The sequence below is a fragment of the Phoenix dactylifera genome, chromosome 8, assembly GCF_051530095.1.
Source record: "Phoenix dactylifera cultivar Ajwa chromosome 8, Ajwa_hap1_PhDact_Kaust_v1.1, whole genome shotgun sequence".
Lineage (NCBI taxonomy): Eukaryota > Viridiplantae > Streptophyta > Magnoliopsida > Arecales > Arecaceae > Phoenix > Phoenix dactylifera.
The window spans coordinates 19199947-19264833 of NC_143197.1; the positions used below are offsets into that span (position 1 = coordinate 19199947).

Here is a 64887-nt window from a genome sequence, read left to right on the forward strand (position 1 = left end):
GGTCTGAAGAGCAGCAAATTGCTAAATGGATATATAGAAATTAGAGAATGCTCAATTATATGATTGCAGTGCAAATCATTTAGGACAAGTGTATAAACATTCTCCTTGCTCCCTAGTTTTCAGTCAGTATATGCCCATCCAGAATGTTGGATGGAATACGTTCGTTCATTCAATCACCTCTAGAGATGGGCATCGGGCCCGGCCCAGCCCAGACCCACCGGGCCACAGACCAAACGGGTCGTGCCTGGCCCGGCCTGTTACTAAACGGGCCGTGCCTGGTACGGCCCGCTTAATCTAAAAGCTAAGCCTGGAACGGCCCTAGGCCCGTATTGTGGTGGGCCATGCCGGGCCCGGCACGGGCCGTGCTAGGCACGAGACTGCCGGGCACGGCCCGTCTGTCCCAAAAAAAAAAAAAAAAAAAAAACAGCCGTGCATGCAAATTGCCGACCGACAACCCGCCATCCTCGATGACCGAGTGGTCCGCCCAAGCCTGCATCTCCACCAACGTGTCCCAATTGAAGTCAGCCTCGTCGAAACCGACCATCTCCGAAGCCACCCCACTGCTTTCCTGCGTAGGCACAGCCATTACCGAGCTTTCGGCACCCTCATCGGCCTCCGGTTTACTCTCCTCTTCTTTAAGCACACCCAGTTGCTGAAGGAACTCCTTCAGATCAATCTGAGGCTTCTCTGGCATGACACTCGCTTCTTCCACTCTCATGTTGGAGTTTTCCAAAAGAGTTTCCTCAACTGGGGCCGCCGGTGGTGGTTGTTCCAAACTCTGAAACAAACTACGACAAGAAGAAGAAGAAGAAGAGGATCTCGTGTTCTTGAACTCTTGAAGCTTTTGGTGGATGACATGGACGTTGTGTTGAGCACTGAGGTTAAGAAGGCCATAAGAGGGGATCATGGACGTGAAGTTCTTGGAAGGGAACCATTTGAACCTATGCGGGGGCTTGCCAGTGATGGTGGAATTGATGTTGGAACGGAGGTGGGGCAGGTTGAGGTAGGCGTCGGGGCCGTAGAGCCGGCGGGCGGCCTCGTCGTAGGCCATGGCAGCCTCCTCGGCGGTGGCGAAGGAGCCGAGCCAGAGCCTGGTGCGCTTCTTGGGCTCCCTGATCTCGGCCACCCATTTGCCCCATGTCCTCTGCCTCACTCCACGGTACTCGCAGGTGGCGTTCTGGGGGCCTCCGTTGCCTCTGGTGGGGCCTTTCTTCCATGGCTTCAGAGGGGATTTCCTCAGGTTATCCATGGTGGGCTTTTGAGGAGGAGGAGGAGGGGGAGGAGGAGGAGGAGGCCGGCAGGGAGTGGAGCGGAACGGAGCGGGGGGAGAGTGAGGTGGGGAGTGGGGAGGGCGCGAGATATGAAGCGAGAGGAGTGGGACGAGCCGTGCCTGGCCCGGCCCAGGCCCTTGTGGGCCGTGCCGGGCCCGGTTCAGGCCCTTGTGGGCCGTGCCGGGCCCGGTTCAGGCCCTTATGGGCCGTTCCGGGCTGGCCCGTGGGCAGTGCCATGCTTAGCCCACGAATCGTGCCAGCCCAGGCCCTTATGGGCCGTGCCAGGCTTGGCCCGCGAGCCAGAAATCTTTAATCCAACCCAGCCTCCTTTTATGAGCCGTGCCTAGCACGGTCTGTTACTGTAGCAGGCACGGCCCGCTTCGTGCCGGGCCGTGCCGGGCTGCCGGGCCATGGGCGGCCCGGCCTAATACCCACCTCTAATTACCTCTTTAAGGTGACACTTTGTTTTTGCTGCCATTTCTTCCTTACCTTTATTGGCTTGCATTTTTCCTACAACTGTTTTAGTTATGATATTTCTCCATACAAATTTGAGTAGCAAAGCTGACAAGCAACCAGGTTTTTTGGGACCACTGAACCAGCTCGCCGTGGCTCTGTATTTGATGATCTACTGTTGAATCTTCTAAATATTTGATGATCCAGATGTATTCTTCAATTTATGCAATTTGTAGCATAACGACCATAAATCAAAGGACTGCATTTTAAGGATCCACAATTGGATCAGCATTCAAACCTTCATGAAGTATTCTTTTAGGTCTTTTTTTTTTTTTCAGAAAATAGATCAAATTTAGGATGATCCATGATCAACGTCTGCTAGTTGATTTATAGCTAAAAATTTAAGCTGTCATGACTTCGTTACTAAATCTTAAAACCATCTGATCCCTTGGAAGTTCTCTATTTGGAATTCGAAATGTTTGAGATCATTGATACTATATCAATTAGATGCTCTATGATACACAATCTTCTATTTTCCGAGCAACGCTTGAAGAAGCAGTTCTTCGAGATGCCAAGGAGAGGCTATCTAATGATAGTAATCTGGTGGATTGCTCATGTAAAAGAAGGGTTGAAGCTCTGTCCATGACCTCTTACATATAGAACCTAGGACTCCTTTATAGAAAGAAGCCTTTGAGATTAATGAAATTCAAATTTCTAATTGAAGTACAAGAAGAAGCCTACTTTATCTTAAAGAGAGACTTTTACTGATGGAAGCCAAGGATTCTATTTGAAATAAGAGCAAGACCCTTTTTTGATTCATCAGACATATATTACATTTGCATCAAGTCCATCGATTTCTAACTAAATTATGGCCAGAGGCAAGGTCTGTAACCTCTTCAAATGGATCCTGGGACTTCTTTTTGGAAGAGGAGTGGAACAGGCTCCAGCTTCTGCTCATGAGTTCCATTTTTTTTTTATTTTGGGAATGATGAGAAGAAAGGAAGAAAAGGAGTACGGCAGGGCAGAATTTGAGAATTTTAAGAAATTGGAGATCGTTATAGAGCATTTTTTTTTTTTTGTTGGAATGATGAGAAGAAAGGAAGAAAAGGAGTACGGCAGGGCAGAATTTGAGAATTTTAAGAAATTGGAGATCGTTACAGAGCAACTGCAAATATTATCAGATTTCTTTTGATGATGTAAACCATAATTGAAAATAACAAAATACTTTTTCCTTTTCATTTTTTTCTTCAATTCGATAAAAATGATACAAGATGATATGTTTGGGAGATACAAAATTTCCCAAGGTAGGTCACCCATTGTTTATTACAGCCTTGTATAAACTCAACAACATACGTATATATGTACACAAAGAAGTGCCAAGTTCACAAAATCTATTTTATCCTGATCCTGTACACCAGCAATTTGCAGACCAATCTAAACCAGAGTTGTTAATCTTGTCAACAAAAGTTGGATGCCTTCGAGCTTTTGACTGAGTTGTTTCATGTCTGCAACATATCCAGAAGGCTCGGAACTGCTCAGTTCTGAAATGAGGGCAGGGAACTTCATCTGTGAGTCAGCAATCTCCACTTCTAGTGAAGCAATTGTTGATTCCAAGCTTTGATTTGGACTCTCAATGACGGCATGTGAGTTAGGTGTTACAAGGGTGAAGCTGATGCTGCCAACACTACCGCATCTGCTGAGCTTTTCTGGCGTTAAGATGTTGTCTATGCTCCCACTTCCTGCAGACAAATATTTTGAAGCAAATGATTACAAGCTCCCACTGAAATCAACTGAAACATAGCCCGAAATGTTGGTCCTTTTCTATTCGATAGGTGTATGTATGGGTTTAAATCCTGTTGAGGTGCCTCTAGAATATCAAATTATTTCAATTGAGATATGTTGAAGGGATTTGTGACTGAGCAGTGAGCTCAGTGTGGAAGATTATGGAACCACTCGGGTTGAGCCTACTACCCAGTAACAACAAGGCCTTTTCCCCACCCCGGATTAAGGTGGTCCTGCTTCCAACCTTTCTTCAGTTACAACTAAAAAATCCCGGTGACAGGTACAGGTGTCGAGCCTTGGAGGTACAATTACAGTCACCATTAAGAAAATAATCAAAAAGATCAAGTCAGATTTAGTCCATGATTTAATGAAGGTGCGAAGCACCAGCTAGGCAACAACGCTTGCAAGTTGGACAATTTCGTGTGCAAATTCTGAAGTTCAAATCCTTCTCCCACCCAAATCTGCCACGTATGCCAACTGTAAAAGATCCGTACAATTTCTGTGCTCCTCACCCCACGTACTCATGCGGCATACAAGAGAGTCCGCATAAAAAGAGGAGTATCTAGATTTTAAGCGCTTTCACCTGTGTTATGCGTCTAATCCGAAACCTTTTTGCTTTCAGATTTGGAGCTCTCCGATTCATTATAGAAATAGGAAGGAAAACCCCTATAAAGGACCGGGGCTTACACCCTCTCCCCAATCTCTCTTGCTTCCTTTCCAGATCGTGGCTATATCAAGAAGCAGCATCAACTCCATCTAATCTTTGTTCCGTGGCGACATGGGTTTCATAGAAGATCTTGAAGCGAAGAACACCCCCCAAGATCGCTACCTACCTCCGAAGAAGAGGAAAATATTTCAAGAACCAGGCAGCCAGCCCAACCTGGTGGAGGAGGAGACGGGAAAGAACACAACAGCAACGAGCGGTGGCAACCATAGCCATGGCAATCGCCTGGCAGAAGATCTTGAAGCCAAGAACGGCCTCGAAGATCCCGAGCCACCCGCCAAGAAGAGGAAAACAATTCAAGAACCAGGAAGCCAGCCCAACCAGGCGGAGGAGGAGACGGGAAAGACCACAGCAGCAACGAGCGGTGGCAACCGTAGCCATGGCAATCGCCCGACAGAAGATCATGAAGCCAAGAACGGCCTCGAAGATCCCGCCCAACCCGCCGAGAAGAGGAGATCATTTCAAGAACCAAGAAGCAACAAGCCCAACCAGGTGGGGGAGGAGACGAGAAATACGACAACGGGAACGAGCGGCGACAACCGTGGCCACCGCAGTCGCGCCCCCTGCGAGAAGCTATGCACCGAAGTGCAGCCATGCGAATGGCTGATGCAAACATTGTTGGGACTGGGCATCATCAACCGCCCGGTGCGCGTGCTAGGAAAGAAGCTTTCCCAAACCGACGTCAACCCGGACCAGAACCGTCTGCAGCACTCGGAGAAGGAGGTGAAACAGGTGCTCCTCGAGATGATGACGGAGGGGGAGAAGCAGCTCGCGACGCGGCAAGGCGTGGGAGATGGGTTGAGGGTGAGCGTTCTTGACCGGCTGGGACGGGTGTACCATATGAAGTTGAAGAAACTACACAGCGGCAAGAAATGCTTCCGCTTCAGGGGCCCCGACTACCACAAGTTCCTGAAGGACAATCACTTGACGGCCGGCGACATCCTCGAGACGTGGGCGGTCAGGGTGCAGCGGCGAGCAGGCTGCCAGATTAGGGAGGAGGGTGATGGAGGGATCATGGAAGGGGAGCTTCTCATGGTGATGCTAAATTACGAGGACGACTCTTACAAAGAGAGTTCTAGCGAGGAAACAAGAATGTTAGCGCCTGCCGAAAACGAAGACCTCCATGCATTGTTGCTCTTGCACAAGAAACCTGTGATTTTTAATTAGTTCTTACAATCCTAGATGGTTTTTTGGATAGGTTCTTGATATCGCTGTTGTTGTTATTATGGTGCTATTTTATTATCTTTGAGAGACAGCTAGATAAATCCTAGCCATTCATGTACGAGGAGTGTAAGAGGAAACAATTGTTACTGTTATTGTTATGATAATCATTATTATTTTCGATATCGTTGCTCGTGTCTTTATTATATTGCGGACATGTTTTGTATTACTTCTGGCTGCTTTATTTTTAGATTGATTCAAGAAATTTTTGTTACAATTAAAGTGCCTCCTTCAGTAAAGATTGAATTGAAAAACTCAAGATATTGGTTGAGCAGTTGGTGCACATAGAAGCATATAGTCAAAATAGATCTATTCAACTAGATAGGGCCCGTCCAACCCTTAAGCAACTTAGACGGTCGTCTAATGCCCCAGCCCAAAAAAGACCCACCGCAAGAAAGGCCTCAAAAAAATGGCCCCTTAGGCCGGCCCACTGTAGGAAAGGCCTCAAATACAAGACGGCCTTAGGCCCCCAAATTTATTGGGCCGCTCCTGCAAGTAGATCCATGAATATTTGGAGCATGGATCCCCACTGAGATGTTAGTTCTTGTGGATTGATTATGGGTAAACCATTGCAAGGGACTAATATTAAAAGTGCTAACTCTTCTTCATGTAAGAAATTGAATGACCCAGATGAAGTCCAACAAGAGCACTTACTAATTAATTAGTGCATGGTTGGACTGATAGACTGCCTCTTGCACAAATTACAATCTAGTTGTTAAATAAGATTTAGCATTGAACAATGGCTTTATATCAATTTAACAATTTCATGATCATTTCCGTTTGGTCTTGTCTAGTTCAAAAACATGGTAATCATATTATTTTTATTATACTGAGAAATTTAGAACTGGCTTTCAGTGGAATTAGCGCTTTTTTGGACTACAGGATCGATAGTAGATTTGCCTTGAACCAGTCCATGCTTTATATCAAATGGCCATGGATACATCATAACATTTACCATGGTCATAGGCACATCATAAAATGTGATATTTTTTAGTAAAATGAAATTGAAGTAAATAGGTATATGAGAAATCCTCTCTTTAAATCAATAAAATGGAGAAAAAGATACCAGTCAATTAAATTCCGTCGCGGAGATTACAAATAAAAACAATTCAAATTATTTGATATTGTCTGTTATTTACTTGAGAATAACAATTAACAACGACAACGCCATTGCTCTACAGTCTTCGGGCCATATTCATAGGAATTCTGTATTTATCTGATGTAACAACTGCACCAATGAAGGAAGAAATTGCAAATGGGGCCAGCCCAGATGCACATCCTGGTCGCACGAGATTCGCATCTCGGCCATCCAAGTTGTGCGATGGATGGATCAGACGGACAATAGAGCAGTTCTTCAGGTTGATGTGGACGAATCAGGGGGATGGCACCAATGGGGTATCGATGCCAACGCCAACAGCCAGGGTTTCTGAGGCTGAGAAGACAGAGTTGGTCAGGCCAGTGTCATCGGCAGAGGTGAGGGAGGCGCTCTAGTCCTTGGGTGAGGACAAAGCTTCGAGACTGGATGGTATCCTCCTGATCTTCTTTCGGAGGTTTTGGCACATCGTTGTGCAGGAGGTTTTAGCAGTGACTCAGCAGTTCTTCATGTCAGCATTGATGCTGGATGATTGAAAGAGGACCTTCATTATTCTGATTTTCAAGAGGCAGGATCCTGTGGAGCTAGGGCACTTTAGGCCAATCAATCCATGTACTACTCTCTACAAGGTTGTGGTGAAGATCTTGGTCTGTAGGTTGCGGGAGATTCTACCTAAATTTATATGCCCGGAGCATGGGCATTTGTTGGATGCCGGTACATTGCCGACAATGTGCTTATTGCATAGGAATTTATGTCGGACCTTCGAAGGGTGCATGGATGGAGGAGTCTGATGGGCGTCAAGCTAGACATGGAGAGAGCCTATGATAGGATGAGGTGGGACTTCGTGGTGCAGTCGCTGTAGTGTTTTGGCTTTCACCCATTTTAGATCAAATGGATTCAAGGGTGCATTCATGGGCCGTCCTTTTGCCCTTCTGATGAACAGCTCTCTATCGCAGTTCTTCATCTCATCAGTGGGGCTGAGACAGGGTTGCCCCTTATCGCCACTTTTGTTTTTCCTCTACGCTGACCACTTATCTCAAGCACTCGAGTTGGCATCAGGTAGGCAGAAGCTGGAGGCTTACAGACGAGTGCCGAGCATGATTCAGATTTCTCACTTGTTTGCAGATGATTGCTTGTTGTTGGCCTGAACGATGAGGAGATCGGCGAGGGGGCTTCGGAGGGTGCTGGGGGAGTACTGTATGGCTTCGGGTCAACGAGTCAACTTGGCTAAATTTGTTATAAGCTTCACCCTGAGGACCTAGGCCAGGGTGAGGGCGGCCATTATGGGCATCTTGGAGATTGGGGAGCAGGAGGGCACATTGAGCTATCTGGGGGTCCCGATCATAGGTCGTCGCCTGCACAAGGGGGAGTGCACTTCCTTGGAGCAGAGCATCAGGAGGAGGCTTGAGGACAGGCAGGCGAGCATTTTGTCTATGATGGGCAAGATAACTCTAGTATGGTTAGTTCTTAGCTTGATCCCTATCTATATTTTATCCAATACCTTGGTGCCCATTGCAGTACTACAATGTCCATAGCGCGGGTTCAGGGACTTCATTTGGCAGAGTCAGGGGGCAGAAGCGGCGTCCATTTACTTGCATGGGACATGAACTGCCAGTCGACTAGATATAGGGGTTTGGGGATCCACTCCTTGATTGAGCGGTGAAAGGTTTTGGCGACCAGGTTGGCAGCCCGGTTTCTTCTGGAGCCGACAAGCCTTTGGGGCTCTCTGATGAGGGCCAAGTATGGAGACCTGACGTATCCGTCTGTCTTCTGCGTGGGTCGACACAGCTCTTTCTTGTGGATAGAGATATGCTCCCGCACTCTTTTGGTGATGCCGGAGATTTGGTAGGAGATCGATGATGGTAGGTAATGGATGTTTTAAGGGATTGTTGACTAGCCAGCGGACTGTTGAGCAAATGGCCCACCTATGTCGACCCCGAAGGGTTGGAGGGGAGCCGGGTCTGTGACCAACTGGTCCTAGGTGACCGCAGATGGAATGTGGATCTTGTGAAGCGAGTGTTTGGTGAGCAGTTGGCTGAGCAGGTGTTGGCGGTACCACTCCCGACAGTTGTGATGAAGGATCGGCAGGTGTGGGGCCAGACTGGCAGGTCAATGGTGCAGACCCGGAACCTTCTTGGGTTGGTCAACTAGCCGGTCGCATGGTAGATTGAGGGGAGGTGGATCTCGTAGTTACGCATCCACCCCCGAGTGACGTTGCTTGCTTAGAAGGTGGCCTGGGGTTGTCTACTCTCCTGGGGAGTACTCACTCGGAGGGGTGTGAGCTTCGCCCCAAGTTGCAGGATCAGTCAGGAGGCGGGGGAGTCTATATTATCATTTTCAGCTGCCAGCAAGCTGCTCTGATTTGGGAGTGCACATCAAGTTTTGATCTGCGCTACGGGTGTGTGTTGATAAAGGAATTTTTGATCTTTCTGGCGGAGTCCTCTCGGCGGCCCGACTGGTTGGCTTATCTAGTTTACCACTACTGGCTGGATAGGAACGTCTGGGTCTTTGAGGATAGAGATGCGCACCCGAGTGAGGTGGTGGATAGGGCCCTATGTCACGCGGCGGAGGTCCTTGACATCTTTATGTTGTCGTCCCTTCGGTTGGCTAGAAAAATTTGAGGCTCTCACTCTTCTCTTATAGCGTCCAAGATCATGCTCCTCTCCTGAGAGCCCCCACCCCCAAGTTTTCTCAACGTAAACTTCGATGACGGTGTCACGGTGGGTGGATGCAGCGGTGCGGGGTTTGTCATCAGAGATCAGCAGGCCAGATTAGTGGTTGGCGGGGCCGATGTATCTTTGACAAGACTACTGCTAGGGTCGAGGTCAGAGCCGCATGGGAGGGCGTTTCCTATGCAAGACGGGTGCTGGGTGCGGATGACATCATCCTTGAGGGGGATGTGCCATGGTGATCGAGGGGATTCTGAGTTTCCGACAATCCGACCAGGGGATACGGTTGATCCAAGATACTCGCTATTTGCTAGGTGAATGTACTGTATTCTGGGGTACTCATGTGTACAGGGAGGCCAACTGTGCTGCGGATTGGGTGACTTCCTATGCAACACATCACTCCAGAGGTGTTATCTGGGATAGTCACGACTCCATTCCGTATCTTTTGTACTTTCTGCTTCTTTCTGACTTTATGAGCTACAGTTAAACGCGTTATGTGTGAGTCGCTGTTGTACCAAAAAATAAAAATAAAAAGAAGAAACTGCAGCAGTTCACATGTTTGTTCACATGAAGTTCTAAGTGCTTCATGTTTGTGTTCAGATTATGATGGATGAGTTAATTAGGCCTTATGGGATAGCTGATCTGAAGAGCAGCAAATTGCTAAATGCATATATAGAAATTAGAGAATGTTCACTTATATGATTGCATTGCAAATCATTTAGGACAAGTGCAATGTTTAAGTTAAAATGAATGGCACAAGGCCAGTCATTTCATACAAAGCATAAACATTCTCCTTGCTCCCTAGTTTTCAGACAGTACATGCCCATCCAGAATGTTGGATGGAATACATTGCTTCATTCAATTACCTCTTTAAGGTGACACTTTGTTCTTGCTGCCATTTCTTCCTTATCTTTATATTGGCTTGCATTTTTTCCTACAACTGTTTTAGATGGCCGTCGTCATGATATTTCTCCATACAAGGTTGGGTAGCAAAGCTTGTAACGACCCAGGATCTCACCCAAAATGGCTAGCCGGAAGGTATTATTTGGGTTCCTTGATCCTGTATAAGTACCCAAGATCTACCCAGCAAATAATCGGTGTGGGACTAAACACACGCCCGCATGGGTCCTCGCATACTCCCCGTTCAAGCCTTGACGTTCTTGTCAGGCTAAGAGTTCAAATCCATTCAAATCTAATCACAAGTACCACGATCAGTCTGTGGTTAGCCCCAATGAATCCATGCTGCAGTGTTCTCTAGTCCACATAGGTTATGAGCCGGGTCCGTTCTGATACCATTTATAACAACCCAAGATCTCACCCAAAATGGCTAGCCAGAAGTTACTATTTAGAATTCTTGATCCTGTATAAATACCCAAGATCTACCCAGCGAATAATCGATGTGGGACTAAACACACGCCCGCACGGGTCCTCACATATTTGTAACAACCCAAATAGTAACTTCCGGCTAGCCATTTTGGGTGAGGTCTTGGGTTGTTACAAAACTAATGATCAAACAGGATTTTTGGGACCACTAAATCGGCTTGCAGTGGCATTGTATTTGATGATCTACTATTGAATCTTCTAAATATTTGATGATCCAGATATATTCTTCAATATATGCAATTTGTAGTATAACAACCATAAATCAAAGGACTGCATTTTAAGGATCCACAATTGGATCAGCATTCAAATCTTAATGAAGTATTCTTTTAGATCTTTCTTTCTTTTTTTTGTTAAGAAAATTGATCAAATTTAGGATGATCCAAGATCAACCTCTGCTATTTGATTTATAGCTAAAAATTTAAGCTGTCATGACTTCGTCATTGAATGTCGGATCGTTACTAAATCTTAAAACCATCTGATCCCTTGGAAGTTTTCTATTTGGAATTCGAAATGTTTGAGATCATTGATACTATATCAATTAGATGCTCTATGATACGCATTCTTCTATTTTCCGAGCAACACTTGAGGAAGCAATTCTTCGAGATGACAAAGAGAGGTTATCTAATGACAGTAATCCGGTGGATTGCTCATGTAAAAGAAGGGTTGAAGCTCTGTCCATGACCTCTTGCAGACAGAACCTAGGACTCCTTTATATAAAGAAGCCTTTGAGATTAATGAAATTCAAATTTCTAATTGAAGTGCAAGAAGAAGCCTACTTTATCTTAAAGAGAGACTTTTACTGATGGAAGCCAAGGATTCTATTTGAAATAAGAGCAAGACCCTTTTTTGATTCATCAGACAAATATTACACTTTCATCAAGTCCATCGATTTCTAACTAAATTATGACCAGAGGCAAGGTCTGTAACCTCTTCAAATGGATTCTGGGACTTCTTTATGGAAGAGGAGTGGAAGAGGCTCCAGCTTCTGCTCATGAGTTCCATTTTTCCTTTTTTTTTTCGAATGATGAGAAGAAAGGAAGAAAAGGAGTACGGCTGGGCATATTTTGAGAATTTTAAGAAATTGGAGATCGTTACAGAGCAACTGCAAATATTATCAGATTTCTTTTGATGATGTAAACCATAATTGAAAATAACAAAATACTTTTTCCTTTTTATTTTTTTCTTAAATTCGATAAAAATGATACAAGATGATATGTTTGGGAGGTACAAAATTTTCCAAGGTAGGTCACCCATTGTTTATTACAGCCTTGTATAAACTCAACAACATACGTATATATGTACACAAAGAAGTGCCAAGTTCACAAAATCTATTTTATCCTGATCCTGTACACCAGCAATTTGCAGACCAATCTAAACCAGAGTTGTTAATCTTGTCAACAAAAGTTGGATGCCTTCGAGCTTTTGACTGAGTTGTTTCATGTCTACAACATATCCAGTGTTAGATGTATGCCCTAGAAGCCAATTTGGCTGACACATTGTTGATTCTAGGGACATAATTTTGTACTTGACTGTTTATTATTGAATAAATAAAAGGCATCTTTTCATTCATATTATTATGTGTCTATGAATCGTCCAAGGAATTAATAAGATGATGATACATATTCTCAAGAGTTGAGAATTTGAGCCATGTATCATTGGTGATTAATTTCTAAATGCTCCTGATCAATGGATCATCACGAGGACGGTGATCGATCCGATCAGTGCACAGATCACTTTCCTTCTGGATGGACGAGACTTGAGTCCACAGTGTAGGGACACTGAAGTGATAGTGCAGGTGCTTGTTAGAGAACAAGGGTACTGAGCGTGACCAAGACAAGAAGTCACTTGGATGTCTATCCACTCGTCAGTGACTTGCTTGATGTTGCAGTAGTGTGGCTGGTCCTTTGACCTGCGGTGCTTCGGCTACTCACAGTGAGGTTATTGTAGTTTGACTGCACACATACATGGTCTCTAGCCATATGGGTCCATGCAGTGTAGATTGGCTGCAGTAAGTTCACTGTAGGAGTAGGGTATGCACCTACAAGGAATCTATCGACCTTGATAGAAGAGGAGTGATCCTATGTGATTTGTTAGACTGAGTTCTAAGACCTTGGCCAGGGCAGTAATATAAAGTGGAGAAAGAGTTTTCCACTATCGAACTCGAGTCGAATAAATCTTGACATATGACAGACGATGGGGTTTGACGAGTTGTCCATGACCTCCGTCCTGTAAGGATCCACGATAGTAGGACTGTATCACATGTTAACTGCACCTAGAGGTTCATCATTCCATTCTGCTGGGTAGCCACTACATGCTGCTAGGTGTCACTGGTGGATGGTGGGACTCATAGGGATTATCTTGATGATCGATAAACCCTAACGAGTTGAGTTGGAATCGTTCCAACCCATTGAAAGGAGTTTTCAATGATATTGTGATAGAGATCATAATATATCTCACTACCAGTCAGAATAGAACCTATGGGGTCACACACACTAGAAGTATTGACCGATCCGATGGTTGAAATCGTGATTAGGAATCACAAGTAATCAATTTGATTGATAAGAAGTTGATGAAGGAACAAAGGGAATTAATTAATTGGACTTAAACACAAATCCTACTTCGGGTAGGATTCCTAGAGTCCTAATTGGATTAGGACTGGGAATCCTAGTTGGAGTAGGACTGGGATTCCTACTTGGAATAGGATTCCTACAATCCTAATGAGATTAGAAATTTTGAATCAAAATTGGATTCCTACTTGGAGTAGGATTCCTAGAGTCCTAATCGGATTAGGACTTCGGATTCAAATAGAGTCCTAATTGGATTAGGACTAAAATCAAATATGTCCTAATTTGGATTAGGGTTTCTTAAGTCACAATTAATTATTAATCTAATGAATCAATAAGACTCCTAATTGGATTAGGATTGAAGAGTTCAATTAAGTCAAAATTGATTTAAGTTCTAATTGGATTAGGACTTACCTAGATTGGATCCTAATTGGTTCACCCTTGGGCTAAGCCTAATTGGATTAGGGCTTGACCACATTAGGGCCTTTCAAACCCTACTTAATGTGGATTAGGGTTTACCATGAGGAAGGGGATATGCCCCTCCCTTTTCCATGTGGACAAGGGAGAAGAGAGGCCCTCTTAGGAAATAACTCTAGGGCTCCTAGATTGTAGAAGCCCTAGATGGTTATAAAAAGGGGCAAAGGGGGCCGGCACCCCAGATGAGCTCTCCCTCTCCTCTTCCATCACGTGGCCACCCCTCTCCCTTCCTTGGTTCAGCCGCCATCAGCAAGGGGAAAAGAAGAAGAGGCGTGCACCTCTCCTTGGCCTCCTTCCTTGGTTCCAACGCAGGGAAGAAAAGAAGGCTGCGTGGGGATTCTTCTTCTTCCTCTTCTTCATCCTTCTTCTTCCTCCTCTCAAGCACAATCAAGGGTTGATTGAAAGAGAGAAAATCAGCCATCAAAAGAAGTCTTTGCAAGGGAGCTAGCACCCCGGGAAGACAAGAGAGCTTTGATCGGATCACTGCTTCGTGTGGATACCCGTAGAGGCCGGACACTTGAACGGCTTCAAGCGAACCCTCTTCCTAAACCACGAACTCAGATTTGCGGTGATCATCTACCCGCACAAGGTGAAGATCTGATCTTCCTAATGGTTTTAAAAAGTTTTAATTCTTATCTAACTACGAACGGTTCATGAAACAACGTTCATGAGATGAACGTTGATCCCGCACATGCCTCCTTTCCGCTGCCATCTGATTTTTGTTTTGAAATATCAACGGCATGGGCGGGTTCCCAACATCCAGAAGGCTCGGAACTGCTCAGTTCTGAAATGAGGGCAGGGAACTTCATCTGTGAGTCAGCAATCTCCACTTCTAGTGAAGCAATTGTTGATTCCAAGCTTTGATTTGGACTCTCAATGACGGCATGTGAGTTAGGTGTTACAAGGGTGAAGCTGATGCTGCCAACACTACCGCATCTGCTGAGCTTTTCTGGCGTTAAGATGTTGTCTATGCTCCCACTTCCTGCAGACAAATATTTTGAAGCAAATGATTACAAGCTCCCACTGAAATCAACTGAAACATAGCCCGAAATGTTGGTCCTTTTCTATTCGATAGGTGTATGTATGGGTTTAAATCCTGTTGAGGTGCCTCTAGAATATCAAATTATTTCAATTGAGATATGTTGAAGGGATTTGTGACTGAGCAGTGAGCTCAGTGTGGAAGATTATGGAACCACTCGGGTTGAGCCTACTACCCAGTAACAACAAGGCCTTTTCCCCACCCCGGATTAAGGTGGTCCTGCTTCCAACCTTTCTTCAGTTACAACTAAAAAATCCCGGTGACAGGTACAGGTGTCGAGCCTTGGAGGTACAATTACAGTCACCATTAAGAAAATAATCAAAAAGATCAAGTCAGATTTAGTCCATGATTTAATGAAGGTGCGAAGCACCAGCTAGGCAACAACGCTTGCAAGTTGGACAATTTCGTGTGCAAATTCTGAAGTTCAAATCCTTCTCCCACCCAAATCTGCCACGTATGCCAACTGTAAAAGATCCGTACAATTTCTGTGCTCCTCACCCCACGTACTCATGCGGCATACAAGAGAGTCCGCATAAAAAGAGGAGTATCTAGATTTTAAGCGCTTTCACCTGTGTTATGCGTCTAATCCGAAACCTTTTCGCTTTCAGATTTGGAGCTCTCCGATTCATTATAGAAATAGGAAGGAAAACCCCTATAAAGGACCGGGGCTTACATCCTCTCCCCAATCTCTCTTGCTTCCTTTCCAGATCGTGGCTATATCAAGAAGCAGCATCAACTCCATCTAATCTTTGTTCCGTGGCGACATGGGTTTCATAGAAGATCTTGAAGCGAAGAACACCCCCCAAGATCGCTACCTACCTCCGAAGAAGAGGAAAATATTTCAAGAACCAGGCAGCCAGCCCAACCTGGTGGAGGAGGAGACGGGAAAGAACACAACAGCAACGAGCGGTGGCAACCATAGCCATGGCAATCGCCTGGCAGAAGATCTTGAAGCCAAGAACGGCCTCGAAGATCCCGAGCCACCCGCCAAGAAGAGGAAAACAATTCAAGAACCAGGAAGCCAGCCCAACCAGGCGGAGGAGGAGACGGGAAAGACCACAGCAGCAACGAGCGGTGGCAACCGTAGCCATGGCAATCGCCCGACAGAAGATCATGAAGCCAAGAACGGCCTCGAAGATCCCGCCCAACCCGCCGAGAAGAGGAGATCATTTCAAGAACCAAGAAGCAACAAGCCCAACCAGGTGGGGGAGGAGACGAGAAATACGACAACGGGAACGAGCGGCGACAACCGTGGCCACCGCAGTCGCGCCCCCTGCGAGAAGCTATGCACCGAAGTGCAGCCATGCGAATGGCTGATGCAAACATTGTTGGGACTGGGCATCATCAACCGCCCGGTGCGCGTGCTAGGAAAGAAGCTTTCCCAAACCGACGTCAACCCGGACCAGAACCGTCTGCAGCACTCGGAGAAGGAGGTGAAACAGGTGCTCCTCGAGATGATGACGGAGGGGGAGAAGCAGCTCGCAACGCGGCAAGGCGTGGGAGATGGGTTGAGGGTGAGCGTTCTTGACCGGCTGGGACGGGTGTACCATATGAAGTTGAAGAAACTACACAGCGGCAAGAAATGCTTCCGCTTCAGGGGCCCCGACTACCACAAGTTCCTGAAGGACAATCACTTGACGGCCGGCGACATCCTCGAGACGTGGGCGGTCAGGGTGCAGCGGCGAGCAGGCTGCCAGATTAGGGAGGAGGGTGATGGAGGGATCATGGAAGGGGAGCTTCTCATGGTGATGCTAAATTACGAGGACGACTCTTACAAAGAGAGTTCTAGCGAGGAAACAAGAATGTTAGCGCCTGCCGAAAACGAAGCCCTCCATGCATTGTTGCTCTTGCACAAGAAACCTGTGATTTTTAATTAGTTCTTACAATCCTAGATGGTTTTTTGGATAGGTTCTTGATATCGCTGTTGTTGTTATTATGGTGCTATTTTATTATCTTTGAGAGACAGCTAGATAAATCCTAGCCATTCATGTACGAGGAGTGTAAGAGGAAACAATTGTTACTGTTATTGTTATGATAATCATTATTATTTTCGATATCGTTGCTCGTGTCTTTATTATATTGCGGACATGTTTTGTATTACTTCTGGCTGCTTTATTTTTAGATTGATTCAAGAAATTTTTGTTACAATTAAAGTGCCTCCTTCAGTAAAGATTGAATTGAAAAACTCAAGATATTGGTTGAGCAGTTGGTGCACATAGAAGCATATAGTCAAAATAGATCTATTCAACTAGATAGGGCCCGTCCAACCCTTAAGCAACTTAGACGGTCGTCTAATGCCCCAGCCCAAAAAAGACCCACCGCAAGAAAGGCCTCAAAAAAATGGCCCCTTAGGCCGGCCCACTGTAGGAAAGGCCTCAAATACAAGACGGCCTTAGGCCCCCAAATTTATTGGGCCGCTCCTGCAAGTAGATCCATGAATATTTGGATAGATCATATCGGAGCATGGATCGCTACTGAGATCTCAGTTCTTGTAGATTGATTATGGGTAAACCATTGCAAGAGACTAGTTTTGAAAATGCTAACTCTTCTTCTTGTAAGAAATTGAATGACCCAGATGAAGTTCAACAAGAACATTTACTAATTAATTAGTGCATGGTTGGACTGATAGACTGCCTCTTGCACAAATTACAATCTGGTACTGGCAATAAAACCGTGAAATTGGAAAGGAAGGGGGGAAGGAGAAGGAAAGAGAAGAAAAGGGAGGGGGAGGGAGAAGGAAAGAGAAGTGAGGGAAATCGGAAAGGAAGGGAGAGGGAGAGAGAGAGAGAGAGAGAGGGAGGAAGTGAGGGAGAGGGTGGCGGTGAGCGGTGTCGCCAAAATAAAATCGAGGGAGGAAAAAGAGAGGGCTTTCAAAGGAAACAGAGTTTTTAGCCCTTTTTAATATATTATTTTATTTTTTTAAAGTGAAGCTGGTAGCTATTTCTGTCTTTACTTAAAATAAATTCAAAAAATAAAAATAATAAATGAAGTCGGCAATGAAAACTAACTTTACTTAAAATAATCAAAAAAATTAAAAAGAGGGGGAGGAAGCCCCTGTTTCCTTTCGAAACAGGGGCGACCCCTATCCCCTATCCCTTAGTCCTATTCGGGCGGCTGCCGCTCATTGCCGCCCTCTCTCTCCCTCCCTTGCTCTTCCCCTCCCTCTCTCTTTTTCTATCTTTCCTTCACCCTCTCTCCCTCCCTTCGCCTCTCCCTCTCTCTCCACCGTGCTCTCCCGCTCTCTCCCTCCCTTCCTCCCTCTCCCTCTCCCTCTCCCTCTCCCTCTCCTTCGCCCTCCTTCTCCTCTCTCTCTCTTTCTCTCCCCCTCCCTTGCTGGTTTGCTTGTTGGTTCATGCCGAAATGGCACGGGGGTGTACCATACCGCGCTCTTGGCCTACCGGCATTGGTGCCGATTTTGATACTGTGGATCTTGATCTAAAATCTGATGTAGCTTAGAATTATTGGCCTAGATGTTCTGTTGTGATGTGCAAATATTTGCAGAGTTTTGTTGGTCATGGGGATTCGGTAAATGAAATAAGGACTCAACCATTGAAGCCTTCACTTGTGGTGTCTGCCAGCAAGGTAGATAAGCATTTTTCTTTGTCATAATTAAATGCCATTATACTCTGACATGGTTTTGATGTTATGCTATATTCTCTTTTTTGTGAGTGATGATGTTATGATATTTCCAAAAATAGGATGAATCAGTTAGGCTATGGAATGTGCACACTGGAATCTGTATACTGATATTTGCTGGGGCAGGAGGTCATCGGAATAAAGTTTTGAGTGTTGTAAGTGTGGTGTTCAGTGAAAACCTACTTTACTGTATTTCTTTTGTATCTAGACTTAGTTTTTATACCAATATAAAACCAATGAATGAATATAAGGTATTCACTATTTAAGCACAATCTTGTTTTGTAGGACTTCCATCCCTCTGATATTTACCGCATAGCAAGTTGTGGTATGGACAATACTGTTAAAATTTGGTCGATGAAAGGTAGGCAAGTGATTTGAATTGATCCTTGTGACTGTCTATGCTCTAATTAAGTAGGTTTATCATGACATCAGCTACCTTGTGCAGAGTTCTGGACATATGTTGAAAAGTCATTTAGATGGACTGACCTTCCATCAAAATTTCCCACAAAATATGTGCAGTTTCCAGTGAGTGTGAAATCTTTTATGAATATCTATCAGAAGACAAAGAAATGACAATAGGTTAGAGCTAATTAGTAGTTTCAATAAAATAACTTGACTGCTATCACTGCAGGTGTTCATAGCTTCAGTCCACTCCAACTATGTTGACTGCACTCGGTGGCTTGGTGATTTTGTCTTGTCAAAGGTGAAGTATCTCTTCCCATGTAGTGTAAAGAGTATATTCTTATTTCTTAGTTGACTAATTCCCTAGATTGACTTAGATTTAATCTAGCTAGAATTTGTTCTTGGTAAAATTAAATAAAACATTTGCAAGGAGTGCTATAGTTAAGCTAGTTATATATTAGCATATGTTAAAGGTGGAATCTGTCTACGGCTTACTTGGTGACATGGTATATAAGTTTTCTATGTGTTCGTGCAGGTGCAAATGTATGTAATTTGAGAAGTGAATGCATAAACATTATTTTAGTGTGAATATATTGTTAGGTATATATAGAGCTGGACTTGATGCATGGGTTAGGAATCTTCAAATCATATGTTTTTTGGACTATCTAATTTTTTGGCGGCTTGATGCATCGGTTAGGAATCTTCAAATCATATGTTTTTTTGGTATGTAGGCAATTTAGAAGTAGTGGACACATCCAATAGCTCGGATCATCAATATGAGATTCTCATTGTCCAATGTGGATCTGATTACATTTGAGTGGAGATCTACTCAAGTGTAGCCAAGTCTAGCATATATATATATATATATATGAATGCTTTCTGCAAGGGTGGGAACATGATTTTTCATTAGGGGTTTTTGTCATATATGATATTTTTATTGCCACAAAGAATTAGAAATAATTAAAATAGAAGAACTGATATTCAGGTTCCAGATTAACCATGGGAGACCAATTTTGAATTCAAATGGTCAAGCGTTATCATGTAGTATAGATTAACAGTAAATGAATTCTATATTGTCTGCCTTTTATATTTAATTACAATATAGCATCAATTTGAATAATTTCAATGATCTACACAAGTTTCAGTAATTTAATAATCAAGAAGATCTTCAAATTCTGATATTTCACTTGAAGGCTTAGTTGACATTATGCACAATGACAAATGATTGAACATAATAATGTCATTAAGTTAAAAAGGGGAAGATGAAGAATAGAGGGGTCACCATAATCCTTTGTTTCTTCCTTAGATTCTTCCAATTAGAGGGAACAGAATTGGAAAAAGGTGCAAGGATTTCGGCATAGATTGTGCTATAGTATATTGCAGTAGACACGAGAGAGAGAGAGAGAGAGAGAGAGAGTCTTTGCATGAGATTTTATTTTTCAGTCATTTGACCGAGCAAACCATGGGAGAAATAGCATGAGGAATGTGATGCTTGAGTATTCAAAGGAAAGGTCAATTTGGTAGATGGTCAAAATCCTAGAGGTCATGCTTATTTAAATTAGTTTTGACAAAGATTTTTATATTTTTACTCATTTACTACTCTTCCTCATCTTCTATTAGTCACTAGCTTGAGAGTGAATGAAAAGTATTTTTAAAAAAAAGGAGTGAATAAAAAGTAAAAAGGTAGCCACTTGGGTGAGATAAATGGCTTGGAGTTTCTAAGCTCAAGCACATAAAGTAGAAAAGTAATGTGTAAGGAGGCTTTGAATGATGTCTGACAGTGATGTATGTTTACTTCATGACAGGGATTAACTAGAGAGGAGATGGTGTCCTGTTCTTCTTATTGATTAAGATGAAATCAATCGCCAAGACTTTAGGTAAGAAGTCACCGATTTAGTTGGATGATAGGTGGGATGGCTCCTACTAGACCAAAAATATAGGAGGAGCCAAAAATATAAAGGAGATCAGATTTTTTTTTTTTTGTTTTTGAGGGGAGGGCTGTTCTTAACTTTCAAAGGAATATGACTGGACTTTGGGGGTCTTTGCACCCCAATCTATGTGAGGTCCCCTGGTCTGCCCTTGGCTTTCTGCAGGCCTTAAATCCATCATACTTGGCTCCTATAAGTTGCATCCAATTTATTTAAACAATGTGTGGTAAGAAACTTACACTAAATCAGCATGTCCTATCAAAGTGTAATGCAATCAATTCACATTTGGATGTTTCTGTAAAGCGTAGTAGATTTCTGTTGGCAATCATTGTGTTTGTGATAGATCTTTCTTAAGATGTTAGTTCTTCAATGATTAAATGATTCAGTTATGTCAAATAAGACTGACATGTGCAAATAAATATTACTATCTGGAGCTAATGTATCCACTAGATCATCTGTATGCGATAGAAGTTTGCCTTATCCAATGGAGAACAATTATGACATTGTTATCATAATTTACGATTCATATAACTGATCCAGTTTTAGCTTGACTAATCGTTCGGTATGACTTGTTGGTTTACATCCTTCTGCAGTTAGTGTTTGTTGATGCTGTAGCTTGTGAATTATGTAATGAGTTTCTTGGTATACTGATATATTCTGGTTAAAAACTGCAGAGTGTTGACAATGAAATTGTTTTGTGGGAGCCAAAAACCAAGGAACAAAGTCCTGGAGAGGTGAGGTTCTGGGTAGTTCTTGTTATCCAAGGGCACTTGAGCACCAAAGATTCCACAGATATTCATGCCCCACATGTTTTTTGGTGTAAACTGACATTCTATAGTTCTTAATCCTATATATGTATTTAATTATATATGCAACCTACATACTACTACCTTCATGTCATGGATGTTACTGTTATTGCAAGCTATTGTTTTTTTTATTGTTTCTTCTGCATGTTCAGAGTTATTATCCCTGTAAGATCTAATTGTTTTGTCAGCAAATTCTACTCAAGGAGCTGTTGATATTCTTCAAAAATACCCTGTGCCTGAATGTGATATCTGGTTCATCAAATTTTCATGTGATTTTCACTACAATGCAGCTGCAATAGGTAAACCTCTATACTTGATTATGCGAAATTTTGTATATATAATTTGCTACGATGCATTCATTCTTATATAACTTCGCTGATAAAAATGTGGATCATATACCAACATTTGGATTTTTTCGGTATCCTTTTTGGACTTCTCATGTCGAAAAACCTCTTATTTATATGTTATCATATAGTGGTTTCTTTTTCTCTTTTTCATTTCCTTTTTTCTTTTTTCTTGGAGGGAGACATGGAGAGGGGAGAAACCTCGTGAGTTGGGGATGAGGAATGTTCAGGAACAATTTTTAGATGAGAACCGCAAAGTATTATCCCAAAATTTGGCAGAGATAACAACGCGTCTAGAAGAATTTGACATGGCAACCAATCTACACGTCTTACATCTATATGAGGGTACATACATATATACATGGACAAATACATGAAATAATATTCAGTTTCTACAGGTCAATAGAGTAGAAAACTTTTACTAAAGATGTAGTTTGAGGCTTAATGCCACCGCTTAGCATGTTAGAACTGATACTGAAAATTGATACCACCATGGTTTCATTATATGAAGCATCATGTATGTATAGGACCACTAAGGGTAGCAAAACAGAACACTAAGGGGCTGTTTGGATCCACATACAACTTCTCCATGGAATAGTCCTTATATGACTTGACATGAGAAGGGTTACCAGTAGAAAGATTGGAGCTTTCCCCAATTAAGAAATCCTTGGATTACATAATTCAGAAAAATTTTTGGAGGCCATAAAGCCCCTTTTACAATGAATCTAGCATCCATGCTTTCTGGATTGTGTGATTGGGAGGCTTCCCTGATTGCAAGCATCTCTCCTGTCATCATTTGTTTCCTGAACTTTTGCAATGCATGAAGTTTATCCTGTGGATCAGCTATTCAGACATTCTAATAGGCTCTAAGTGTTTGCCTTGTTATATGGTCAAAGATTGCAAGTGTCCAGGCCAGAGGCTCTATTTGTTTCCCATGTAGGTTTAAGCTTATGCTGCTGATGAATAACATATTTAATGTCCCCTTTGACAAGCTTGGAAGTGCAGCAATGATTTTAAGGTAATAACGTAAGTACTCACTTCTTCCTCCATTTTATTACTTCAAGGCTATTCATAGCAACAATTGTGAGATACGGGCTGAAGTTGGCAGCCCCAGCCGACTTCAGCCCCGTCTTCTTTTTTTGGAAGAGGCCAGAGCAGGGGATCGCAGATGCGATCCCCTCCGGCTTCTTCGGGTGCAGCGAGGGCGGGGCGCCGCGGGCGTTACGCGGCAGCCCCGCGGTCATTCTGCGGCCACCCCATGGCCGCACGAGCGGCCGTTGATTTCGCCCCACTGCCGCGATTTTCGCGGCGGAGAGCTGTTGAAATGGGGTTATAAAACCCCCTTTCCTCCTCCCTTGGATCCTCCATCGAGCACTTTCTCTCCTCCCCCCCTCTCTTCCCTGCTTCTCCTTCTTCTCCAGTGACCGTGTGCGCCACTTCAATCGAGTTCAGCCACCCCGAGAGCCAAGCTCCTTTGATTTTCTTATTCCCCTGTTTTTCGATCTAGTTTGGCCGTTGGAAACCCCACCGCCGTTGCCGCTGCTAGCCGCCGGATCGAGCCACTTGCGGTCGGGATCTGCCGCCTCCGTTGACCGCTGGTAAGCCTTCTCTTGCCCTGTATTTCATGTTCTTTTTTCTGTTCAAGCCCCAAACCGAGGTCATCCTCGGATCCTCCCTCTACGGCCGAGCCGCCGTGGCGCACTGCCACCGGCCACGACCGCCCTACCGACAGCCGTGTCCCCCGCGAGCCGCCGGTCGGGCCACTGTCCGGCCACCTAGGCCGGCCCCCCCTTCCTCCCCTATTTTCCCATCTCCCCTGTCCGTGGGGAGATTGGGAAGGAAGAAGGCCCGTTATGGGCCGAACTGGGCCAAGATTGGGCCCAATTCATGGTGGGCCCAACTTGGGCCCAGTTCACGGTGGGCCCAACTTGGGCCCAGCTTTAAACTGAACCCGAATCCGAACTCGAACTCGAACCCGAAATCAGAACCCGAAACCCGAACTCATTTGGCCAATAAATGGAATTTTGCAGTTAAGCCCTTGACAGTATGTTATTTCATAAAAGGGTCTTCTATAAGTTATGTTTGATCCCTATAAGAAAGATTATTACATAAGAGTCCCCAAATGTATTCGATTGGTCCCTCTACTAAAGTTTTATTATAAAACAGTACCCTGTAATTAAGTATTAGCCCCTGCAATGCATAAATAATCCATTAGAGACCAACTTTGGGGGCCCTATTGGGCTGGATCTATGCGGGTCAATTGGGCCGTGTCCGATATGGGCCCTATCGGGCCATGCCCATTATGGGCCAACTCTGAGCCCTGTTGGGCCATGTCCAATAGTATTACTTTTGGTTTTGCTTAGCTCTGAAATTTATAAAGAAATTAATTAAATGTTAACAGGTGAACCTGATCCGCCTACCTGAAGTAGGAATTAAGCGAGGAGAGGTAAGTAACTTAATACTTCAAGTGTGATTTTTAAATTATTTGATAAATAGATTAAATTCTGAAATATGTTTTGTATTTAGTAAAATGGGTCTGGCATGTTAAATTTCATTTGAAAATTATGCTCTGAAATCCGTAAACTATGACTGGAAAATTTATGAAATATGTTTTTATATATATGTATTCTCAGCATGGCTATGATCTGTTCTGTTCTGTTCTGGCCCCGCCAATGGGGATTATACGTTGGACCTGTCGACTTGTAATATGTGAGGAACCGGTTTCGACACCGCGCCACCGGTGATTAGAAAAGTGGTTTCTGGACACCGTTTTCACCGGTGACTAACAATAGTGGTTTCTGGCACTCTGTGCAACCCATGCCACTGGGTTACATGGCCGTAGCCTATTATGTTGAGATTCTGGTATAAGAGTTTTTGGAAAAATGATAATATGTTTTGGAAACAACAAAATGATGTTATTTATGATTTATTCCAGACATTATCCTGTATTTTGATCTGATATGCTCTGACCCCACTTTGGGGTATTTTGTTGCTTACTGGGCTAGTGTAGCTCATTATTCTATTTTCTCCATTTTTCAGATCTAGAGGCTTGATCTCACGGGATTGAGGAGTGCGTTAGATTTTCCGACGATTCCTTCAGTTATTGGTCCTTTAGTTAGATTGATTAAAGTATTTGACTTACGTAAGCATATGTTATTTGAAATTTTGTAAGACTGCTTTTGAATATATTTAAAAATTTATGTCAACTTTGAACATCTGTGATTGTTCCGATATGTTTTGATGCCTTGCACGCCTGTGCGGCCCGCCGTGCGGGCGTGCGGCGTCTGCCGCGCCTCGAGCTCGGGGCGTGACAGATTTGGTAGTATCAGAGCTCAGGTTTCAGATTTCTAGGGATTGTGTTTGAAATAGTCGGATGGAGCTTAAGTTTTAGGATCTTTAGAATTCGTCGGAAAGTTTGAGAGATGGGCAGACATTAGGCCATTAAACGAAGGTATTTATTTGCTTTTGTTATTGATAAATTTATGTTATTTTACCAGAATTTTGAAATGCTAAAATGCAACCTAATTATGGCTGTAACCAAAGTGTGAATAAGTTATTCTGAGAGTTTTCTTGGTAGAGCAATTTGTATTTCAATGATTAATTAGATTTTGACTAAATTAAGTGAAGGAATATTAATCATGAGATATTATCGTGCAATGTAATTATTTTGGAAGTTTAACTTGATATCAGGCACTATGGATATTGCTTCTAGTTGAAGTTAATTATTTTGGTAGCAATTTAAGATTCATCTATAAAAAGATGTTTAAAGCTTGGACTAGAAAATATTCATTGAAATCTGTATGTGGATCATGCATGGAGCTCGTATATAGAAGGAAAATATACTTGGGGATGAGACTTAAGAGTTCTTATTTGGCTCTACTTGAGACTTGAAACAATTAAGATTGATATTTTGATGGAAAGTCAATTAGTAAATCTTGAGAATATTGGTGGATTAAAATGTTTTTGGGTTGGTCGAAGATAGGACCTCTTTGATTTGGAAAAGTTCTTGATGGTTTTTCTTGTTAATGAAAAATTTCGTTGGAAAGTATAGTGTTTTTGATTTTGATCAATATGGATATCATTGTGTTATTAGTAGATTCTTTTATCTGCAATATATATTAAAAAAAAAATGGGAACTATTACTAAAGGGATGAAATAGTTAATGAGTTTGTGGTGTTTTGAATAGATTCTCTAAGTCTAGTTGTTTACAAGATTCCGAAATGTTGCAGTATTGCAAATAAAAATATTTTACTTATTTAAGGAATTGATCTCAATGTAAAATCATAGAGCTTATATCTTGGAGGAATTTCTTATAAATCTTTGAACCAGATTATTAGATTTGTGTGAGTTAAATATTTATTAATCAAGGCTATGAGTTGATTGTGGATTTTGTATCACCATATGAGAAATGCAAGTGGGATTTCATGAGAGGCCCAAATAAGTTTAGCCTAAAAGAAAAGATTCAGGATGATTAAGTAAGCTCCTAAGTAAGTTAATCTAGAATCTTTTAATTATCAAAGCTTAGAATAAATATTAACTTGTATAATGGAATTGTCAAGGGAAACTAGAATTAGCTTAGTTCAAATTTGGATCTAGAATATGATTACTTGATTATATGATAGTACAAATACGACAACTATCTCAAGGGTTAATCATGACCTAGTGTACTTGGAAAGCAAGGATAAAATTTTGCTTGGATATTATAAAAAAAAAATGTTGATGATCTTGGATTATTAAGAAATTTTGGAGAATATTGATCAGAGTTGCGCAGCGAAAGTATGATGGACTGAGTCAATTTAAACTGGTCAAAAATATTGACTGTGTTTTGGTAACATGTTATTATGAAAGACTGTTGTTCAATAATGAAAGATTTTGTTAATAAGGGAAGGTGTATACTATTGATTCTCAGGTCAATCATGATATGATTATGTTATCTCTTGGATAGAATTTGCTATTTTTGGGTATGCTAAGAAAATAATAATAATAATAATAATTTGAGCGTATCATGACTCGGGTTAGTTGATTGTTGACTAAATATGGTCTAATTTGCTAAGTATCTGAATAAACCATGCATTATTTGCTCCCATCTTATAATTTATAAGTTTAAGTTAAAAGCTTTGTAGCATATTGAATCATGGTATCAATACTTTGCCTTCCCATACCTGCTCTTGTGATTTGATGCAAATCATTTTTGAGATAGACCGTTGCTATCTAATGATCGTCAGTACATGTTCATTTTGTGAATTACATTTCTAGCCATTTAATGATTTGACTCCAAGGTTGGTCATCATCCTTTGAGGGATCAGCACACTACCATGATAAGTGTATGAGATCTATTTCATTTCAATTTCTATCCCAAACACAACTAATTTTAATCAATCCTGTTGTGAATCGATCCTGATCCAATCTCGAGTGAACATGCATCAAGATGATAATTTCAATATGAGATTTTAGTCAGTCACTTATCTAGTGTTAATCTTGCGAGTTTTATGAAATTTTTGATAGTTGATCCAAAGCTATCTATCACACTGATTTTGATCGAGGAAAATGAGATCTTGGATTTATATTACTCAATGGGCTGAGCATCTGAAAGGCCTAGATCTCTTAAATTTCAAGGACGAAATTTTTTTAAGGGGAAGAGAATGTGAGATACGGGCTGAAGTCGGCAGCCCCAGCCGACTTCAGCCCCGTCTTCTTTTTTTGGAAAAGGCCAGAGCAGGGGATCGCAGATGCGATCCCCTCCGGCTTCTTCGGGTGCAGCGAGGGCGGGGCGCCGCGGGCGTTACGCGGCAGCCCCGCGGTCATTCCGCGGCCAACCCATGGCCGCACGAGCGGCCGTTGATTTCGCCCCACTGCCGCGATTTTTGCGGCGGAGAGCTGTTGAAATGGGGTTATAAAACCCCCTTTCCTCCTCCCTTGGATCCTCCATCGAGCACTTTCTCTCCTCCCCCCTCTCTTCCCTGCTTCTCCTTCTTCTCCGGTCACCGTGTGCGTCACTTCAATCGAGTTCAGCCACCCCGGGAGCTAAGCTCCTTTGATTTTCTTATTCCCCTGTTTTTCGATCTAGTTTGGCCGTTGGAAACCCCACCGTCGTTGCCGCTGCTAGCCGCCGGATCGAGCCACCTACGACCGGGATCTGCCGCCTCCGTCGACCGCCGGTAAGCCTTCTCTTGCCCTGTATTTCATGTTTTTTTTTTTTCTGTTCAAGCCCCAAACCGAGGTCATCCTCGGATCCTCCCTCTACGGCCGAGCCGTCGTGGCACTCTGCCACCGGCCGGGCCACTGTCCGGCCACCTAGGCCGGCCCCCCCTTCCTCCCTTATTTTCCCATCTCCCCTGTCCGTGGGGAGATTGGGAAGGAAGAAGGCCCGTTATGGGCCGAACTGGGCCAAGATTGGGCCCAATTCATGGTGGGCCCAACTTGGGCCCAGTTCACGGTGGGCCCAACTTGGGCCCAGCTTTAAACCGAACCCGAATCCGAACCCGAACTCGAACCCGAAACCAGAACCCGAAACCCGAACTCATTTGGCCAATAAATGGATTTTTGCAGTTAAGCCCTTGACAGTATGTTATTTCATAAAAGGGTCTTCTATAAGTTATGTTTGATCCCTATAAGAAAGATTATTACATAAGAGTCCCCAAATGTATTCGATTGGTCCCTCTACTAAAGTTTTATTATAAAACAGTACCCTGTAATTAAGTATTAGCCCCTGCAATGCATAAATAATCCATTAGAGACCAACTTTGGGGGCCCTATTGGGCTGGATCTATGCGGGTCAATTGGGCCGTGTCCGATATGGGCCCTATCGGGCCATGCCCATTATGGGCCAACTCTGAGCCCTGTTGGGCCATGTCCAATAGTATTACTTTTGGTTTGCTTAGCTCTGAAATTTATAAAGAAATTAATTAAATGTTAACAGGTGAACCTGATCCGCCTACCTGAAGTAGGAATTAAGCGAGGAGAGGTAAGTAACTTAATACTTCAAGTGTGATTTTTAAATTATTTGATAAATAGATTAAATTCTGAAATATGTTTTGTATTTAGTAAAATGGGTCTGGCATGTTAAATTTCATTTGAAAATTATGCTCTGAAATCCGTAAATTATGACTGAAAAATTTATGAAATATGTTTTTATATATATGTATTCTCAGCATGGCTATGATCTGTTCTGTTCTGTTCTGGCCCCGCCAATGGGGATTATACGTTGGACCTGTCGACTTGTAATCTGTGAGGAACCGGTTTCGACACCGCGCCACCGGTGATTAGAATAGTGGTTTCTGGACACCGTTTCCACCGGTGACTAACAATAGTGGTTTCTGGCACTCTGTGCAACCCATGCCACTGGGTTACGTGGCCGTAGCCTATTATGTTGAGATTCTGGTATAAGAGTTTTTGGAAAAATGATAATATGTTTTGGAAACAACAAAATGATGTTATTTATGATTTATTCCAGACATTATCCTGTATTTTGATCTGATATGCTCTGACCCCACTTTGGGGTATTTTGTTGCTTGCTGGGCTAGTGTAGCTCATTATTCTATTTTTTTCATTTTTCAGATCTAGAGGCTTGATCTCACGGGATTGAGGAGTGCGTTAGATTTTCCGACGATTCCTTCAGTTATTGGTCCTTTAGTTAGATTGATTAAAGTATTTGACTTACGTAAGCATATGTTATTTGAAATTTTGTAAGACTGCTTTTGAATAAATTTAAATAATTATGTCATCTTTGAATAGCTGTATCTGCTTTGATATGATCTGCTGCCCTGCGCGCCCGTGCGGCCCGCCGTGCGGGCGTGCGGCGTCTGCCGCGCCTCGGGCTCGGGGCGTGACAACAATGATCTCACCATTTGTACTCCCATTAGAATGTTATAAATTTGGCATCTCTTATTACAATCAGATGCAATTTTAGACCATATCTTCTTCTTACCTCCTCCTCCTAGACCACTTCTTTATACCTCCTCCTTCACCATGTAGTTGTCGACCTCCCTATGAAAGTAGCCAGGACATTTCTCTAAGTCTCATTGCAAAATCATTGTAACAACCTTCTTTTAACCATGTGAGACCTAGACAATGGTATGGGAGAATATACTAGGGAAATAAAAAACATGTAAGACCCTTAATAGAGGCCTTTTCTCCTTCTAATCTAATAATTTATTTTATTCTTCCATATTATAGTTTATGGGAGATGACCACAAGGTATTTTTAAAATTTTTGACACCAAACTTTCTCCCAAGATTTGCTTTGTGTTTCAAAGGACAAATCAAATGAGTTAAACTCATTAAGTACCTGATAAATGCTAAATAAGTCTATAAATCAATTCCAGAACTTTTCTTTTGACATGCACAAAACTTAGGGAAAGAATTCTTTTCTTGTGTCATTTTCTTCTTGCACCATACTCTAGGTGCAAAATTTAAGATCTAACAAGATCTTTGGGAAAAATATTTCATGAGATGCTCATAAGTTTAACTGTTGTATTATTACAACTAATAGCCTTGTAGACCTTTGTTTATGACCATCAATGGCATGTAGAAATTATCGAAAATTAGAATGGTGTAAGATTAGCTCTCTAGTCCCTTTCCCTCTGTTCCACATTTTCGTCCTCTCCCTTTCCCCATAGAAAGAGTTTGTGACAAAATAACATGGCCTGCCAAATTGAATCGAACCACCCAGGTTGAGATGTACCAACCCAAATGAATGCAAAATTGGGTTGGTCTGGCCTCTTGGTTCGGGACCCAACTCGAATCTCTTTGAACCAAGTAGAATGTGGTTTTAAATACTATTGGATGGGTCATCTTGGTTTTTTCTTGGAATGGGATGCCTTTCATATCTATACTTAGGATGGTGGATGTCTCATCCAATCCCAGTCCATTCCCCAACTCGTTCCGTTTTGGCACTAAGGATGGTTCCCTATCTCTTGTGATAGTGGGATGCCCCAGTATCTCACCAGTACTAAAACTTTGCATGGACAAGTGACATGAGCTTTAATGTGTGTACAAGAATTTGACATGGCAACTTGGCAAACAGTATATAGAGAATATATTTATGCTTTTATCGATGCATGCTTTTTGTATAACTTATTACCAGCTGGACTAGCCTACCCCAGCAAGTTGCTATGAATCCACAAGGCCCCTATGAAGAGTTATTCTGCCTTTATCTATATGTACATAACACTGACAATTGATGCCATCTTTGATTGGCTTCATGTAGTATCAACGAGGGTCATAAGTTTCCGACTTGTATAATTTTTTTTCCAAATAACGTTGCCAGAAGAATAGTTAATAAGTAGCAAGGTCTTTTCTATGTTCCATGGATGGTATTACAACCCAAAATCCTTTGTATGGTGTGCACTTCTATATGCTAGTTGCTTGAACTAAATCCATGATATGATTGAAAAGGTTGGATCAGTTTTAGCAAGTAGTCTTACAAGCTTACGGTCCACTTTTCCAATTTATATTCTTTGCGAATTTCCAAATCTCTCATGCTTGATTGCTTTGGAACTTCAATAACTTTTTTCAAGTATTCATACGTTTCGACTTTCAAGACTAACGACTTATTTGAGAAAATCTTTAGAGTTTATCAATTTATGTATGATTTTTATAATATGGTATATAGTTTAAGTGGGTGATGAACTAATTGAAGAGGATTGCATGAACCTAGAACAAATCTTTCACCAATACGTATTGATTTAGATGTCCGTTGTGCAGCCTTTTTAATAAATATGACCATAGTATCCAATAAGGAAGTAGCTCATACTAGACATCTCAATTCTCAAAGGAAGGTTGAAATGAAAAATTTGCAAACAGGACTGAAGAGATGTCTTTATCCATTAATTTTCAGGTAAAAGGGAACCATGCATTGGAAGGCAATTTGTGGGCATGCAACCTAAAGAGGCAAAAGTCCTGGTCCAAGAGAGATTTATTAATACATGAAAGCTATATTAGACGATGTATTGTATAATTGTAAAATCCCCAAGAGGCTGCAGTCTGAATTTTGATTTGGATCTGATGACTCTGGGTTTTATTTGCATTTTTTTATAGAATTCTATGTGGCATTTAATGCTTGACACATGGGCTTTCTAAGCCCTAAACTGGAGAAGGGGCACTGACCAGCATATTTTTAGTACTTGAGAAACTTCTGTTGCACTGCTCCATGCTTTTTAAACCTAAAGGGATTGAGCTAAATCTGATGGACCATATGTCTGCTGAGATTTGGCTACAAATAAGAATGAGGATGCACCAATAGATGGAGATGAGGAGAACAATGGGAGGATCTGACCCGGTAGAAGTGCCTGCCTTCCCTTCTTTTTTTCCTTTCTTTTGTTCGTTTTATTCTTTTCTTTCCCCTCTTTACTTGTGTTTCTATATTTCTTTATTTCCTCCTTTTACTTGCTTTCTCCTTTTTCGCCTCTTTTTTCCCACTACTTTTTCTTTGCCCAAAGCTTTTCTTGGTGCCTTCTTGGACCCACAAACTAGTCAACCCCATTGGTGAATCAAATATGTTGTGGCCACTGAAAGTTCAGATTTGCACCATCTTTGCCAATAAGAACCACAGTTAATGTCTAATCTTAATCATTGGATCAAGGGGCATCTGAAAACTTTCAACTTACCCCCTACAAGAAAAACATACTGAGGGCATAACTTTCTTTCTTGTTACCCATCTTAAAATGCACGGCCAAGGTGATGAGACACTGTTAGTTGTATACATATTTTAGAATGTACATAAAAGTAGTTTTGGCGGTCCCCAAAACATGGTTTCGCGCAAATAACTTTTTTTGCTCTAGAAAAAAGTTAAACTGAGCGATCACATGATCCACAAGTAATAAGTTACCAAGCTTAGGCACCTTAATGAACCATGGGGATCATCTTTTTCAATATCCTTATGCTTTATGGTTACAAAACATAACTATGCTTGTCATGCCCTGTGAATACAAAACCTGCTGTCTGTGTGACTCTTGACAATACCACTAACAATAAAGTAACAAGAAGAATGACTGAAGTCAGAACTCTGTACCTGAAATTTGAGCATTCTAATACTAGAAGCATCATCAAGTTTGATCTTAATTGGTAAGAAAGCTTACTCGATGAGTGCAAAAATAATTTTAGTACTTGCTTACTCAACTTCATTTTTTTTGATGAAAAATAGAGCAAATCTCAATGAAAGCTTTTGGGATAAGAGTATCGATAGTGAATCTAATGATATTATCCTTTCAGTCTTTGTTTGGCCTGGTGAGAATCCAGTACTCTTTAGAAATGCATGACTCTTGGAAGAAAATGAAGCTATGAGCACCAAGCTTCAACATCATCATGTGCCATCTCAGAATTAAAAATAATAGGCATTTAATTTCTTCCTCTATGTTCCTAGGAAGATTTCCTACTACAAACTAAGAAATTCCTTCTCTGGTCCTTCAAGAAGAGGTTCCAGAAGAAGAGAAAATGAGTTCGGAAATTTCCTCATCTACCATCCGCTTTCACAATAAAGCGGGGACCAATCTTGTTTCTAGAGAAACTAATATTTCCTAAGCAAAAAATAAGACTTAGCAAAAATAAATATTATTGATGTAATACATCCATATTATCTGATTATATCAAAGTATTTCTTTTTATTAAATGTTTTATGTTTGGCAGTTGTTTGGGTGATCTTGATATCATGAACTGGTAACAGCTTCCACTGAGCAGGAAATCGAGAAGGAAAGATTTATGTTTGGGAGCTTCAGTCCAACCCACCTGTTCTCATAGCAAGGTTATTATGACTTCTAACTTTGTTATTTTAACACAATCTCTCTTATTTTATTGCTGTATCTCTTCCTATTATGCATAGCGACTTTTGCTGACAAATCAGTTTGTTGCAGACTAGCTCTGCTCTGTAAATCTCCCATAAGGCAGACAGCACTGACCTTTGATGGAAGGTACTTAAGTCACTCCCACATCATATCAGTACATTATGCTTCAATTGAATTTTGAGCACATCCATCCTTAAAAGATCATAGGTTCACCTTTCTTATGTATATATTAGTTTGACCATGGGAACTCAAACTGGTCTTTGTACTACAGCACCATCCTTAGCTGTTGTGAGGATGGCTCAATATGGCGCTGGGATGTAGTTCAGTCATGATGCGACCCATTAATTTGGAGGTACTCTTTCCTTGCAACCAATGCGCGATTTTAGCTTTTGTTTGTAAGCTAGATGAGTAGAACAATTTATTGTCTTGCATCCATAATTTCAGCTTGTTACTTGGAAGAAAGTCTTATTCTGTGGTTCTATCACATATGACCATGCTACCCAGGAAAGTAGCCACATTAACTTATTGTCGCGCTACTCTGCTAGCTGTGCAGGTCCTACTTCAACTTGATGGTCACTTTTCAGTACTTGTACAACAGGGTTGCTGTATCTAAATGATGTAGAAGTAGCTGCACCGCTTGGATCAGATTTTCGTCTCCAGAAAGCCCCATCTTTTCTTCATTTTTGTGCTTCCTGTGTTCTTGTAGCCTTCTGCTCTTGTACTCAATGTTATAGTGCGGCTACGGGCGATCAGCAAGAATCACCTTATCCAGAATCTGGAGGTATGATAGAAGCATTATGAATTTGCTATGGATTTAATGGTACCTTTTTAAGAGGTTGCACCTAGTAGGGAGGTTTAGTATACTTGGGAGTCACAGACCCCCTTTTTTTCTTCTTTTTTTGAATTAAAACAGACCCTCTTTTTTCTTGACATCTGTATATTCAGGTTCACTTCAGAGAATGCTGAGTCCTTCCTAATCAGTCTGTTTCCACCAGCAATTGAATATCTAACTTGGGGAGGACAGCATGTGGATGGTGTAGTTGTGGGCTATCATGCTGTTCAAATTTATGTTCTTGTATGTTCTTGGCTTATAGGAACTTGGCTAACAATGATGGTGGTGATGATGGAGTCTGGTTAAATGATTTTATCTCAGGCTTCAGGCAAATATAAGGATGAGAAGACCAAGAAATGATTCAATCTAAGGCCAGTTCATTCAATTTTCAAATTTGTATGCCAAATCTGTAACATGCACTTAATTTACTTTTATCTAATGTGATAGAAGGGGATAAAATGGATTTTCCAACATAAGCAATGGTTAACTTTTATTTTTACAATAAAACATTGCATAATGTTCTTTACTATTTTTTGATTCTCTCTCAATTTAGTTACCAAACATATGTTAAAGTTCGATAACACTTTAGAAATGTTGTTGCCACTGGCGAAAATTTACCGTTTGAAACTCCATAGATGGAAGTTCTACTATCGACCGCAACATTACTGAGATCTCACTATTTCAACAACTATAGATATGCATATCTAACTTGTCTGCTATATAATGCCAAATTCTCATTTACCATGCATAAGGAGCATCAGATTATTCTCATTTACTATGCATGAGGTGCATCAGATTCTTCATACTTCTGTGTCCTTTTATATATCATGCATCATAAGTCACGCTCTAGTATGAGTATATAAATATATAATTGGCTGCAAGGATGATGAACATGTTGCTATTCCTTTTAGCCTTTTTTTTTTTTCATGATACCTATCTTTTTATCTAAAGCTTCGAGTTGTATATGTTCTTTCTGTGTATATTATATGCGGATGAATCAGGGATTGGCTATCTAAACAAGATGTTATTCTATCTAACATAAGGTTTGCGAAGGTAACTACAACTACATGAGCAATCTCATAGTTAATTATACAAATTTAGTCGTTGGAGTATTTTGGCTTTCACCCGCTTTGGATCAGATGGATTTAGGGGTGCATCATGGGCCATCCTTTGCCTTTCTAGTGAATAGCTCTCCATCGCATTTCTTCATCTCATCAGTGGGGCTGAGACTGGGTTGCCTCTTATTGCCACTTTTGTTTATCCTCTACGCCAACCACTTATCTCAAGCACTTTGGTTGGCATTGGCTAGGCAGGAGCTGGAGGCTTACAGACTAGTTTCGAGCATGATTCAGATTTCTCATTTGTTGTTTGCGGATGATTGTTTGCTATTGGCCTGGGTGGCGAGGAGATCAGCAAGGGTGCTCCGGAGGGTGCTGGGGGAGTACTGTATGGCTTTGGGTCAACTAGTCAACTTGACCAGATCTGCTATAAGCTTCACCCCAAGGACCCAAGCCAAGGTGAGGGCAGCCATTATGGGGATCGTAGAGATTGGGAAGCAGGAGGGCACCTTGAGCTATCTTAGGGTCCCGATCACAGGCCGTCGCCTACGCAGGTGGGAGTGCCTTCCTTGGAGCAAAGCATTAGGACGTGGCTTGAGGGCTGGCAGGCGGGCGTTCTGTCTATGATGGGCAGGATTACTCTAGTGCAATCAGTTCTCAGCTTGATCCTTATTTATCTTTTATCCAACATCTTGGTGCCCATTACAGTACTACGGTGTCTGGAGCGTGGGTTCAGGGACTTCATTTGGCGGAGTCAGAGGGAAAAAAGCGGCGTCCACTTACTGGCATTGGACATCTGCTAGTCGACCAAATATGGGGTCTAGGGATCCACTCCTTGATTGAGTGACAAGAGGTCTTTGTGACCAAGTTGGTAGCCCGGTTTCTTCTAGAGCCTGCAAGCCTTTGGGGCCCTCTAATGAGGGCCAAGTATGAGGATCCAGCGGATCCATCTGTCTTCTGCGTGGGCCGACGTCGCTCTTTCTTATGGCGAGAGATATGCTCCCGCACTCTTTTGGTGATACCAGAGATTCGGTGGGAGATCGACGATGGGCGGGCAGTGGATGTTTTGGGGGATTATTGACTGGCTAGTGGACCATTGAGCAGATGGCCCACCTATGTCGACCTCGGAGGGTTGAAGGGGAGCCGGGTCTTTGACCTACTGGTCCTAGGTGAGCGAGGATGGGATGTGGACCTTGTGAGGCGGGTGTTTGGTGAGCAGTTGGCTGAGCAGGTGTTGGCGTTGCCACTCCCGACAGTTGCAATGGAGGATCAGACGGGGTGGGGCCAGACTGGCACGTCAGTGTTGCAGACCCAGGACCTTCTTGGGCTTGTTAGACGGCCGACGACGCGACAGATTGGGGAGGGGGGATCTGGTGGTCACGCATCCATCCCCGGATGGCACTATTTGTTTGGAAGGTGGCCTAGGGTTGTTTTCCCACCAAGGGAGTACTGGCTCCGAGGGGTGTAAGCTTCGCCTCAGGTTGTGGGATCTATCAGGAGATGGAGGAGTCTATATTCCATGTCCTGTTTGGCTGCCAGTGGGCTGCTCTGATTTGGGAGTGCACATCGAGTTCTTCTAATCTGCGCTATGGGTGGGAGTCAATCAAGAATTTTTTGATCTTTATGGTGGAGTCCTCTCGGCGGCCTAACCGGTTGGAGCAGAAGATTAGGAATGCTTATTTGGCTCACCGCTACTGGCTGGACAGAAATGCTCGGGTCTTTGAAGATAGAGGTGCGCAACCTAGTGTGGTGGTGAATAGGGCCCTATGTCACGCGACGGAGGTCCTTGATATCTTTGCGTTGTCGTCCCTTGGGCTGGCTAGAAAAATCTGGGGCTCTCACACCGCTCTTATAGCGTCCATGATCATGCTCGTCTCCTGGGAGCCCCCATCCCTGATTTTCTCAAGGTGAACTTCTACGGCCGTATCATGACGGGTGGATGCAGCGGCACGGGATTTGTCATCAGTGATCAGTAGGCCAAATTAGTGGTGGTCGGGCACCGGTGCGTCTTCGACCAGACTGCTGCTGGGGCTGAGGTCGGAGCCACTTGGGGGGGCGTCTTCTATGCAAGATGGGTGCTGGGTGTGGATCACATCATCCTTGATGGGGATGCTGCCAAGGTTATCAAGGAGATTCTGAGTTTCGGGCGGTCCGACCAGGGGATACGGTTGATCCACGATATTCGACATCTACTAGGTGAATGTACTGCATTTTGGGTTACTCATGCGTACAGGGAGGCCAACTGTGCTATGGAATGGGTGGCTTCCTATGTAGCACATCACTCCGGAGGTATTATTTGGGATAGACACGACTCCATCCCGTCTACTTTGCACTTTCTGCTTCTTTCTGACTTAATTGACTACACTCACACTTATTATGTGTGAGTCGCCGATGTACCAAAAAACAAAGGAAGATACTGCAGCAGTTCACATGTTTGTTCACATGAAGTTCTAAATGCTTAATGTTTGTGCTCAGATTATGATGGATGAGTTAATTAGGCCTTATGGGATAACTAATCTGAAGAGCAGCAAATTGTTAAATGGATATATAGAAATTAGAGAATGTTCACTTATATGATTGCATTGCAAATCATTTAGGACAAGTGCATAAACATTCTCCTTGCTCCCTAGTTTTCAGTCAGTATATGCCCATCCAGAATATTGGAAGGAATACGTTCCTTCATTCAATTACCTCTTTAACGTGACACTTTGTTCTTGCTGCCATTTCTTCCTTATCTTTATATTGGCTTGCATTTTTCCTACAACAGTTTTAGATGACCGTCGTCGTCATGATATTTCTTCATACAAGGTTGGGTAGCAAAGCTGACGATCAATCAGGTTTTTTGGGACCGCTAAATCGGCTTGCAGTGGCATTGTATTTGATGATCTACTGTTGAATCTTCTAAATATTTGATGATCCAGATATATTCTTCAATTTATGCAATTTGTAGTATAACAACCATAAATCAAAGGACTGCATTTTAAGGATCCACAATTGGATCAGCATTCAAATCTTAATGAAGTATTCTTTTAGATCTTTCTTTCTTTTTTTTGTTAAGAAAATTGATCAAATTTAGGATGATCCATGATCAACCTCTGCTATTTGATTTATAGCTAAAAATTTAAGCTGTCATGACTTCGTCATTGAATGTCGGATCGTTACTAAATCTTAAAACCATCTGATCCCTTGGAAGTTTTCTATTTGGAATTCGAAATGTTTGAGATCATTGATACTATATCAATTAGATGCTCTATGATACGCATTCTTCTATTTTCCGAGCAACACTTGAGGAAGCAGTTCTTCGAGATGACAAAGAGAGGTTATCTAATGACAGTAATCCGGTGGATTGCTCATGTAAAAGAAGGGTTGAAGCTCTGTCCATGACCTCTTGCAGACAGAACCTAGGACTCCTTTATATAAAGAAGCCTTTGAGATTAATGAAATTCAAATTTCTAATTGAAGTGCAAGAAGAAGCCTACTTTATCTTAAAGAGAGACTTTTACTGATGGAAGCCAAGGATTCTATTTGAAATAAGAGCAAGACCCTTTTTTGATTCATCAGACAAATATTACACTTTCATCAAGTCCATCGATTTCTAACTAAATTATGACCAGAGGCAAGGTCTGTAACCTCTTCAAATGGATTCTGGGACTTCTTTATGGAAGAGGAGTGGAAGAGGCTCCAGCTTCTGCTCATGAGTTCCATTTTTCCTTTTTTTTTTCGAATGATGAGAAGAAAGGAAGAAAAGGAGTACGGCTGGGCATATTTTGAGAATTTTAAGAAATTGGAGATCGTTACAGAGCAACTGCAAATATTATCAGATTTCTTTTGATGATGTATACCATAATTGAAAATAACAAAATACTTTTTCCTTTTCATTTTTTTCTTAAATTCGATAAAAATGATACAAGATGATATGTTTGGGAGATACAAAATTTCCCAAGGTAGGTCACCCATTGTTTATTACAGCCTTGTATAAACTCAACAACATACGTATATATGTACACAAAGAAGTGCCAAGTTCACAAAATCTATTTTATCCTGATCCTGTACACCAGCAATTTGCAGACCAATCTAAACCAGAGTTGTTAATCTTGTCAACAAAAGTTGGATGCCTTCGAGCTTTTGACTGAGTTGTTTCATGTCTGCAACATATCCAGAAGGCTCGGAACTGCTCAGTTCTGAAATGAGGGCAGGGAACTTCATCTGTGAGTCAGCAATCTCCACTTCTAGTGAAGCAATTGTTGATTCCAAGCTTTGATTTGGACTCTCAATGACGGCATGTGAGTTAGGTGTTACAAGGGTGAAGCTGATGCTGCCAACACTACCGCATCTGCTGAGCTTTTCTGGCGTTAAGATGTTGTCTATGCTCCCACTTCCTGCAAACAAATATTTTGAAGCAAATGATTACCAGCTCCCACTGAAACCAACTGAAACATAGCCCGAAATGTTGGTCCTTTTCTATTCGATAGGTGTATGTATGGGTTTAAATCCTGTTGAGGTGCTTCCAGAATATCAAATTATTTCAATTGAGATATGTTGAAGGGATTTGTGACTGAGCAGTGAGCTCAGTGTGGAAGATTATGGAACCACTCGGGTTGAGCCTACTACCCAGTAACAACAAGGCCTTTTCCCCACCCCGGATTAAGGTGGTCCTGCTTCCAACCTTTCTTCAGTTACAACTAAAAAATCCGGGTGACAGGTACAGGTGTCGAGCCTTGGAGGTACAATTACAGTCACCATTAAGAAAATAATCAAAAAGATCAAGTCAGATTTAGTCCATGATTTAATGAAGGTGCGAAGCACCAGCTAGGCAACAACGCTTGCAAGTTGGACAATTTCGTGTGCAAATTCTGAAGTTCAAATCCTTCTCCCACCCAAATCTGCCACGTATGCCAACTGTAAAAGATCCGTACAATTTCTGTGCTCCTCACCCCACGTACTCATGCGGCATACAAGAGAGTCCGCATAAAAAAGAGGAGTATCTAGATTTTAAGCGCTTTCACCTGTGTTATGCGTCTAATCCGAAACCTTTTCGCTTTCAGATTTGGAGCTCTCCGATTCATCATAGAAATAGGAAGGAAAACCCCTATAAAGGACCGGGGCTTACACCCTCTCCCCAATCTCTCTTGCTTCCTTTCCAGATCGTGGCTATATCAAGAAGCAGCATCAACTCCATCTAATCTTTGTTCCGTGGCGACATGGGTTTCATAGAAGATCTTGAAGCGAAGAACACCCCCCAAGATCGCTACCTACCTCCGAAGAAGAGGAAAATATTTCAAGAACCAGGCAGCCAGCCCAACCTGGTGGAGGAGGAGACGGGAAAGAACACAACAGCAACGAGCGGTGGCAACCATAGCCATGGCAATCGCCTGGCAGAAGATCTTGAAGCCAAGAACGGCCTCGAAGATCCCGAGCCACCCGCCAAGAAGAGGAAAACAATTCAAGAACCAGGAAGCCAGCCCAACCTGGTGGAGGAGGAGACGGGAAAGACCACAGCAGCAACGAGCGGTGGCAGCCGTAGCCATGGCAATCGCCCGGCAGAAGATCTTGAAGCCAAGAACGGCCTCGAAGATCCCGAGCCACCCGCCAAGAAGAGGAAAACAATTCAAGAACCAGGAAGCCAGCCCAACCAGGCGGAGGAGGAGACGGGAAAGACCACAGCAGCAACGAGCGGTGGCAACCGTAGCCATGGCAATCGCCCGACAGAAGATCATGAAGCCAAGAACGGCCTCGAAGATCCCGCCCAACCCGCCGAGAAGAGGAGATCATTTCAAGAACCAAGAAGCAACAAGCCCAACCAGGTGGGGGAGGAGACGAGAAATACGACAACGGGAACGAGCGGCGGCAACCGTGGCCACCGCAGTCGCGCCCCCTGCGAGAAGCTATGCATCGGAGTGCAGCCATGCGAATGGCTGATGCAAACATTGTTGGGACTGGGCATCATCAACCGCTCGGTGCGCGTGCTAGGAAAGAAGCTTTCCCAAACCGACGTCAACCCGGACCAGAACCGTCTGCAGCACTCGGAGAAGGAGGTGAAACAGGTGCTCCTCGAGATGATGACGGAGGGGGAGAAGCAGCTCGCGACGCAGCAAGGCGTGGGAGATGGGTTGAGGGTGAGCGTTCTTGACCGGCTGGGACGGGTGTACCATATGAAGTTGAAGAAACTATACAACGGCAAGAAATGCTTCCGCTTCAGGGGCCCCGACTACCACAAGTTCCTGAAGGACAATCACTTGACGGCCGGCGACATCCTCGAGACGTGGGCGGTCAGGGTGCAGCAGCGAGCATGCTTCCAGATTAGGGAGGAGGGTGATGGAGGGATCATGGAAGGGGAGCTTCCCTTGGTGATGCTTAATTACGAGGACGACTCTTACAAAGAGAGTTGTAGCGAGGAAACAGGAATGTCAGCGCCTGCCGAAAACGAAGCCCTCCATGCATTGTTGCTCTTGCACAAGAAACCTGTGATTTTTAAAGAAACCTGTGATTTTTAATTAGTTCTTACAGATGGTTTTTTGGATAGGTTCTTGATATCGTTGTTGTTGTTATTATGGTGCTATTTTATTATCTTTGAGAGACAGCTAGATAAATCCTAGCCATTCATGTACGAAGAGTGTAAGAGGAAACAATTGTTACTGTTATTGTTATTATAATCATTATTATTTTCGATATCGTTGCTCGTGTCTTTATTATATTGTGGACATGTTTTGCATTACTTCTGGCTGCTTTATTTTTAGATTGATTCAAGAAATTTTTGTTACAATTAAAGTGCCTCCTTCAGTAAAGCTTGAATTGAAAAACTCAAGATATTGGTCGAGCAGTTGGTGCACATAGAAGCATATGGTCAAAAAAGATCTATTCAACTATATAGGTCCGGTCCAACCCTTAAGCAACTTAGACGGTCGTCTAAGGCCCCAGCCCAAAAAAGGCCTACCGCAAGAAAGGCCTCAAAAAAATGGCCCCTTAGACCGGCCCACTGCAGGAAATGTCTCAAATACAAAACGGCCTTAGGCCTCCAAATTCATTGGGCCGCTCCTGCAAGTAGATCCATGAATATTTGGATAGATCATATCGGAGCATGGATCGCTACTGAGATCTCAGTTCTTGTAGATTGATTATGGGTAAACCATTGCAAGAGACTAGTTTTGAAAATGCTAACTCTTTTTCTTGTAAGAAATTGAATGACCCAGATGAAGTTCAACAAGAACATTTACTAATTAATTAGTGCATGGTTGGACTGATAGACTGCCTCTTGCACAAATTACAATCTGGTACTGGCAATAAAACCGTGAAATTGGAAAGGAAGGGGGGAAGGAGAAGGAAAGAGAAGAAAAGGGAGGGGGAGGGAGAAGGAAAGAGAAGTGAGGGAAATCGGAAAGGAAGGGAGAGGGAGAGAGAGAGAGAGAGAGAGAGGGAGGAAGTGAGGGAGAGGGTGGCGGTGAGTGGTGTCGCCAAAATAAAATCGAGGGAGGGAAAAGAGAGGGCTTTCAAAGGAAACAGAGTTTTTAGCCCTTTTTAATATATTATTTTAATTTTTTAAAGTGAAGCTGGTAGCTATTTCTGTCTTTACTTAAAATAAATTCAAAAAATAAAAATAATAAATGAAGTCGGCAATGAAAACTAACTTTACTTAAAATAATCAAAAAAATTAAAAAGAGGGGGAGGAAGCCCCTGTTTCCTTTCGAAACAGGGGCGACCCCTATCCCCTATCCCTTAGTCCTATTCGGGCGGCTGCCGCTCATTGCCGCCCTCTCTCTCCCTCCCTTGCTCTTCCCCTCCCTCTCTCTTTTTCTATCTTTCCTTCACCCTCTCTCCCTCCCTTCGCCTCTCCCTCTCTCTCCACCGTGCTCTCCCGCTCTCTCCCTCCCTTCCTCCCTCTCCCTCTCCCTCTCCCTCTCCCTCTCCTTCGCCCTCCTTCTCCTCTCTCTCTCTTTCTCTCCCCCTCCCTTGCTGGTTTGCTTGTTGGTTCATGCCGAAATGGCACGGGGGTGTACCATACCGCGCTCTTGGCCTACCGGCATTGGTGCCGATTTTGATACTGTGGATCTTGATCTAAAATCTGATGTAGCTTAGAATTATTGGCCTAGATGTTCTGTTGTGATGTGCAAATATTTGCAGAGTTTTGTTGGTCATGGGGATTCGGTAAATGAAATAAGGACTCAACCATTGAAGCCTTCACTTGTGGTGTCTGCCAGCAAGGTAGATAAGCATTTTTCTTTGTCATAATTAAATGCCATTATACTCTGACATGGTTTTGATGTTATGCTATATTCTCTTTTTTGTGAGTGATGATGTTATGATATTTCCAAAAATAGGATGAATCAGTTAGGCTATGGAATGTGCACACTGGAATCTGTATACTGATATTTGCTGGGGCAGGAGGTCATCGGAATAAAGTTTTGAGTGTTGTAAGTGTGGTGTTCAGTGAAAACCTACTTTACTGTATTTCTTTTGTATCTAGACTTAGTTTTTATACCAATATAAAACCAATGAATGAATATAAGGTATTCACTATTTAAGCACAATCTTGTTTTGTAGGACTTCCATCCCTCTGATATTTACCGCATAGCAAGTTGTGGTATGGACAATACTGTTAAAATTTGGTCGATGAAAGGTAGGCAAGTGATTTGAATTGATCCTTGTGACTGTCTATGCTCTAATTAAGTAGGTTTATCATGACATCAGCTACCTTGTGCAGAGTTCTGGACATATGTTGAAAAGTCATTTAGATGGACTGACCTTCCATCAAAATTTCCCACAAAATATGTGCAGTTTCCAGTGAGTGTGAAATCTTTTATGAATATCTATCAGAAGACAAAGAAATGACAATAGGTTAGAGCTAATTAGTAGTTTCAATAAAATAACTTGACTGCTATCACTGCAGGTGATCATAGCTTCAGTCCACTCCAACTATGTTGACTGCACTCGGTGGCTTGGTGATTTTGTCTTGTCAAAGGTGAAGTATCTCTTCCCATGTAGTGTAAAGAGTATATTCTTATTTCTTAGTTGACTAATTCCCTAGATTGACTTAGATTTAATCTAGCTAGAATTTGTTCTTGGTAAAATTAAATAAAACATTTGCAAGGAGTGCTATAGTTAAGCTAGTTATATATTAGCATATGTTAAAGGTGGAATCTGTCTACGGCTTACTTGGTGACATGGTATATAAGTTTTCTATGTGTTCGTGCAGGTGCAAATGTATGTAATTTGAGAAGTGAATGCATAAACATTATTTTAGTGTGAATATATTGTTAGGTATATATAGAGCTGGACTTGATGCATGGGTTAGGAATCTTCAAATCATATGTTTTTTGGACTATCTAATTTTTTGGCGGCTTGATGCATCGGTTAGGAATCTTCAAATCATATGTTTTTTTGGTATGTAGGCAATTTAGAAGTAGTGGACACATCCAATAGCTCGGATCATCAATATGAGATTCTCATTGTCCAATGTGGATCTGATTACATTTGAGTGGAGATCTACTCAAGTGTAGCCAAGTCTAGCATATATATATATATATATATATATGAATGCTTTCTGCAAGGGTGGGAACATGATTTTTCATTAGGGGTTTTTGTCATATATGATATTTTTATTGCCACAAAGAATTAGAAATAATTAAAATAGAAGAACTGATATTCAGGTTCCAGATTAACCATGGGAGACCAATTTTGAATTCAAATGGTCAAGCGTTATCATGTAGTATAGATTAACAGTAAATGAATTCTATATTGTCTGCCTTTTATATTTAATTACAATATAGCATCAATTTGAATAATTTCAATGATCTACACAAGTTTCAGTAATTTAATAATCAAGAAGATCTTCAAATTCTGATATTTCACTTGAAGGCTTAGTTGACATTATGCACAATGACAAATGATTGAACATAATAATGTCATTAAGTTAAAAAGGGGAAGATGAAGAATAGAGGGGTCACCATAATCCTTTGTTTCTTCCTTAGATTCTTCCAATTAGAGGGAACAGAATTGGAAAAAGGTGCAAGGATTTCGGCATAGATTGTGCTATAGTATATTGCAGTAGACACGAGAGAGAGAGAGAGAGAGAGAGAGTCTTTGCATGAGATTTTATTTTTCAGTCATTTGACCGAGCAAACCATGGGAGAAATAGCATGAGGAATGTGATGCTTGAGTATTCAAAGGAAAGGTCAATTTGGTAGATGGTCAAAATCCTAGAGGTCATGCTTATTTAAATTAGTTTTGACAAAGATTTTTATATTTTTACTCATTTACTACTCTTCCTCATCTTCTATTAGTCACTAGCTTGAGAGTGAATGAAAAGTATTTTTAAAAAAAAGGAGTGAATAAAAAGTAAAAAGGTAGCCACTTGGGTGAGATAAATGGCTTGGAGTTTCTAAGCTCAAGCACATAAAGTAGAAAAGTAATGTGTAAGGAGGCTTTGAATGATGTCTGACAGTGATGTATGTTTACTTCATGACAGGGATTAACTAGAGAGGAGATGGTGTCCTGTTCTTCTTATTGATTAAGATGAAATCAATCGCCAAGACTTTAGGTAAGAAGTCACCGATTTAGTTGGATGATAGGTGGGATGGCTCCTACTAGACCAAAAATATAGGAGGAGCCAAAAATATAAAGGAGATCAGATTTTTTTTTTTTTGTTTTTGAGGGGAGGGCTGTTCTTAACTTTCAAAGGAATATGACTGGACTTTGGGGGTCTTTGCACCCCAATCTATGTGAGGTCCCCTGGTCTGCCCTTGGCTTTCTGCAGGCCTTAAATCCATCATACTTGGCTCCTATAAGTTGCATCCAATTTATTTAAACAATGTGTGGTAAGAAACTTACACTAAATCAGCATGTCCTATCAAAGTGTAATGCAATCAATTCACATTTGGATGTTTCTGTAAAGCGTAGTAGATTTTCTGTTGGCAATCATTGTGTTTGTGATAGATCTTTCTTAAGATGTTAGTTCTTCAATGATTAAATGATTCAGTTATGTCAAAGAAGACTGACATGTGCAAATAAATATTACTATCTGGAGCTAATGTATCCACTAGATCATCTGTATGCGATAGAAGTTTGCCTTATCCAATGGAGAACAATTATGACATTGTTATCATAATTTACGATTCATATAACTGATCCAGTTTTAGCTTGACTAATCGTTCGGTATGACTTGTTGGTTTACATCCTTCTGCAGTTAGTGTTTGTTGATGCTGTAGCTTGTGAATTATGTAATGAGTTTCTTGGTATACTGATATATTCTGGTTAAAAACTGCAGAGTGTTGACAATGAAATTGTTTTGTGGGAGCCAAAAACCAAGGAACAAAGTCCTGGAGAGGTGAGGTTCTGGGTAGTTCTTGTTATCCAAGGGCACTTGAGCACCAAAGATTCCACAGATATTCATGCCCCACATGTTTTTTGGTGTAAACTGACATTCTATAGTTCTTAATCCTATATATGTATTTAATTATATATGCAACCTACATACTACTACCTTCATGTCATGGATGTTACTGTTATTGCAAGCTATTGTTTTTTTTATTGTTTCTTCTGCATGTTCAGAGTTATTATCCCTGTAAGATCTAATTGTTTTGTCAGCAAATTCTACTCAAGGAGCTGTTGATATTCTTCAAAAATACCCTGTGCCTGAATGTGATATCTGGTTCATCAAATTTTCATGTGATTTTCACTACAATGCAGCTGCAATAGGTAAACCTCTATACTTGATTATGCGAAATTTTGTATATATAATTTGCTACGATGCATTCATTCTTATATAACTTCGCTGATAAAAATGTGGAACATATACCAACATTTGGATTTTTTCGGTATCCTTTTTGGACTTCTCATGTCGAAAAACCTCTTATTTATATGTTATCATATAGTGGTTTCTTTTTCTCTTTTTCATTTCCTTTTTTCTTTTTTCTTGGAGGGAGACATGGAGAGGGGAGAAACCTCGTGAGTTGGGGATGAGGAATGTTCAGGAACAATTTTTAGATGAGAACCGCAAAGTATTATCCCAAAATTTGGCAGAGATAACAACGCGTCTAGAAGAATTTGACATGGCAACCAATCTACACGTCTTACATCTATATGAGGGTACATACATATATACATGGACAAATACATGAAATAATATTCAGTTTCTACAGGTCAATAGAGTAGAAAACTTTTACTAAAGATGTAGTTTGAGGCTTAATGCCACCGCTTAGCATGTTAGAACTGATACTGAAAATTGATACCACCATGGTTTCATTATATGAAGCATCATGTATGTATAGGACCACTAAGGGTAGCAAAACAGAACACTAAGGGGCTGTTTGGATCCACATACAACTTCTCCATGGAATAGTCCTTATATGACTTGACATGAGAAGGGTTACCAGTAGAAAGATTGGAGCTTTCCCCAATTAAGAAATCCTTGGATTACATAATTCAGAAAAATTTTTGGAGGCCATAAAGCCCCTTTTACAATGAATCTAGCATCCATGCTTTCTGGATTGTGTGATTGGGAGGCTTCCCTGATTGCAAGCATCTCTCCTGTCATCATTTGTTTCCTGAACTTTTGCAATGCATGAAGTTTATCCTGTGGATCAGCTATTCAGACATTCTAATAGGCTCTAAGTGTTTGCCTTGTTATATGGTCAAAGATTGCAAGTGTCCAGGCCAGAGGCTCTATTTGTTTCCCATGTAGGTTTAAGCTTATGCTGCTGATGAATAACATATTTAATGTCCCCTTTGACAAGCTTGGAAGTGCAGCAATGATTTTAAGGTAATAACGTAAGTACTCACTTCTTCCTCCATTTTATTACTTCAAGGCTATTCATAGCAACAATTGTGAGATACGGGCTGAAGTTGGCAGCCCCAGCCGACTTCAGCCCCGTCTTCTTTTTTTGGAAGAGGCCAGAGCAGGGGATCGCAGATGCGATCCCCTCCGGCTTCTTCGGGTGCAGCGAGGGCGGGGCGCCGCGGGCGTTACGCGGCAGCCCCGCGGTCATTCTGCGGCCACCCCATGGCCGCACGAGCGGCCGTTGATTTCGCCCCACTGCCGCGATTTTCGCGGCGGAGAGCTGTTGAAATGGGGTTATAAAACCCCCTTTCCTCCTCCCTTGGATCCTCCATCGAGCACTTTCTCTCCTCCCCCCCTCTCTTCCCTGCTTCTCCTTCTTCTCCAGTGACCGTGTGCGCCACTTCAATCGAGTTCAGCCACCCCGAGAGCCAAGCTCCTTTGATTTTCTTATTCCCCTGTTTTTCGATCTAGTTTGGCCGTTGGAAACCCCACCGCCGTTGCCGCTGCTAGCCGCCGGATCGAGCCACCTGCGGTCGGGATCTGCCGCCTCCGTTGACCGCTGGTAAGCCTTCTCTTGCCCTGTATTTCATGTTCTTTTTTCTGTTCAAGCCCCAAACCGAGGTCATCCTCGGATCCTCCCTCTACGGCCGAGCCGCCGTGGCGCACTGCCACCGGCCACGACCGCCCTACCGACAGCCGTGTCCCCCGCGAGCCGCCGGCCGGGCCACTGTCCGGCCACCTAGGCCGGCCCCCCCTTCCTCCCCTATTTTCCCATCTCCCCTGTCCGTGGGGAGATTGGGAAGGAAGAAGGCCCGTTATGGGCCGAACTGGGCCAAGATTGGGCCCAATTCATGGTGGGCCCAACTTGGGCCCAGTTCACGGTGGGCCCAACTTGGGCCCAGCTTTAAACTGAACCCGAATCCGAATCCGAACTCGAACCCGAAATCAGAACCCGAAACTCGAACTCATTTGGCCAATAAATGAAATTTTGCAGTTAAGCCCTTGACAGTATGTTATTTCATAAAAGGGTCTTCTATAAGTTATGTTTGATCCCTATAAGAAAGATTATTACATAAGAGTCCCCAAATGTATTCGATTGGTCCCTCTACTAAAGTTTTATTATAAAACAGTACCCTGTAATTAAGTATTAGCCCCTGCAATGCATAAATAATCCATTAGAGACCAACTTTGGGGGCCCTATTGGGCTGGATCTATGCGGGTCAATTGGGCCATGTCCGATATGGGCCCTATCGGGCCATGCCCATTATGGGCCAACTCTGAGCCCTGTTGGGCCATGTCCAATAGTATTACTTCTGGTTTTGCTTAGCTCTGAAATTTATAAAGAAATTAATTAAATGTTAACAGGTGAACCTGATCCGCCTACCTGAAGTAGGAATTAAGCGAGGAGAGGTAAGTAACTTAATACTTCAAGTATGATTTTTAAATTATTTGATAAATAGATTAAATTCTGAAATATGTTTTGTATTTAGTAAAATGGGTCTGGCATGTTAAATTTCATTTGAAAATTATGCTCTGAAATCCGTAAACTATGACTGGAAAATTTATAAAATATGTTTTTATATATATGTATTCTCAGCATGGCTATGATCTGTTCTGTTCTGTTCTGGCCCCGCCAATGGGGATTATACGTTGGACCTGTCGACTTGTAATCTGTGAGGAACCGGTTTCGACACCGCGCCACCGGTGATTAGAATAGTGGTTTCTGGACACCGTTTCCACCGGTGACTAACAATAGTGGTTTCTGGCACTCTGTGCAACCCATGCCACTGGGTTACATGGCCGTAGCCTATTATGTTGAGATTCTGGTATAAGAGTTTTTGGAAAAATGATAATATGTTTTGGAAACAACAAAATGATGTTATTTATGATTTATTCCAGACATTATCCTGTATTTTGATCTGATATGCTCTGACCCCACTTTGGGGTATTTTGTTGCTTACTGGGCTAGTGTAGCTCATTATTCTATTTTCTCCATTTTTCAGATCTAGAGGCTTGATCTCACGGGATTGAGGAGTGCGTTAGATTTTCCGACGATTCCTTCAGTTATTGGTCCTTTAGTTAGATTGATTAAAGTATTTGACTTACGTAAGCATATGTTATTTGAAATTTTGTAAGACTGCTTTTGAATATATTTAAAAATTTATGTCAACTTTGAACATCTGTGATTGTTCCGATATGTTTTGATGCCTTGCACGCCTGTGCGGCCCGCCGTGCGGGCGTGCGGCGTCTGCCGCGCCTCGAGCTCGGGGCGTGACAGATTTGGTAGTATCAGAGCTCAGGTTTCAGATTTCTAGGGATTGTGTTTGAAATAGTCGGATGGAGCTTAAGTTTTAGGATCTTTAGAATTCGTCGGAAAGTTTGAGAGATGGGCAGACATTAGGCCATTAAACGAAGGTATTTATTTGCTTTTGTTATTGATAAATTTATGTTATTTTACCAGAATTTTGAAATGCTAAAATGCAACCTAATTATGGCTGTAACCAAAGTGTGAATAAGTTATTCTGAGAGTTTTCTTGGTAGAGCAATTTGTATTTCAATGATTAATTAGATTTTGACTAAATTAAGTGAAGGAATATTAATCATGAGATATTATCGTGCAATGTAATTATTTTGGAAGTTTAACTTGATATCAGGCACTATGGATATTGCTTCTAGTTGAAGTTAATTATTTTGGTAGCAATTTAAGATTCATCTATAAAAAGATGTTTAAAGCTTGGACTAGAAAATATTCATTGAAATCTGTATGTGGATCATGCATGGAGCTCGTATATAGAAGGAAAATATACTTGGGGATGAGACTTAAGAGTTCTTATTTGGCTCTACTTGAGACTTGAAACAATTAAGATTGATATTTTGATGGAAAGTCAATTAGTAAATCTTGAGAATATTGGTGGATTAAAATGTTTTTGGGTTGGTCGAAGATAGGACCTCTTTGATTTGGAAAAGTTCTTGATGGTTTTTCTTGTTAATGAAAAATTTCGTTGGAAAGTATAGTGTTTTTGATTTTGATCAATATGGATATCATTGTGTTATTAGTAGATTCTTTTATCTGCAATATATATTAAAAAAAAATGGGAACTATTACTAAAGGGATGAAATAGTTAATGAGTTTGTGGTGTTTTGAATAGATTCTCTAAGTCTAGTAGTTTACAAGATTCCGAAATGTTGCAGTATTGCAAATAAAAAATATTTTACTTATTTAAGGAATTGATCTCAATGTAAAATCATAGAGCTTATATCTTGGAGGAATTTCTTATAAATCTTTGAACCAGATTATTAGATTTGTGTGAGTTAAATATTTATTAATCAAGGCTATGAGTTGATTGTGGATTTTGTATCACCATATGAGAAATGCAAGTGGGATTTCATGAGAGGCCCAAATAAGTTTAGCCTAAAAGAAAAGATTCAGGATGATTAAGTAAGCTCCTAAGTAAGTTAATCTAGAATCTTTTAATTATCAAAGCTTAGAATAAATATTAACTTGTATAATGGAATTGTCAAGGGAAACTAGAATTAGCTTAGTTCAAATTTGGATCTAGAATATGATTACTTGATTATATGATAGTACAAATACGACAACTATCTCAAGGGTTAATCATGACCTAGTGTACTTGGAAAGCAAGGATAAAATTTTGCTTGGATATTATAAAAAAAAAAATGTTGATGATCTTGGATTATTAAGAAATTTTGGAGAATATTGATCAGAGTTGCGCAGCGAAAGTATGATGGACTGAGTCAATTTAAACTGGTCAAAAATATTGACTGTGTTTTGGTAACATGTTATTATGAAAGACTATGTTGTTCAATAATGAAAGATTTTGTTAATAAGGGAAGGTGTATACTATTGATTCTCAGGTCAATCATGATATGATTATGTTATCTCTTGGATAGAATTTGCTATTTTTGGGTATGCTAAGAAAATAATAATAATAATAATAATTTGAGCGTATCATGACTCGGGTTAGTTGATTGTTGACTAAATATGGTCTAATTTGCTAAGTATCTGAATAAACCATGCATTATTTGCTCCCATCTTATAATTTATAAGTTTAAGTTAAAAGCTTTGTAGCATATTGAATCATGGTATCAATACTTTGCCTTCCCATACCTGCTCTTGTGATTTGATGCAAATCATTTTTGAGATAGACCGTTGCTATCTAATGATCGTCAGTACATGTTCATTTTGTGAATTACATTTCTAGCCATTTAATGATTTGACTCCAAGGTTGGTCATCATCCTTTGAGGGATCAGCACACTACCATGATAAGTGTATGAGATCTATTTCATTTCAAGTTCTATCCCAAACACAACTAATTTTAATCAATCCTGTTGTGAATCGATCCTGATCCAATCTCGAGTGAACATGCATCAAGATGATAATTTCAATATGAGATTTTAGTCAGTCACTTATCTAGTGTTAATCTTGCGAGTTTTATGAAATTTTTTATAGTTGATCCAAAGCTATCTATCACACTGATTTTGATCGAGGAAAATGAGATCTTGGATTTATATTACTCAATGGGCTGAGCATCTGAAAGGCCTAGATCTCTTAAATTTCAAGGACGAAATTTTTTTAAGGGGAAGAGAATGTGAGATACGGGCTGAAGTCGGCAGCCCCAGCCGACTTCAGCCCCGTCTTCTTTTTTTGGAAAAGGCCAGAGCAGGGGATCGCAGATGCGATCCCCTCCGGCTTCTTCGGGTGCAGCGAGGGCGGGGCGCCGCGGGCGTTACGCGGCAGCCCCACGGTCATTCCGCGGCCACCCCATGGCCGCACGAGCGGCCGTTGATTTCGCCCCACTGCCGCGATTTTTGCGGCGGAGAGCTGTTGAAATGGGGTTATAAAACCCCCTTTCCTCCTCTCTTGGATCCTCCATCGAGCACTTTCTCTCCTCCCCCCCTCTCTTCCCTGCTTCTCCTTCTTCTCCGGTCACCGTGTGCGTCACTTCAATCGAGTTCAGCCACCCCGGGAGCTAAGCTCCTTTGATTTTCTTATTCCCCTATTTTTCGATCTAGTTTGGCCGTTGGAAACCCCACCGTCGTTGCCGCTGCTAGCCGCCGGATCGAGCCACCTACGACCGGGATCTGCCGCCTCCGTCGACCGCCGGTAAGCCTTCTCTTGCCCTGTATTTCATGTTTTTTTTTTTCTGTTCAAGCCCCAAACCGAGGTCATCCTCGGATCCTCCCTCTACGGCCGAGCCGTCGTGGCACTCTGCCACCGGCCACGACCGCCCTACCGACGGCCGTGTCCCCTGCGAGCCGCCGGCCGGGCCACTGTCCGGCCACCTAGGCCGGCCCCCCCTTCCTCCCTTATTTTCCCATCTCCCCTGTCCGTGGGGAGATTGGGAAGGAAGAAGGCCCGTTATGGGCCGAACTGGGCCAAGATTGGGCCCAATTCATGGTGGGCCCAACTTGGGCCCAGTTCACGGTGGGCCCAACTTGGGCCCAGTTCACGGTGGGCCCAACTTGGGCCCAGCTTTAAACCGAACCCGAATCCGAACCCGAACTCGAACCCGAAACCAGAACCCGAAACCCGAACTCATTTGATTTTGGCCAATAAATGGATTTTTGCAGTTAAGCCCTTGACAGTATGTTATTTCATAAAAGGGTCTTCTATAAGTTATGTTTGATCCCTATAAGAAAGATTATTACATAAGAGTCCCCAAATGTATTCGATTGGTCCCTCTACTAAAGTTTTATTATAAAACAGTACCCTGTAATTAAGTATTAGCCCCTGCAATGCATATATAATCCATTAGAGGCCAACTTTGGGGGCCCTATTGGGCTGGATCTATGCGGGTCAATTGGGCCGTGTCCGATATGGGCCCTATCGGGCCATGCCCATTATGGGCCAACTCTGAGCCCTGTTGGGCCATGTCCAATAGTATTACTTTTGGTTTGCTTAGCTCTGAAATTTATAAAGAAATTAATTAAATGTTAACAGGTGAACCTGATCCGCCTACCTGAAGTAGGAATTAAGCGAGGAGAGGTAAGTAACTTAATACTTCAAGTGTGATTTTTAAATTATTTGATAAATAGATTAAATTCTGAAATATGTTTTGTATTTAGTAAAATGGGTCTGGCATGTTAAATTTCATTTGAAAATTATGCTCTGAAATCCGTAAATTATGACTGAAAAATTTATGAAATATGTTTTTATATATATGTATTCTCAGCATGGCTATGATCTGTTCTGTTCTGTTCTGGCCCCGCCAATGGGGATTATACGTTGGACCTGTCGACTTGTAATCTGTGAGGAACCGGTTTCGACACCGCGCCACCGGTGATTAGAATAGTGGTTTCTGGACACCGTTTCCACCGGTGACTAACAATAGTGGTTTCTGGCACTCTGTGCAACCCATGCCACTGGGTTACGTGGCCGTAGCCTATTATGTTGAGATTCTGGTATAAGAGTTTTTGGAAAAATGATAATATGTTTTGGAAACAACAAAATGATGTTATTTATGATTTATTCCAGACATTATCCTGTATTTTGATCTGATATGCTCTGACCCCACTTTGGGGTATTTTGTTGCTTACTGGGTTAGTGTAGCTCATTATTCTATTTTTTCCATTTTTCAGATCTAGAGGCTTGATCTCACGGGATTGAGGAGTGCGTTAGATTTTCCGACGATTCCTTCAGTTATTGGTCCTTTAGTTAGATTGATTAAAGTATTTGACTTACGTAAGCATATGTTATTTGAAATTTTGTAAGACTGCTTTTGAATAAATTTAAATAATTATGTCATCTTTGAATAGCTGTATCTGCTTTGATATGATCTGCTGCCCTGCGCGCCCGTGCGGCCCGCCGTGCGGGCGTGCGGCCCGCGCCTCGGGCTCGGGGCGTGACAACAATGATCTCACCATTCGTACTCCCATTAGAATGTTATAAATTTGGCATCTCTTATTACAATCAGATGCAATTTTAGACCATATCTTCTTCTTACCTCCTCCTCCTAAACCACTTCTTTATACCTCCTCCTCCTTCACCATGTAGTTGTCGACCTCCCTATGAAAGTAGCCAGGACATTTCTCTAAGTCTCATTGCAAAATCATTGTAACAACCTTCTTTTAACCATGTGAGACCTAGACAATGGTATGGGAGAATATACTAGGGAAATAAAAAAACATGTAAGACCCTTAATAGAGGCCTTTTCTCCTTCTAATCTAATAATTTATTTTATTCTTCCATATTATAGTTTATGGGAGATGACCACAAGGTATTTTTAAAATTTTTGACACCAAACTTTCTCCCAAGATTTGCTTTGTGTTTCAAAGGACAAATCAAATGAGTAAAACTCATTAAGTACCTGATAAATGCTAAATAAGTCTATAAATCAATTCCAGAACTTTTCTTTTGACATGCACAAAACTTAGGGAAAGAATTCTTTTCTTGTGTCATTTTCTTCTTGCACCATACTCTAGGTGCAAAATTTAAGATCTAACAAGATCTTTGGGAAAAATATTTCATGAGATGCTCATAAGTTTAACTGTTGTATTATTACAACTAATAGCCTCGTAGACCTTTGTTTATGACCATCAATGGCATGTAGAAATTATCGAAAATTAGAATGGTGTAAGATTAGCTCTCTAGTCCCTTTCCCTCTGTCCCACATTTTCGTCCTCTCCCTTTCCCCATAGAAAGAGTTTGTGACAAAATAACATGGCCTGCCAAATTGAATCGAACCACCCAGGTTGAGATGTACCAACCCAAATGAATGCAAAATTGGGTTGGTCTGGCCTCTTGGTTCGGGACCCAACTCGAATCTCTTTGAACCAAGTAGAATGTGGTTTTAAATACTATTGGATGGGTCATCTTGGTTTTTTCTTGGAATGGGATGCCTTTCATATCTATACTTAGGATGGTGGATGTCTCATCCAATCCCAGTCCATTCCCCAACTCGTTCCGTTTTGGCACTAAGGATGGTTCCCTATCTCTTGTGATAGTGGGATGCCCCAGTATCTCACCAGCACTAAAACTTTGCATGGACAAGTGACATGAGCTTTAATGTGTGTACAAGAATTTGACATGGCAACTTGGCAAACACTATATAGAGAATATATTTATGCTTTTATCGATGCATGCTTTTTGTATAACTTATTACCAGCTGGACTAGCCTACCCCAGCAAGTTGCTATGAATCCACAAGGCCCCTATGAAGAGTTATTCTGCCTTTATCTATATGTACATAACACTGACAATTGATGCCATCTTTGATTGGCTTCATGTAGTATCAACGAGGGTCATAAGTTTCCGACTTGTATAATTTTTTTTCCAAATAACGTTGCCAGAAGAATAGTTAATAAGTAGCAAGGTCTTTTCTATGTTCCATGGATGGTATTACAACCCAAAATCCTTTGTATGGTGTGCACTTCTATATGCTAGTTGCTCGAACTAAATCCATGATATGATTGAAAAGGTTGGATCAGTTTTAGCAAGTAGTCTTACAAGCTTACGGTCCACTTTTCCAATTTATATTCTTTGCGAATTTCCAAATCTCTCATGCTTGATTGCTTTGGAACTTCAATAACTTTTTTCAAGTAATTCATACGTTTCGACTTTCAAGACTAACGACTTATTTGAGAAAATCTTTAGAGTTTATCAATTTATGTATGATTTTTATAATATGGTATATAGTTTAAGTGGGTGATGAACTAATTGAAGAGGATTGCATGAACCTAGAACAAATCTTTCACCAATACGTATTGATTTAGATGTCCGTTGTGCAGCCTTTTTAATAAATATGACCATAGTATCCAATAAGGAAGTAGCTCATACTAGACATCTCAATTCTCAAAGGAAGGTTGAAATGAAAAATTTGCAAACAGGACTGAAGAGATGTCTTTATCCATTAATTTTCAGGTAAAAGGGAACCATGCATTGGAAGGCAATTTGTGGGCATGCAACCTAAAGAGGCAAAAGTCCTGGTCCAAGAGAGATTTATTAATACATGAAAGCTATATTAGACGATGTATTGTATAATTGTAAAATCCCCAAGAGGCTGCAGTCTGAATTTTAATTTGGATCTGATGACTCTGGGTTTTATTTGCATTTTTTTATAGAATTCTATGTGGCATTTAATGCTTGACACATGGGCTTTCTAAGCCCTAAACTGGAGAAGGGGCACTGACCAGCATATTTTTAGTACTTGAGAAACTTCTGTTGCACTGCTCCGTGCTTTTTAAACCTAAAGGGATTGAGCTAAATCTGATGGACCATATGTCTGCTGAGATTTGGCTACAAATAAGAATGAGGATGCACCAATAGATGGAGATGAGGAGAACAATGGGAGGATCTGACCCGGTAGAAGTGCCTGCCTTCCCTTCTTTTTTTCCTTTCTTTTGTTCGTTTTATTCTTTTCTTTCCCCTCTTTACTTGTGTTTCTATATTTCTTTATTTCCTCCTTTTACTTGCTTTCTCCTTTTTCGCCTCTTTTTTCCCACTACTTTTTCTTTGCCCAAAGCTTTTCTTGGTGCCTTCTTGGACCCACAAACTAGTCAACCCCATTGGTGAATCAAATATGTTGTGGCCACTGAAAGTTCAGATTTGCACCATCTTTGCCAATAAGAACCACAGTTAATGTCTAATCTTAATCATTGGATCAAGGGGCATCTGAAAACTTTCAACTTACCCCCTACAAGAAAAACATACTGAGGGCATAACTTTCTTTCTTGTTACCCATCTTAAAATGCACGGCCAAGGTGATGAGACACTGTTAGTTGTATACATATTGTAGAATGTACATAAAAGTAGTTTTGGCGGTCCCCAAAACATGGTTTCGCGCAAATAACTTTTTTTGCTCTAGAAAAAAGTTAAACTGAGCGATCACATGATCCACAAGTAATAAGTTACCAAGCTTAGGCACCTTAATGAACCATGGGGATCATCTTTTTCAATATCCTTATGCTTTATGGTTACAAAACATAACTATGCTTGTCATGCCCTGTGAATACAAAACCTGCTGTCTGTGTGACTCTTGACAATACCACTAACAATAAAGTAACAAGAAGAATGACTGAAGTCAGAACTCTGTACCTGAAATTTGAGCATTCTAATACTAGAAGCATCATCAAGTTTGATCTTAATTGGTAAGAAAGCTTACTCGATGAGTGCAAAAATAATTTTAGTACTTGCTTACTCAACTTCATTTTTTTTGATGAAAAATAGAGCAAATCTCAATGAAAGCTTTTGGGATAAGAGTATCGATAGTGAATCTAATGATATTATCCTTTCAGTCTTTGTTTGGCCTGGTGAGAATCCAGTACTCTTTAGAAATGCATGACTCTTGGAAGAAAATGAAGCTATGAGCACCAAGCTTCAACATCATCATGTGCCATCTCAGAATTAAAAATAATAGGCATTTAATTTCTTCCTCTATGTTCCTAGGAAGATTTCCTACTACAAACTAAGAAATTCCTTCTCTGGTCCTTCAAGAAGAGGTTCCAGAAGAAGAGAAAATGAGTTCGGAAATTTCCTCATCTACCATCCGCTTTCACAATAAAGCGGGGACCAATCTTGTTTCTAGAGAAACTAATATTTCCTAAGCAAAAAATAAGACTTAGCAAAAATAAATATTATTGATGTAATACATCCATATTATCTGATTATATCAAAGTATTTCTTTTTATTAAATGTTTTATGTTTGGCAGTTGTTTGGGTGATCTTGATATCATGAACTGGTAACAGCTTCCACTGAGCAGGAAATCGAGAAGGAAAGATTTATGTTTGGGAGCTTCAGTCCAACCCACCTGTTCTCATAGCAAGGTTATTATGATTTCTAACTTTGTTATTTTAACACAATCTCTCTTATTTTATTGCTGTATCTCTTCCTATTATGCATAGCGACTTTTGCTGACAAATCAGTTTGTTGCAGACTAGCTCTGCTCTGTAAATCTCCCATAAGGCAGACAGCACTGACCTTTGATGGAAGGTACTTAAGTCACTCCCACATCATATCAGTACATTATGCTTCAATTGAATTTTGAGCACATCCATCCTTAAAAGATCATAGGTTCACCTTTCTTATGTATATATTAGTTTGACCATGGGAACTCAAACTGGTCTTTGTACTACAGCACCATCCTTAGCTGTTGTGAGGATGGCTCAATATGGCGCTGGGATGTAGTTCAGTCATGATGCGACCCATTAATTTGGAGGTACTCTTTCCTTGCAACCAATGCGCGATTTTAGCTTTTGTTTGTAAGCTAGATGAGTAGAACAATTTATTGTCTTGCATCCATAATTTCAGCTTGTTACTTGGAAGAAAGTCTTATTCTGTGGTTCTATCACATATGACCATGCTACCCAGGAAAGTAGCCACATTAACTTATTGTCGCGCTACTCTGCTAGCTGTGCAGGTCCTACTTCAACTTGATGGTCACTTTTCAGTACTTGTACAACAGGGTTGCTGTATCTAAATGATGTAGAAGTAGCTGCACCGCTTGGATCAGATTTTCGTCTCCAGAAAGCCCCATCTTTTCTTCATTTTTGTGCTTCCTGTGTTCTTGTAGCCTTCTGCTCTTGTACTCAATGTTATAGTGCGGCTACGGGCGATCAGCAAGAATCACCTTATCCAGAATCTGGAGGTATGATAGAAGCATTATGAATTTGCTATGGATTTAATGGTACCTTTTTAAGAGGTTGCACCTAGTAGGGAGGTTTAGTATACTTGGGAGTCACAGACCCCCTTTTTTTCTTCTTTTTTTGAATTAAAACAGACCCTCTTTTTTCTTGACATCTGTATATTCAGGTTCACTTCAGAGAATGCTGAGTCCTTCCTAATCAGTCTGTTTCCACCAGCAATTGAATATCTAACTTGGGGAGGACAGCATGTGGATGGTGTAGTTGTGGGCTATCATGCTGTTCAAATTTATGTTCTTGTATGTTCTTGGCTTATAGGAACTTGGCTAACAATGATGGTGGTGATGATGGAGTCTGGTTAAATGATTTTATCTCAGGCTTCAGGCAAATATAAGGATGAGAAGACCAAGAAATGATTCAATCTAAGGCCAGTTCATTCAATTTTCAAATTTGTATGCCAAATCTGTAACATGCACTTAATTTACTTTTATCTAATGTGATAGAAGGGGATAAAATGGATTTTCCAACATAAGCAATGGTTAACTTTTATTTTTACAATAAAACATTGCATAATGTTCTTTACTATTTTTTGATTCTCTCTCAATTTAGTTACCAAACATTTGTTAAAGTTCGATAACACTTTAGAAATGTTGTTGCCACTAGCGAAAATTTACCGTTTGAAACTCCATAGATGGAAGTTCTACTATCGACCGCAACATTACTGAGATCTCACTATTTCAACAACTATAGATATGCATATCTAACTTGTCTGCTATATAATGCCAAATTCTCATTTACCATGCATAAGGAGCATCAGATTATTCTCATTTACTATGCATGAGGTGCATCAGATTCTTCATACTTCTGTGTCCTTTTATATATCATGCATCATAAGTCACGCTCTAGTATGAGTATATAAATATATAATTGGCTGCAAGGATGATGAACATGTTGCTATTCCTTTTAGCCTTTTTTTTTTTTCATGATACCTATCTTTTTATCTAAAGCTTCGAGTTGTATATGTTCTTTCTGTGTATATTATATGCGGATGAATCAGGGATTGGCTATCTAAACAAGATGTTATTCTATCTAACATAAGGTTTACGAAGGTAACTACAACTACATGAGCAATCTCATAGTTAATTATACAAATTTAGTCGTTGGAGTATTTTGGCTTTCACCCGCTTTGGATCAGATGGATTTAGGGGTGCATCATGGGCCATCCTTTGCCTTTCTAGTGAATAGCTCTCCATTGCATTTCTTCATCTCATCAGTGGGGCTGAGACTGGGTTGCCTCTTATTGCCACTTTTGTTTATCCTCTACGCCAACCACTTATCTCAAGCACTTTGGTTGGCATTGGCTAGGCAGGAGCTGGAGGCTTACAGATTAGTTTCGAGCATGATTCAGATTTCTCATTTGTTGTTTGCGGATGATTGCTTGCTATTGGCCTGGGTGGCGAGGAGATCAGCAAGGGTGCTCCGGAGGGTGCTGGGGGAGTACTGTATGGCTTTGGGTCAACTAGTCAACTTGACCAGATCTGCTATAAGCTTCACCCCAAGGACCCAAGCCAAGGTGAGGGCAGCCATTATGGGGATCGTAGAGATTGGGAAGCAGGAGGGCACCTTGAGCTATCTTAGGGTCCCGATCACAGGCCGTCGCCTACGCAGGTGGGAGTGCCTTCCTTGGAGCAAAGCATTAGGACGTGGCTTGAGGGCTGGCAGGCGGGCGTTCTGTCTATGATGGGCAGGATTACTCTAGTGCAATCAGTTCTCAGCTTGATCCTTATTTATCTTTTATCCAACATCTTGGTGCCCATTACAGTACTACGGTGTCTGGAGCGTGGGTTCAGGGACTTCATTTGGCGGAGTCAGAGGAAAAAAAGCGGCATCCACTTACTGGCATGGGACATCTGCTAGTCGACCAAATATGGGGTCTAGGGATCCACTCCTTGATTGAGTGACAAGAGGTCTTTGTGACCAAGTTGGTAGCCCGGTTTCTTCTAGAGCCTGCAAGCCTTTGGGGCCCTCTAATGAGGGCCAAGTATGAGGATCCAGCGGATCCATCTGTCTTCTGCGTGGGCCGACGTCGCTCTTTCTTATGGCGAGAGATATGCTCCCGCACTCTTTTGGTGATACCAGAGATTCGGTGGGAGATCGACGATGGGCGGGCAGTGGATGTTTTGGGGGATTATTGACTGGCTAGTGGACCATTGAGCAGATGGCCCACCTATGTCGACCTCGGAGGGTTGGAGGGGAGCCGGGTCTTTGACCTACTGGTCCTAGGTGAGCGAGGATGGGATGTGGACCTTGTGAGGCGGGTGTTTGGTGAGCAGGTGTTGGCGTTGCCACTCCCGACAGTTGCAATGGAGGATCAGGCGGGGTGGGGCCAGACTGGCACGTCAGTGTTGCAGACCCAGGACCTTCTTGGGCTTGTTAGACGGCCGACGGCGCGACAGATTGGGGAGGGGGGATCTGGTGGTCACGCATCCATCCCCGGATGGCACTATTTGTTTGGAAGGTGGCCTGGGGTTGTTTGCCCACCAAGGGAGTACTGGCTCCGAGGGGTGTAAGCTTCGCCTCAGGTTGTGGGATCTATCAGGAGATGGAGGAGTCTATATTCCATGTCCTGTTTGGCTGCCAGTGGGCTGCTCTGATTTGGGAGTGCACATCGAGTTCTTCTAATCTGCGCTATGGGTGGGAGTCAATCAAGAATTTTTTGATCTTTATGGTGGAGTCCTCTCGGCGGCCTAACCGGTTGGAGCAGAAGATTAGGAATGCTTATTTGACTCACCGCTACTGGCTGGACAGAAATGCTCGGGTCTTTGAAGATAGAGGTGCGCAACCTAGTGTGGTGGTGAATAGGGCCCTATGTCACGCGACGGAGGTCCTTGATATCTTTGCGTTGTCGTCCCTTGGGCTGGCTAGAAAAATCTGGGGCTCTCACACCGCTCTTGTAGCGTCCATGATCATGCTCGTCTCCTGGGAGCCCCCATCCCTGATTTTCTCAAGGTGAACTTCTACGGCCGTATCATGACGGGTGGATGCAGCGGCACGGGATTTGTCATCAGTGATCAGTAGGCCAAATTAGTGGTGGTCGGGCACCGGTGCGTCTTCGACCAGACTGCTGCTGGGGCTGAGGTCGGAGCCACTTGGGGGGGCGTCTTCTATGCAAGATGGGTGCTGGGTGTGGATCACATCATCCTTGATGGGGATGCTGCCAAGGTTATCAAGGAGATTCTGAGTTTCGGGCGGTCCGACCAGGGGATACGGTTGATCCACGATATTCGACATCTACTAGGTGAATGTACTGCATTTTGGGTTACTCATGCGTACAGGGAGGCCAACTGTGCTATGGAATGGGTGGCTTCCTATGTAGCACATCACTCCGGAGGTATTATTTGGGATAGACATGACTCCATCCCGTCTACTTTGCACTTTCTGCTTCTTTCTGACTTAATTGACTACACTCACATTTATTATGTGTGAGTCGCCGATGTACCAAAAAAAAAAGGAAGATACTGCAGCAGTTCACTTGTTTGTTCACATGAAGTTCTAAATGCTTAATGTTTGTGCTCAGATTATGATGGATGAGTTAATTAGGCCTTATGGGATAACTAATCTGAAGAGCAGCAAATTGTTAAATGGATATATAGAAATTAGAGAATGTTCACTTATATGATTGCATTGCAAATCATTTAGGACAAGTGCATAAACATTCTCCTTGCTCCCTAGTTTTCAGTCAGTATATGCCCATCCAGAATATTGGAAGGAATACGTTCCTTCATTCAATTACCTCTTTAAGGTGACACTTTGTTCTTGCTGCCATTTCTTCCTTATCTTTATATTGGCTTGCATTTTTCCTACAACAGTTTTAGATGACCGTCGTCGTCATGATATTTCTTCATACAAGGTTGGGTAGCAAAGCTGACGATCAATCAGGTTTTTTGGGACCACTGAACCAACTCGCAGTGGCTCTGTATTTTATGATCTACTGTTGAATCTTCTAAAGTATTCTTCAATTTATGCAATTTGTAGTATAACAACCATAAATCAAAGGACTGCATTTTAAGGATCCACAATTGGATCAGCATTCAAATCTTAATGAAGTATTCTTTTAGATCTTTCTTTCTTTTTTTTGTTAAGAAAATTGATCAAATTTAGGATGATCCATGATCAACCTCTGCTATTTGATTTATAGCTAAAAATTTAAGCTGTCATGACTTCGTCATTGAATGTCGGATCGTTACTAAATCTTAAAACCATCTGATCCCTTGGAAGTTTTCTATTTGGAATTCGAAATGTTTGAGATCATTGATACTATATCAATTAGATGCTCTATGATACGCATTCTTCTATTTTCCGAGCAACACTTGAGGAAGCAGTTCTTCGAGATGACAAAGAGAGGTTATCTAATGACAGTAATCCGGTGGATTGCTCATGTAAAAGAAGGGTTGAAGCTCTGTCCATGACCTCTTGCAGACAGAACCTAGGACTCCTTTATATAAAGAAGCCTTTGAGATTAATGAAATTCAAATTTCTAATTGAAGTGCAAGAAGAAGCCTACTTTATCTTAAAGAGAGACTTTTACTGATGGAAGCCAAGGATTCTATTTGAAATAAGAGCAAGACCCTTTTTTGATTCATCAGACAAATATTACACTTTCATCAAGTCCATCGATTTCTAACTAAATTATGACCAGAGGCAAGGTCTGTAACCTCTTCAAATGGATTCTGGGACTTCTTTATGGAAGAGGAGTGGAAGAGGCTCCAGCTTCTGCTCATGAGTTCCATTTTTCCTTTTTTTTTTCGAATGATGAGAAGAAAGGAAGAAAAGGAGTACGGCAGGGCAGATTTTGAGAATTTTAAGAAATTGGAGATCGTTACAAAGCAACTGCAAATATTATCAGATTTCTTTTGATGATGTAAACCATAATTGAAAATAACAAAATACTTTTTCCTTTTCATTTTTTTCTTAAATTCGATAAAAATGATACAAGATGATATGTTTGGGAGATACAAAATTTCCCAAGGTAGGTCACCCATTGTTTATTACAGC

General features: G+C 41.7%; 2 protein-coding genes and 1 pseudogene across 27 annotated transcripts; 2 read left to right on the top strand and 1 right to left on the bottom strand.

The window, feature by feature from the left end:
• The window catches only part of LOC149753004 (dehydration-responsive element-binding protein 2F pseudogene), a 1262-nt pseudogene extending 13 nt beyond the window's left edge, over positions 1 to 1249 (bottom strand).
• Positions 1250 to 18118: 16869 nt separating this feature from the next.
• On the top strand, positions 18119 to 43660 carry LOC148702717 (polycomb group protein FIE1-like). 24 transcript variants are annotated; one of them, XR_016396194.1, is made up of 10 exons: positions 18119 to 18258; positions 18375 to 18467; positions 18598 to 18673; positions 18758 to 18837; positions 18944 to 19015; positions 21317 to 21376; positions 24194 to 24238; positions 28712 to 28756; positions 29350 to 29452; positions 43580 to 43660. XR_016396194.1 is itself a non-coding variant. In XM_089924841.1 (10 exons), the coding sequence occupies exons 1-9, from the start codon at positions 18160 to 18162 to the stop codon at positions 29353 to 29355; spliced, it is 576 nt and encodes a 191-aa protein (XP_089780967.1). In that variant the 5' UTR covers positions 18119 to 18159; the 3' UTR covers positions 29356 to 29380; positions 33417 to 33453. The 24 variants fall into 24 exon arrangements, 17 of the variants coding, with proteins under 17 accessions (XP_089780967.1, XP_089780960.1, XP_089780959.1 ...); XR_016396191.1 differs by lacking the exons at positions 29350 to 29452; positions 43580 to 43660 and adding exons at positions 21637 to 21747; positions 33417 to 33453; XR_016396190.1 differs by lacking the exons at positions 28712 to 28756; positions 43580 to 43660 and adding exons at positions 21637 to 21747; positions 33417 to 33453 and having other exon boundaries at positions 29350 to 29380.
• On the top strand, positions 33837 to 60395 carry LOC148702718 (polycomb group protein FIE1-like). Of its 3 annotated transcripts, XM_089924831.1 has the most exons (14): positions 33837 to 33923; positions 34125 to 34352; positions 34517 to 43660; positions 43777 to 43869; positions 44000 to 44075; positions 44160 to 44239; positions 44346 to 44417; positions 46722 to 46770; positions 47042 to 47152; positions 58953 to 59016; positions 59126 to 59182; positions 59328 to 59408; positions 59610 to 59837; positions 60002 to 60395. In XM_089924831.1, the coding sequence occupies exons 3-12, from the start codon at positions 43562 to 43564 to the stop codon at positions 59386 to 59388; spliced, it is 762 nt and encodes a 253-aa protein (XP_089780957.1). In that variant the 5' UTR covers positions 33837 to 33923; positions 34125 to 34352; positions 34517 to 43561; the 3' UTR covers positions 59389 to 59408; positions 59610 to 59837; positions 60002 to 60395. The 3 variants fall into 3 exon arrangements, with proteins under 3 accessions (XP_089780957.1, XP_089780956.1, XP_089780955.1); XM_089924830.1 differs by lacking the exons at positions 43777 to 43869; positions 44000 to 44075; positions 44160 to 44239; ... (6 more) ...; positions 59610 to 59837; positions 60002 to 60395 and having other exon boundaries at positions 34485 to 43580; XM_089924829.1 differs by lacking the exons at positions 43777 to 43869; positions 44000 to 44075; positions 44160 to 44239; ... (6 more) ...; positions 59610 to 59837; positions 60002 to 60395 and having other exon boundaries at positions 34517 to 43580.
• The last annotated feature ends 4492 nt before the right edge of the window (positions 60396 to 64887 follow it).

Bases quoted from the DNA above. Each gene is read 5' to 3' on its own strand.
- LOC148702717 (XM_089924836.1), top strand. From the start codon at position 18,160: ATGTGCAAATATTTGCAGAGTTTTGTTGGTCATGGGGATTCGGTAAAT. The intron at 19,016-21,316 runs GTGAAGTATCTC...TAAAAACTGCAG, and splicing joins GTGATTTTGTCTTGTCAAAG to AGTGTTGACAATGAAATTGT. The intron at 21,377-21,636 runs GTGAGGTTCTGG...TTGTTTTGTCAG, and splicing joins AGGAACAAAGTCCTGGAGAG to CAAATTCTACTCAAGGAGCT.
- LOC148702718 (XM_089924830.1), top strand. From the start codon at position 40,663: ATGGGTTTCATAGAAGATCTTGAAGCGAAGAACACCCCCCAAGATCGC.